The 72,089-nt window shown below is 38.5% G+C and overlaps 1 protein-coding gene across 2 annotated transcripts; it reads right to left on the bottom strand.

Moving 5' to 3' along the window:
* Positions 1–15,709: 15,709 nt before the first annotated feature.
* On the bottom strand, positions 15,710–64,398 carry ITGB8 (integrin subunit beta 8; the record flags this gene model as incomplete). 2 transcript variants are annotated; one of them, XM_083868166.1, is made up of 15 exons in its annotated part: positions 15,710–15,788; positions 16,033–16,158; positions 23,414–23,577; positions 24,692–24,795; positions 26,328–26,553; positions 27,650–28,055; positions 31,032–31,166; positions 33,790–33,879; positions 33,968–34,063; positions 38,829–38,987; positions 41,679–41,844; positions 43,580–43,826; positions 46,418–46,592; positions 49,212–49,297; positions 64,272–64,398. In XM_083868166.1, the coding sequence occupies 15 exons, from the start codon at positions 64,396–64,398 to the stop codon at positions 15,735–15,737; spliced, it is 2,361 nt and encodes a 786-aa protein (XP_083724292.1). In that variant the 3' UTR covers positions 15,710–15,734. The 2 variants fall into 2 exon arrangements, with proteins under 2 accessions (XP_083724292.1, XP_083724293.1); XM_083868167.1 differs by lacking the exons at positions 15,710–15,788; positions 16,033–16,158 and adding an exon at positions 22,496–23,320.
* Positions 64,399–72,089: the final 7,691 nt, after the last annotated feature.

The following is a 72,089-nucleotide window of genomic DNA, read 5'->3' as shown; positions in this document are numbered from 1 at the left end:
ATCTGTCTTCTGAAAATAGATCTGTATATGAAAATTATATTATATAATATAGTTATATAATATACATAGAAATTATATAATACAATGGAATGTATACTATATAAGATAGCATAAGTCATCTATGTATTATATTTATTATAGTTTTTACTATATGTATTATAGTTAATATGTGTTACAGTATATTTAATATAGGTTATTATATAATAATAGCATTATTATGATTATTTTTATTATTATTATCTCATTATGAAGAGCTAGTGATAGCTAAAATAAAAGCAATAGTATGAATCTCATTTCCAGGTGTGAAGGCACAGTGTGAATAAACACTGTTTTGTAAATGTGAACTTGTATGCTGTGGTGGTTGCACATTTGTCAAATTTTATTTGCCAACTGGGAGATAGGATTTTGGGAGAAAAAGGCAAAACAGGCCCCAACTTAAGATAAACAGTTAGATTTTATTAACACACACTAAGAGAAGCAAAGGAAAATAAAAAAACCCTCCACAAATTAATTTCTAAACCAGCCCTTTCTCCCCCCACAAACTGTTCATTTTCTACAAACAATGTAAAGAGGCAAAACTCAGAACTCTAGGTCAGTACCACTTACAAAATATTCATTCAGTCTTTGAGAGAGAGAAGTCTCTCCTGTACCTCTTGTGGTAACTTTCCACAAGAGAAACAGTCTGCTTGTGGCTCCCAAGTTGCACAAAGCCCCAGGAAACTTCTGCAGTTGTGGAACCTCCCATATCAGGTAGCCTTTCCTGTGACTACATATGGGCTGTAAACTCACATATATATATTGGGATGGTACTTCTAAAGATAAACAACTTCAAAGGCAAAGGATTCTTCAACTCAAGGAACAGAGATGTCTTCTCACTTTTTCATTGGCAGAGGGCTTCTTCTCATCTCTCTCTGTTCCAACCTCTCACAGGACCACCAAATCCCAACTTCTAATTCAATATTCATTCAGTAAATCACTGATACCTTTGCTCAAAGAATCCACAAATCATCTCCCTAATTCATATTGTCCACTACTTAAAGGATTATTCTATCATATTCATATTATAGTCTGTTACCCTAACTCACAGGAGATTTTCAGCCTAGAACCAAGGCAACTTGTCCTCTCTTCCACCTAAAAAGTCACTCTTCCTTTACTGACTTTGAGATCTCCATATCATCCCTTTACATGTCACCAATTTGGCTGCCTCTCTCACTAAGAAAAAGGTTAAGGCTTTGGAAATTTCATCTGTGCCAAGAAAGAGTTAAATTTGCCCAGGTCTTCTTTTCTCCAGGCAGCAGCTGACTTCAAGGCTGCGCTCTGGCTGATGGGGGAAGAATCTCACACGGATCGATTGATTGATCGATCTATTGATCGGAGCAGCTCAAAGATCAGGCAGTTGGGGATCTCAGCTGCAGCCTCCATCCCCACTCCTGGTAGCCGATGGGGGTCCAGAGGCACAGCCAGACCAGGGCCGGCTCCCCTCACAGGAGAGGAGCATTGAGGCCTGGCCAGCCTTGGGCTCTCTTCAGAGCTCTGTTACCTTTTCTGGCTGGAAGTAGGAAAAAAGGGGCCAGGTCACCTGGGATCTCTAATTTAAGCCTGGGTTCTCCAGAGGCGTGGACAACACTCTTATTGGTCACCCAGAGTCCACTCCCAGCCTCCCATCTGTGCTATACGGCCACATATGTGTAAGAAACAAATCATCTCCAGCAACATTTTCAAAAGTGACCACTGGTTTTGCTGCCTCATTTATAAGAAACCTCAAAAATGCTGGATTCTTGACAGTTGTTTTAAGTTCCTCTTGAACTGGCCCTCTCAAAAGACACCCTAAATCTGTAGGCATGTTCTAAACTTCAGGTCAAGATACAGTTTTGATTAGATCTAAGGCTGTCCTTGTGGGACAACCTTCCTGTGTGTCTGTAGCAAAAGGATTGTCACCATGTTAACTATTCTCTCATATCTCATCATGGTGAAGTGCATATGGCACTGATGTGTGGTAATTCATGTCCCTGAGAGGCAGGGTAGCATTGCAGAGAGATTTCCTTGGAAGTCCTGGCATAGGGGAATTGCTGCTTCCATACAAAAAAATACGTTGGGAATGGCTTAATACTTGACAGATAAGTCTGAGATATAGTAAGTCACACCTGTGCTAGCAATGTGGAGAAGGAGAGTAGGCAAAACATGCCAGAATGGGAGATGGTTTGGTAGCTGTACCTGACAGAGAGAGCTTTGCATGGGATCACAAGTGTTTGTGCTGCTCCTGGAAGGACTACACAGCTGGACTACATGAAGAGCCCAAGAGCTAAAAACTTGCCATTAGACCCAAGTGAAAATAAATGGCCAGTCTATCTGCTAGAGGAGTATGTTGCCACGGTCAGGGGAGCACAGGGCTCTTGTACTAGAAGCAAGCTATCTCTGTGTGCTGGGACTGGGAGATGCACCTTCATGGCCCCCACTCTATTTTAATGATGCACTTTTTCTCCTGGTGACAGTTTCTGGGATGTTTAACTCCTGTGCACAAGATTAATGTTTTAAGGCAGTGGCAAACCACTTGAGTAAGAAAAGGAAGCAGAATAGTCCATGAGAATCTGTTTCTCTTCCACAATGTGGCACTATATGTAGCACCATTCATGTTTGAGATTCTTTGCTTGCATTTTGCCTCCACTGAGCAGCTGCTTATTTTTTTCTTTCACGCTGTCACAACCAACTTGGTAGGGAGAAAAATGTTTGCTATAAATTCCCATTTGGCTGAACAAAGACACCAGTCCATTTGTCAGAGAACCTCTTCAGCTTTATTGTGTAATTGTCTTAGCTCTGGCAACTAGTCCATGTTTAGTATCAAAAGTGTTTTTTATCAAGCCCTTAACTTTTACAACTTTTACAGCTTCAACAAGATCCCAACTTCTGCAACGAACTTGAGTGCAAAGTACAGGGTAGAATATGATAGCTGCACTTTGACAAGACAAAACAAGAGAGGAGAAAACTAAAGGTGTAGAAGAAAAGGAGAAGTGAGAAGATCATTTGTCTTTAGATCCTGAGATGGTCCTGCTATGTGGATAGTCTGGATCTGGAGTAGCGAGGCTAAGAAAAAAAGAGGAAAAAGAGAAAGGGTGAGTGGGACCGATGCACTTCCTTTTATAGTTTTTCTGGTGCAAGCCTCTTATGTAAAACTGATTTTTCATCCCATTTCAGCGCACAGACTCAGCCTAATTGTTTGCATTTGTGCAGTCAGCCCTTCTGAGCCCTCCAGGAAGGGAGTCAGGGGAGGGTAGGAGTGAGTCTCAAGATGGAAAAAGAAGCTGGCTTAGCAAAGTGCTGCCCCACCTCTGTGGAACTCTCTTTTCTGATCGCAACCTTCCTGTCTTAAGAGTCAGAATATTTGAGACAAGTACACCTACATGCTTATGCCTGGTCCTCCATGCCCATGCACACAGTGTTGTGTTTGTCCAAACTTCAGGCTTCACATGGATACCATAAGTTAATTTGCACAATGAAACCTTCCCCAAAATGGGCCTGTGGATCATCAACAAAATGTTGTAATCAGGGAGTTTCTTCTTCCTCAGAAGTGATCACAGTAGATTTTGGTTTGGAAATGATGACGTATTTTCAAGTTGTGACATTTCCCCGTCTACTCAGTACAGATTCAAGTAACAAGGTCCAGATCTCACATTAGGCTCCAGAGAACTGCCTTAGATATTATCCTCAAGAGATGAGCGTGACATTTAAGAATGTCATCATACCATGGGATTATTTTGTCATATTGTCTGCCCCCTCTTACTTTTTCTTTCAAACAGTCACAGAGATGTTTCAGGAACCAATTTATAAACTCAGTCATAGTTCTTATTACAAAAAGTTATGTTGGGAACACTTTATTAAAGGTTCTGCCGTACTCCATGGTCACAGTAGATAAATGTTATGTTTGTATCTGCTCATTGTTGCCAATGGTCCATGATATTTGATAATAGGGTGTTTAATAACCTGTAACTTATCTTTAACTGATCCAGACGAATATATAGCACACCTTATTCTTCTTTTGGATCTCCCATTTAAATAGTGTAGAAAAAAGAAGTTTGACTAGAATTAAAATTTTATTACATATATAAATGGGATGTATATGTAAATGGAACATTGCATGTTGCAAGAATTACATATTATTTTGAGTAAGAAAAAAGAAACCAAATGATCATGTGGAAGGAGAAGATGTGAGTTAACCTAGCTAGCCACTGGATGGCACAATTGCTTTATTTAACTGTTGCAAAACTGAGTCATTTTTCCTTCAGATTTAATTGAATAAACAAATCAACCCTGATGTAAGGGAGTTACTTACAGTGTCATAAACCAAACCGGAAAACCATCATACTCCAGCTAGGAAGTACAGATTATTACTGTGCAATTTAAGACGTTCTGTTAACACCACTACTTTAATAGATCAATCAACCAAAACAACTATATGAGCAATTTTCCCAATACTCAGCTTTGCTTTGTGTACTGTTTGTGAAGCTCCAGTGACATCAAATTTGTGAATAAAAGAAAAAAAAAGTAAAATGACTGAAAATGTAAAGTATAAAGGTCTATCAAATGAAATTATGCTTTCTGATCAAAAATTTACTGTTTTTAAAATAAGCTATAATTCTTAAGCCAAAACACTGAAATTTTCGAAGTGACCCTAATTTCCCCATTGATCTTTTTGGAACCTCAAAAAGAGTTTATTCTATTTCAAGGTGTGTGTCATGGTGTCAAGTGTAGTGAAATTGCTTGATGCTTTTTCTTGCTGACATTCTTTGGATCCACAGCTTTTTTCCTCCCTGGTGGAAAAGTGTGAAGGTGACAATAATTCATAACATGGAAGGCTATGACATACGAATTTTGCCTCCTGTGGGATATGTTCCTATTTACTCAAGTAGTATTTCAAGAAAAAAACAATCATGCAAGACTGATATTCAACCTTAGAAGTACAATGACGATATACAGCAACAGCAGCAGCATCTTTTTGATAGACTACTGGCAGCCTATTGCTCTTATGAGACTTTTTCTTCCCAACTGCATCTTCAGCAGTGATTTTGGTTGGTTTCTCATGAGGAAATACAAACACAGTGAGAACTGCAAAGTGGGTGGGCACCATTGTTTGCCCAAATCAACCACAGGAAGAAAGCTTAAGAATTGCTGATTTAACTCTTGTGGTTTCCTAAAAAACAACAATAAAAAATAAAAGCAGGAGAACGAGAGGTTTGCATGATCACTTAATTTTCAATTGGCCACTTGCCATTCATAACTTCAGAAAGATGAAAACAGCCTACAGTTCTTAAATGTAGAAATTTCTCCCAGTTTGGTGTTTGGATAAAATGGTATCTGAGGACACAAGATATGGGAACAATTGTGTTCCTCTACCCTTTCCAAAGGTTGGCTGTTGCTGGCCTGTTGGCACACCAACCTGCCAATGGGCATATGCACTATTTCCACCCTTTGTCTGCCAACCAAATAAACAGGGACATGAAGGAGTGTGCTGGGGTTGTCAGGGAAAGATGCAGAGATTTTTGGTAGATGGAGAACAACCAGACTTCATCATATCCACGACTCATTCTTTTCAAACTTGTTTTGAAGTCTAAAAGGCACAATCGGATACCTAGTTTCAGACACACCAAGAAAAGAAAGAATAAATAAGTAATGTTACCCTTGAAGGCTGTCAAAGCACAAAGCCACAATGGAAAGGCTGAGGGTAGCTCCAAGGGTTTGCATGTGGAAACCATGGCATGTGGCCAGTCCCAAATCCCAGGGACGCCTCTCTCACAGCAAAGCAAATTCTTTAATAGGCATTATTCAAAACCAGAAGAATAAACAGTATTTGTATGAATAGCTGACCAGTTCATCTGTGGAGGAGGGATCCCCTCGATGGGGAAAGGAGTAGTACTCCTGAGACCTAAAACCACTGGATGGAACTGAAAAAATCATGTACTTAATATTACTAAACACTCCTACGCAAACCCAAAGCATGATCATCGAGGAAGAACTCATTTTTCTGTAAGGAGAAGTCCTGGCACACCACCAGTCTGTAGCACACAAGTCAGCTCTCCTACAGAAGGCAAATGAGTTAGGGATCCTATTTTTTTTTCCTCAGACTGTTTAAAATAAGGAAAAGAAGAGGCAAAAAGGAGTGTGTTACATGCATTAACAGAGACTGCAGCTGCTGACTTGTGTGGGCACTGCTACACTGGGCAGAGGGCTTGTGAGAATAAGGCCCTGTTTGCAGGGTCCAAATAATGAACCGGGGTGGGATTTCCCCCTGGGGCTCCTCCTGAGCTGGCCCCTGCTGACTCCAAGCCCCACAGCTCTGTCCTACTGCTGTCATCCTTCTCCTGGTTTATAAATAAGCTGCTAGAAAAAGTGTGGAGGAAAGTATGACAGGTCAGTGATATCCAGTTGTGGGGCTTTGGGCTGGGTGGGCCTGAGTGGCTTCTTTCAGGTGGTCATGTCTCCATTTGGAGAACATGTCTTCAGAGCAAAATATGACATTTAGAAACACAAACATGCCGGTACTCATGAATCTTCTGTGGATGCCATATTTACATCCCACAAAGCTCTCATGTGTTCAAGCCTTCACATGACAGATTTACACAACATGAAAAATATTAACTATCCCAAATATATTGCCCAAAACTTCTGGTTTATAACATATTCAATTCTCAGTCCATAGTCATACTCCTTTCCTTAGGTTGCAGTAGGAGACTTGTGGGCACTTCTTTTAGAGGACTCATGGCTGCGAAAATTACCTTCAACTGTTACTTTTTCAACACATAAATTATTTTTTCAACACATAACTCTAACAGTTAAAGAAAAACAAACTATTAAAATATTAACAAGACAGAGTCATCTCAGCCTAAAGTTACTCCAAATGCCATTTATAAAACTGGAGTTCTGCCATAATGAATCAGATCTCAAAGCTATGTGCTATAAAATTATGGTTGTAACCAATAAAAATTTTATTTCACACTAAGGGATCTCTTGCTGTTTGTGGATTGCAACATCAGTAAAGTTCTATGTGCTCTGTTCTCTTGATTTTTAAGAAATAAGAAATGAATGTACAGAATGGAAGATTTTTATCCACAAAATTTTTATTTCAGTGACACCAAAAAAATGCTGATTTTGCCTAAGGGTTCATTAGGTCCAAATAATTCCATGTATTGAGTCTGTTTAAAGTGGAGTTAAGGCAATAGCATCCCACCTCCATGTGGGATCTTATCTTCTTGGATCTTAAATTTCCCCATATTCATTAAATGAAGGAAGCATCATGGACTGCAACCATGTGGTTTGTCATCACCATGACCTGCTGAAAAAGACATGTGCCACTGGTCACCTCTTAGTCTTGACCTTGCAAACTTTGCCCAAGGAATCATATATTGACCCATTACCAGGAGTACTCGTAAAGAGGCCAAATGAACACAAGTTTTAGGTTGAGCTTGGTGACTGTATTGTGTCAGGTCAGCCCTGGAGACTGTCACATCTGGACAAGTTGACACCAGCTTTGCTGTCACTGTTCCATGGGAGACAGAAATGGTTGGACAGTAAGTTACTAAGAGTAAATTTTAACTTAGAGTTTGTAAATGCACTTCAGGATCTTCTGCGCTGAAAATGTTGTAGTTGTGAACAAGATGCTATTCTACTGTAGCCCAACTTCTGTGCTGCCAAGCTGATGCACTTGCCTGTTGGGCATGAGGGAGGTGCTGAGATGCCAGACAGTGGGATACAGCATCTCTCCCCACACCCTGTACTTGCTAGTGTGCCTTGTGAGGGACCACCTGAGTAAAGCACAGAGCGTGTGTGTGTGTAATCTCATGCCCTCCTCTCCTGAGTCACTGCCCCTGCCCCCAAAAGCAAATCAGAGCTGATTTCACACCCACTGCAAACACTGTAGCAGGCAGATAGGGCCAGGACTAGTTCAGAGCAGCCATAAAGTTCAATTTTCAAGTTTTTATAGTCATATGTGGATAATTCTGCATGATCACTTATGGTCTTCTAGAAAAAGGGCATAGATGGCAGCTATGTCTATTATATAATGTTTTGTCTTGCTAGCTCTGTGGATGCCGTCTGTACCCAACCTTGGATGCTGCCGTCGGAACAGATGTTGTGGACATGTGAGACTTTCCTTGAAATTTTGTGGATATGGATGATATTATCCTGGTGTAATGGACAAACTTCAGCTTAATGTGGGAAAGGGGAGATTGTAAGAAGGAACATTTTCCATAGGAAATATGAGAATGGACTATATAAGGAACATTTGGCACTTCTCTGATATGTCATATATATTCCACAAGCTTTTCAAACCCAACTCATAAGTAGGAAGAGAGCATAAATTACAGAACAATTGCATAATATTTGGTCTAATGTGGTTGCATGACACTTTTGGCCTGAAGCAATCTTGTGAATTTGTATTTCAGATTACCCATGGTCTTTCTCAAGAAATCTAATTAAACTTCAAAGATGTTCCCACTAAATTGAGTTCCCGCTAAGTTCCCAATAACTTCAGCAGCAGGAATGAGATCGGAACTTTGGAAAGGAAAATGATGAATATTGCGAGAAAAAAAATGTAGGAAGAAATGCTTTTAGAAGGCTTTTGACCATGGGCCAAGCTATGCCCTCAACTATGTGGATGTTATTCCCACTGAAGCTAAAGGGATTTGTATATGCCTTGGAGCAGAGTATGGTTCGCTGCTTCAGATGGCAAAATCTTCCATGTACGGATAAGGAGTACACATTCAAAGTCAACGTATGCTATAAATGTCACGGAAATGAGTTTCTTTATATAGCTATTTCTTCAATGAAGAGTATCTATCTGCCTTGTAAAGGAGTGTGGTGATTGCAGCTTTTCCTTTTGAACAGATCCTTAGCAAACTGTGAGCTGTACCACTGACTACCTGCATACAGCAAGCCTCTTGAAGCAAATGTACGTAACACAGAGGGGAGCAATGATGTGTGCTTAGGAGTTAACCAGGCTCCACATATCTCAAAGATCTGTTCAGATTGTAATGGACCTTGAGTGATCTCTAATCCAACCTCCTGTTCAAAGGAGAGCAATGCTGAATTGGAAAAATTTGCTCAAGACATTGTCCAGCTGGATTTAAGAGAGACAGAAGAACAGAGACCCCACAGCTTCTCCAAGCAATCTCTTAGAATGCTTACCTCAGAATGAACATTTTTCTGAAAATCCAGTCTCAAACTCCTGTTTCAGCCTATGTCCATTATCTTACCATGAACCTTGATGGAGAGGCTGACTCCGTTGTCTTGATCACCTACCAGTTGCCCATAGGCACTGGCAGGCTGCTCTTTGGTGTCCTGGAGACATCTCTTATAGAGGCTGAACAAGCCCATATCTCTTGGCTTCTTCTCACTGGGCAAGTGCTGCAGCCCTGACCATCTCAGTATCCCTTTGCTGAACTTGCTAAAGGTCCTCAAGGCCCATCTTGTATTGAGACCCAAAGTGGATGCAGTGTCTAGTGCTAGTGCTACTAAGATGGGGTACTAAGTAAGATGGGGACAATTTGTTCCATGATTTCACTTGCTATGCTTTCATAAATACAACCCAAGATGGTGCTGTTGGTGTGCTTTGGTACCAGGACTCTCTGCTATCACACTCTCAGCTTGCAACCACGATGCTTCACAGATCCTTCCCAGCAGAGTTGCGCCCCCAACAGGCAAACCCTGGTCTAGACTGGTGTAATGGGTGAGTCTGTCCCAAGTGCAGGACTTGGCATTTGCTCCTGCTGAGTGTCACAAGGCTCCTGTCAGTCCCTTCTTTCAGCCTGTCAAGGCAGATACCTTTATCTAAGTGCATAACCCATGTGGAAAAGCAGTAGCGATTCATACTGTGGAAAATACCTTAACAGATTTCACTCATGATGACTCTTACTTTCAGATTGATTCCAGTAGTCTTTTCTTGTTTTTAATTTTCCACTTCTTGTGATTCAATAAATGTACGAGTACATTTGGGACTGTGCTGTGCCAAAAATTGGAGGAATCTCTGCCAAATTTTGAAGTTCAAAACTTTAGTCTTTGAACAAAACCTAGAAGTGAAATAGTGATTTACCACCCCCCCAAGAGACTATTTTTGTGATGATAGTCACCATAGTAGAGGACATGATAATCCTTGTTTTAACTTTTTTCACATGCACTCTTGTCTCATTTTAACTGTTGTCTAAGAAACAATCCTTTCCATTACCATAGTTGTATCTAATGAAAAATTCAGCTTATATTTCAAAGTTTTATCGAATTAAAAATTCAGCTTATTCAGGGAGACTTGCTTACCAAATAGTCTAGTTATCAGATCATTAGTTATATATGGGCCCTGTTTAGAGCCCATATATAATATTTTCATCTTCTGTGTGTGGCACCAAGGATCACACCATGTGCCTGAGAGCATTTTCCAAATTCTTCTTGAACTCAGACAGGCTTGGTGTTGTGACCACTTCCCTGGGGAGCCTGTTCCAGTGCCCAACCATCCTCTAAGGTGAAGAACCTTTTCCTGATATCCAACCTAAACCTCCCTGACACAACTTCAGGCCTTTCTTCAAGTCCTGTCACTGGTCACCACAGAGCAGAGATCAGTGCCTGCCCCTTGTTTTCCCCTCAGGAAGTTTAAACTGCAAGGTGGTTTCCCCTCAGTCTCCTCCAGGCTGAAAAGACCAAATGATCTCAACTGTTCCTCATATGGCTTCTCCTCCAGGACCTTCATCATCCTTGTGGCCTTGCTTTGGGCACTCTAACAGTTTCATGCCCTTATTATATTGTGGTACCCCAAACTGCACACAGGACTCAAGGTAAGGCCTCCCCAGTGCAGAGCAGAGTGGGACAATCCCCTCCCTTGTCAATCTGTGATGCTGTGCCTGGTGCCCCCAGGACATGTGTGGCCCTCCTGGCTGCCAGGGCACTATGGGAGGTTAATGGAAAAGGAGCAGCTGGCAACAGAGACTTATTTGGGAACTGATGTTGTAGCTGTCCAAAAAGAAGAAAGAACATTAGAAGCATCTTTCCTGCAGGAAAGATGTAAGTATTGCCTCTCTGGGAAAGCCAGCATATGTGTGTATGGATATCAGAGTCAGATAGCTGGCCCAGAGGGAAGTGGGCTAATGGAGACTATCATTGAGGACACACTGCAGTTGTTGAATATTTTGTCTTAAAAAAACCTGTTTACTTCTATTGACACCTAGGCTGGCAGATGAGATAACCAGGAATGTCATATTGGCAGGTGAAAGGAAACAACTCCAGTAATAGGTTTGTATGTGCCCTCTCTTATTGCAAATGCCCTTCTGGAATTAGGATGTTCAGCAGGAAGAGAGGAGTAAAATGTCCTTATATAGCACAAGGTTCAGACATATAGGCAAACATATAATTTGCCTATTAAGTGCAAAGCTGGTTAATCTCAGAGGCAGTGGGTTGCAGTGGGTAGTATTTAGGTAACCATCAATCACATACAGAAGGGAGAAGGTAGGGAATTCTAGAGGAAAATTTTCATGCTGGAAAAAAAGCTGGAGACCTGGACTTTGATGGGAACTCACTGTGAAGCCTTTACTATAGCCTGTGCAGAACTGAAGACAGAAGTAGAAAGGCAGAGCTGTAATACCTTGTGTGGGGGTATCTGGCAGAGATTTCTGCTTCACCAGAAATGATGACATGCACAGAAAAAAAAAGAAGCTATGAAGGAGAGAGAAAAAGAGAGAGAGGGAGAAAAAGACTGAGACAGAGATTCTTCTTGAGTCAAAAGGGAACTGAACTAGCACTTTTATGCAAGAAAGCTGTGAGGAATCATCTTTCCTTCACTCAATAGTTTCATAGCTAAACAGGAAAGTATGCTATAATTCAGTATAAGACCTCTGTTAAGGAGAAAGACATGAAAATTCTGTGTCAAATGAAGTAATAAAAAAGTTTAAAAGCACTATATAATAAAAAGGAAGAAGAAACATCAGTATGTCCCTAGTAAAACATGTGTGTTGTGTACATTCTGAATTCTGAAAACAGCTCTACTCCTTCATCCTTAATGAAGGAAAGGAGAATGTCAGTGATAGGAGAGGATCTGAAAAGTGCTGCAAAGATGATGAAGGATAAGGACAGGCATTGGTATAAATGACTCTGTATGCTTGGACTTCAGAGTCTGAGAAAGGTGACCTGGGGACACACAACAAGTTTTCAAGAAAAGAGTGGCTGGGGTTTAATGTCCATTCTGTTTGCTTGGTTGCCCATAGCTCCTGCATTCCAAGTGCTCTATTCTAAACCAGGGAAGCTATTCTTCATGCAGCAGTTCCAGACTTGGTGGCTGACCTTTTTCCTTTTCAATTTTTTTTTAAAGTAAACTAAATGGCACATACCTTTGAAAATCAAGGTTACTGATTTACCAAAGTAATTAGATGTAGGAAATTCCCCATGCTGAAAAATGACTTGAGGCTAGAGGACCTCATGGAAGTAATATACAGTTGGAATGTTCTTATACTTCCCATGGCAGCTTGTCTCCACTGCTGGAGACAGATGCACCATGCTAGATGCACTCCAAGTTTGAAATAAAACTGTCTCTTCTCATGGGGTACTGATACAAAAAGTAAGGACTCTTGTTGGAACATGGTTCTGGTGCTGTGAGAGCACTTGCTGCTTCCATATTGCTAAGGTAAGGAGGGCATAGCATCCATTCTTGTACCATATTCCTTGTGAATATGGTAAATTAAATCCTATTTTAATGATCTCTAGGGAGGCATCAGGAGGAAATAAAGTATCTAAAAATATCATTCCAAGGGGGATCTCAAAAATACTTGAAAAAATGAAGTTCTTCAAGAAAGTCTCTCACGTCATAACCCTTAGGATTAGCAAAATTTCGAGTATGTTATACTGCTGACTTCAGGGCAGATTTGTATAAATTGACTATACATTTTATATCCAATAAAACTTCAATGAGCCCAGGTGTTGTAATCACATAAAAATCACAATACTGTCCTCTTTGCCAAAGCTTGCTGAAGAATAGCAATTCCCTTATTTCACTAGTTCAAAGGACAATTGCAGACATTGCTGGCAAGCACTTGCATTGACCTAAGGAAGAAGCAGGAACCAAGCACTGACCAAGTTAGGCAATAAAATTTGGCAAGGTAAAATCCCTTGAATTCCATAGGAATTAGGGCACCAAATATATCAAATCACTTAAATAATAGCAATTAGACTTGGTAATACACTTTCCTTTGTGACATTTCGAGTGATGCTGACAGACATTTGTTAAATTTTCCTTCTTGACATAAAAAAAAAAGGAAAAGAAGGGAGAAAATGTAATTGAGTACAATAACACACTTGACAAAAAGCCAGGAGACAAGCAAAATTCTTGGTTAGTACAGGACATTACAGGAAATTTTGCATTGCATTATTTTCAGATAGTTTAAATCCAAAGTACTTTTTTTTTTTTTTTTTTTTTTTTTTTTTTTTTTTTTTTTTTGTGGATAAAAAGGAGAAAAATAGAAAATGTAGGAATACTCCTACACATATTTGCTAACAGAAATTCTTTGTGATGCTCTCTCTCTCAGGAGAGAACATCAGCTAAGACAATAAATAAAGCTTCTTATGTTTTGGATTACCAAACAAGTTCTCTAAAAGGTTGTGTTTTTTAAAAAAGAAGGAATATTACATATTACATTAACATTCCTAAATTGATATATATCTGATATCAAAGAAGATCTTACGGATTTGATATTTAAAGATGCTCAGCATGTTCACTTCTAACAGTCTTCAGCTGAACCACAAGGGCTCAGCAATTTCACAGAAGTGAACCTTGGACAAAATTGTTGAAACCAGAGTTTGTTTAGTTTTAGGTCTGGAAATTAATCTACTTGGTTTTCATTTTAGACAGCATGAAACACTTTCAGTCTGTCACACAATAATAAATCTTCCTTCCAGGAATGACATTTTTTGGATTTGCAAAATGATCTGACACATTATCTTTTCTTTCTTTGGGCCAAATGATTCTTTCTTTTTAAAAAAATCAAAGGCATGAAGAAAAAACTTCTGCTTTCAAAGGCATGAGATAAAAACTGGCTAAGGAAACATTCATTTATTATTTTTGACATTGTGATTGGGACCTATTTGTGGATCAAAATCCCTGAGTAAGGTGCTGTGTCTGTCTTATATGTTTTAGGTTTAGTATGCTGGGCAGTAGCCAAAAAGGATAAAAGCACAAAGAATAAATAAGGACACCAGGGAACACTTCAAGTCACAGTTTCAATGTGATAGCAGCCTAACCATTAACAGAAACAGGAATTTTAAAAGGAAGATCCTGCTATGCATAAGAAATTAGGGGAGGAATCCCATTTGAAGCATATAGACTGACAGGCTACTTAGCAATCAGAGATGGACTTCTTGATGCTGAGGAAAAGTTAATTAAGATGGAATATGCAGACAGACAGACACACACATAAACACACATACAAAGTTATACAGAAAGAAATATTTATAAATGAAAAAGATCGTCATCAGAATGGGGACATTAGAGGAGAAATGTGTCTCTGGGGTAAAAGCTTTCCTTATCAGCTGTTTCCTGATGAAGCCCTCTGATCCTGTGCCTGCAATTTTCAAAGACACAGGTAGAGGTCAATTTAGATATAGAGAGATGCACAAGAAGAAGAGAAAAGAAGCTGAGAAGGGCAGGAAGTGGTGTTTGTTTTTTTTTTTTTTTGTAGTTTTTTTGTTTTGTTTGTTTGTTTGTTTGTTTGTTTGTTTTTGGGTTTTTTTGGTTTTTTTTTTGTTTTTTCCCCTCCCCACAGGAGTCTAGGTGCAGCTGTAAAATGATTCAAGGAAAGAAGCCAACCATAAACATCCCTGAAGACAAGGACAATCTAGAGAACACCATGATTCAGTTGTATAAGTCTTTGAAATTCCTGCTTTGTCTAGAGCAGAGTAAAGCAAATTGTGTCTAAAAAAACCTGTGAAAAAACCCCTCCACTGCCATGTCTCCAGTCTCTTCAGCAGGCCACACATCCTACAGCCTCAGTGATGCTTTCAGAATGCCTGTGGTAAGGTTATGGTCAAAGCCCAAAAAGTCAGAAGGGAGTTTGTGAGAGAGGCTTCTCCTGTAACCAGTTCTGAGAGCAGAGGAACACCACTCAGAGACAGGTCCTGGGCTCTCCAGATTGCTCAGGCAAACAAGAGGCTTAGGATGAGGCTTAGAGCCCCAAAAAGGGGGACTTGGCAAGCTGCAGAGCTGAAAGAAACACAGCACATGTACTGATTTCAATAAGCATATGCAACATAACTTGGCATTATTATGCTTCTCTGGTTAATAATTTAGTTTTATCTGCTTGCATACACATAATCTTTATTAAACAGTAACTGTCCTTCATGAATCGTGCAGTTCAAGGCCAAGAAAATAATCAGAGACCATGCTATGTATGCTCTGTGCTGAGGAGATAGAATGGTTTGCAAAACGTAAGGAAAACACTGCTTTCTGCCACCCACCACAGTTTCCCTGGAATGAGGAACCAGATGATAATTTTGGGGCCGCTTGAGTACTAATAAATCAGACTGGCAACCTATGTCTTCTTTATATGAAACCCAACACAACTTGGACATCTCAAAGACTCCCAAGCAGAAGATGAGAAGCCAGAAGAACTGACAGCACCTGTGTTCAAATCACAGCTTCAGATCACTTGAGTTGCTGTAAAACTAGATTTTTATTTACTTTATATAAAAAGTAATAAAAGTATACATTAAAGTGCTTGGTTTTAAACCCAGGGTAGCAGGAATGCATTTCCAAGGTTCTTGTCTTTGTTGCAGACCTGAAAGCAAAAGAAAACTACTTGTCAGATTAACTCCTTACTAGTCAAAATTGTTAACTAGTCTGTTAACAAAGCTTTTATTCTTAATTCTAATCATCATCTTCTGGTTGTAATTAGACATATTCAGATACTCACTCAAACCAACTCTCCCTAATGCCATTCTCTCTGAATATTGGATCAAATTCTGCAGTTATCACAAAAGGAATCATGCAGGAAGAGAAATTCTGTAATTGCATACACCTACATGATTGGTGTCAAAAAAGTGGCTGAAATCAGGATGTCTTTCCTGCTCTGGCTTTAGAGGCTGTAATTTAGGTTTTTTTTCTCTTTGGAGAGTCTGGGCAGCAAGCCTTTTCCTTGGCAATGGCATCTGCAACAAAACAGCAGTTGTGTTACATTAGAGACACATTTTGGTCCTGTTCTATCCTGGCTGACAACTGTGTATATATGGGTAAAAATTGGCTAAATACAATGCCAGTATCAAAACCCATGTCATTACCTGGATATTTAAAGGTAAACAGGCATGAATTAGTTACTGAATTACAGAACATAGGAAAGAAGAGAGAAAGATTTTATACAGAGCACTTACCATAATTTCACAACATACAGGATATGCAACACCGTGTGGTGCCAGGATCACTGGCTATGGGAGACTTAAGTGTAAACAAAACCTCAGCTGCACAAGTACTGCCAAATGGCAAAATGGAGGCCTGTAGCTCTGGCTCAAGTTATACACTTGAATTCTACCTCTGAAATTCAGGTCTAGGTTTATGTTTACTGTGAGTAATGATAACATTAATTTTTTCTCAATAAAGAGCTTTGGAGGAACATGTGTATTTCTGTTCATAGGACTAGTTGCTTCTGCTTGCTCTGGGTGTCAGTGAAGGTTGATTATGGCACTTGTGGAAGGAAAATTCTCAGACATAGTCTCACGGTGCATATATTAAGATTATGTTCCTTGCTTTGATAAAAGAAGCAAAAAAGATTTACAGATTTTCCCTGTGATATTTACTTTTTTTTCCTTCCAGTTTTGACTTTTTCTTAGTGTTTCTTCTTTTATCATTAAGTCCTGTACACTAAGTTACATGATGATTGAGAACATATTGGTTGTCATTTGATTCTAGCCCTCTCACTCCTAAAGCAAAAGCAAAAACTGGATCATGTTAGCAGCATGGATGGGTAGTTTTACCAGGGATGTCTGGCAGGTGCTTTAGTGCCACAGATGTCTCTTACTGAAGCATCAAGGCAAATTTTAAATGTCCTTATATAGGGCATATCTGAAGTCCTTTTCAAGAGCAATTTTGTGCCACTGTGCAAAACCAGTGCTGTGACTGATTCTGCACAAGGACAGAATGTGTTACCTCCCTCACCAGTGACATGTTTTCACCAGTACTCGTGAAGTGACCCAAGTGTGCAGTGAGTGGCATTGATGAGGCATCTGCAGAGATTTACCCATTCCCAGAAATCCAGCTCCTCTGCCACCTGACAGAGGAAGGGAGAAGGGAGGCTATCACAACCACTTATCAATCTAGAGACTGTATTTACACAGGAGGTATCTTCTTATCTTCTACAAAGTACTAGCACCTCCTGGTGCATTCAGGTTTCAGATGGCTTGGGCAAGGTAAACCAGCTGCACCTCCAAACTGATAAATAGTGTTTTGTTTGTTCCTGTCCTCTCAAAGTCCATCCCGAATGTGCATCTACCCATCTGGCTACATCCCATAAACAAGATATTCTTTGTATTTTATCTCTCTGGACACAGTATTGTTCAATCTTAAAACAACCACAATAATATTCTTCCCTTTGCTGCTATTAGTGCACATCAGTAAATGTGCTTTATACTCTTAAAAGGAGGTGAATATCTTTTCCTAGTCACAGATATATATATATAATATTAAAAATATGAAAAATTCCATATGGATTAAATATTGATTTTATTTTTTAGAGAGCAAGTACAATGATGTTGCATTAAAATAATGCTATGTCATAGTTGTTACAGCTCTGATAAAAAAATAAACATCTCAATATGCTACAGTGTAACTCATTAATAAATATTACAATAGAAGTTAGTAGTCAACTGAAATTAATAAAACAGCTATAAAAGTATACTATTTTAAATAATAAAACATTCATTATATTTCCAGATGAACAAAAGTAGTGAAGTAGTGATTTAAAAGTATCTTTTAAAATGAGCAGTAAGAAGTTATCAAATTTAAAACCTCTTCCCTAACTAAATTCTCTATTCATAAAATCTAGAGACACATTATTTATCTCTCTATGTTTCTTTTTTACAAAAGGTAGTATATGTTAAATAGAAAGTTTAAAACTGTAGTATTATTAATAGCTGTCACACAATCCCTAAGTAAGACATTTTAAGCATTATTTTGAAGAAGTAGTAGGTAAGAGTGAAGATGTCGGCACAGTGAATTCATCCAACACTAATGCCTCTGCAAAAGACTTTCATTTTTCAACATCTCCCTTCAAAATATAACTGAAATAGCCCAAATACAACATAGGCATCAGGATGAAATGATAGAATTTGGACAGAAGTCATTATTTTAACAAATAACAGATATTTTCTTTTTTTTAATAGGTACCCTTTTTTTAAAGCAGGTTCAGAAAAGGAAATTCAGAACGGCATTTCTAAAGCTTAAGAATCTAGAAATTTTAGGTTTTTTCTTTCCCCCCTTGCCCCTTCTCCAGACGGGCCAACCATTCTGAGCTGGCTTGCTCTCAGTGAAACCTCACTGATGCGCCTTGCTATAAAGATGCATCCCCACTGATTAACTTTAACCTTTCCCCCCCACCCCCTCCATGAATTTCAATTCTCTGTAAGAGCCAACAGATACCTGTGTATCAGAGCAGTCTCAAGATCAGAATTAAAAATTAGTGTTTTTGTTAAGTATTGCTTCATTTCTGCTTTCCCCTCTGATGCAAAATGGTAGCCAGGACATTGTCACCATGCATCACTCACAGTCAGCTGGGGCAGAGTAGGAGTCACCCGGCACTGACTCAGCACAAGTGCCTCTGTGAGAAGTGCCCTTCACAGCTAGCTACTGCTTACATTCCTTAAGGCTGCCTGGTGGGAAAGCAATGGCCAGGTGCCCAAACGCTCCCCAAGAGATTTAATGGAGGTCTGCAGCACCCAGGTTTGCAGGCTGTCCCTTGCTGGGTTGTGTGCAGGCATTTTTGATGAGTAAAGATGCGAAAAGCTTGCAGCATTAGGGCTCAGACTGCACATCATGCAGTCCCAGTGTGGGGCCAAGTGCCTGCGATGCAAACCTAGGACACCAGTGCTGCCAAGCCAACCTAGCTTGAAGAGGTTTCCTGCCCTGACAAAAGGCAAAGTGAGATCTCAGAGCAGCATTTCTGCAGGGATGCTGTGGGAAGCCCCAGCACTGTCCCTCTTAAAGTTTCCACACAGGCAGCCGTGCCCTGGCATGTGTCTGCCCTGGGCATCACCAGACCCTATGTCTATTTTAGGATGGAGGTTTGCTTGAAGCTGTTTCACACATTTACTCCCATGGTTTGCAAAACATGCACACTAAGCAGGAAATAAGTATTATATATGATCAGACTGGGAAAATAATATTTTTCCACTGCAGTCAGACGAATGCTTTACATAGCAGGTTTTCATGACATCATAGAGAGGAAAAAATAAATACAATTGTAACTAATAGCTAAAATGTAAACTATGCCCATATGAACATCCTTCCTTTTTAAGGTTAATTTTTAACATCCTTGCAAATGTAAAGGAATTTCAGCTGGGCACAATGAAAATTCCTTGCATACCATGTGCACGTTTTCTGGATGAAACAGCTATTTTCCCACACACGTCTGCAGCAATCTTATTAGTGTATTCATGATGTTTGGAAATAACTATTTCATAGCATTTCTTCATTTTATAGTACTCAAAAAAATCTCAAGTGAAATACATACTTTTTAATTACCTAAACATGCAATTTCTGAAGTGTCAGGCAAGTTAACGAGTCGAAAGCTAAAAAAGGGGGCTAGAATTTGAAAACTATACACATGGATTTTAACAACAACAAATATGATGTGAAAAGTCATGCACATGCTCCATCAAATCTAAAAACAATCCCCCAACCAATGATGAGACACAGCAGTATCTGCTGGTATATTTTTGGATATAAGCATGCAGTAGGATTATTTGACTTCTTTGTAATTTTTTTTGAAGAACCTCAGTGTAAGAAGGGTTATTTGAGAACTTTGGAATGTTCCATTCTGAGGTTAGTTTTTTTTTCCCCTATTTTTATGAGCATCTTTGACGCACAATACATTGAAAACTAATATGAACTAATTCGTCTTTAATATCTCCCATATTAAACACTATAGGAAGCACAGTCCTGCAATCACTGAAGAAATTCCTTGTGAATTAAAGGCTGCTTTCTCATTTAAGGTCATGTGCTGAGGGAACACAGCTCCCTAAATAGTGAGGCTTTTGTTGAGCTATTCATCTCCTGCAGCAGCTCTTCTGAAAAACATGGTCAAAGGCAGAGGGAAACAAGTACCAAGCAAAGCCAGAGTTTCTCATGGATAGATTCCATCCCTAGAAACAAAGCCTCCTCCCAAGAATCCTGCTCTGTATAAGCTCCCCATGGGCCTTCTAAAAGCCTTGACCTGTCACATTAGCAGCAGCTTATTCTCTTTCACCAGCCTCTTCCACAATACAGCAAAACCATGAGGGAGATGCAAAAAAAAAAAAAAGCTTTTTTTCTTTCTTTCTTTTTTTTCCTTTCTTTTTTTCTTTTTTAAATTTATTTTTATATATTTTTTAATCTCAGGACAGCAAGCAGCTTACAGTGCAATTTGTCCTGTGAGCCTGCTCTATTTGACCAGAGCATTTTAAACATTCAGGCAGGTGTCTGATAAGGAAATACTGGCCGTGCCCCTTCACAGGCAGCACTCCAATGCCAAGTGCTACAGAAGAAAAGCAGTAGCAGTGTGATGTGTCTGGAAGATGGGTATTACAGCTGAAGTCTTTCTTCCACCAAGAACTCAGTTCCATTATCCCCTACCCACAAAACTGAACTCCCTCTGACAGTGAAAAGTAATTTCTACTGAAAAAAGATAGTTATCAGTTCAGTAAATGCTTTAGTACATGCTTTAAAGGCCATTATGGAGGGAAAATACATTATGAGGAATCTTTTTTTTTTTTTTTTAAGGGTTTATCACACTGTTTAAAGAACGTAATTAGCCTCTTTTTTATATACTTAGATATACTCCACTAAGCATATTTTTTTTGTTTAAGTGAAATAGACAACCAGAGATTGTTTCATACTCACAAATAGCAATGAATTGTGACAAGGGTAACAGCAGGTCAACCTTTATCAATCTTTTATCTTTATCCCACCAAAACCAATTGTTTGGAATCTTTTGATTTACACAGGAGAATAACAGTCTACATTTTAAAAGAAAATGATAAATTAAGGTGTACTTGATAGATTACAGAATCAATCTATAATTAAGGTTCTACAATTAAACTATCACTAAAGTCAGGGTTAGTGTAAAGAAACACTCTTTCTGTTAAATGAGACACTTTTACCTGTGCAGTAGAAAGCTCAGGACCTACTTTGGAGACTGCTTTAAAAACATTTAATATTCTAATTTACATGTTTTTTAAAAAACAATCCATAAGGTCTAGAGCTTTTATGACTAATGAAAGGCCCACTGTCTATATTATATTTCTCAATCCTCCTTGATCCATTAACCAAGAAACTTAACACTCATAAAACACTCATCATTTTTCTACATCCTGCCTTCTTTTCAATCCTCATAATCCTCAGGTTTCAGTGGGAATTTACAGAAGAAACACAGAATAGGAAATACAAGTAATTTCTAAAGACTGCACATAAGGAAGTCCTGCTTTGTTTCTGTAACTCTTATCTATGACAAATAGTGACAATATTTAGTATTGTAATAAATATTGTTAGAATGATACACTGTCTTCTGAGATGATTTTTCTTTTTGCCATCAAGGTTTTAGTGCATTACGGGTTGATCAGATTTTCATAGGGTTTCAGCAGCATAGAGTTAGTAAATCAGACTGATGCTTCCAATGAGCATATAACACTAACACGTCTTCTACCACTCTAGCTGGTTTCAGGGACAAAAAGGAAGATGCTTCTGCTTGACTTCATAGCTCACATTCTGCTCTCAGATAAGCATACATTGGTCCCACCATGTTTGGAAGAGTTTTGCCTGATTTCTAAAGGCAGAATCTGAGCCATATTTTTAAAGTCAATAATGTGTTCTCTTGAAAAAAAGACTCCTATTTTCCTCACTTTCTTCTAAATTGCAGGTTCTTTCTCCATCTCGCACTGAACACATTTCTCAGTGCACAGTCACAAAAAACTGAAGTGGTTACAAGAAAACTTAGAAAACCTAATCTCATCAACTAATTTAAACAGAGAAAAAGAGCACATGTAAAATCAGACTTATGCCTGACATCACACAAAAAGATCCAAGTCCTTATTTGGCAAAACACTGACATGTAGCTAGCAAACCAAACACAACTCTGGTGTAATTTATCTATTTGCAATGGAATTGATGCTGCTGACTCTAAAGGCATAGTCTGATAATCACTGCTGGCACTGATTATCAGTCTATGCTGTTGGATAGAACAACTCTCATTTTCTGTCACCACTCAGTTTCCAAACACCTTAAATTTTATATAAAGGGGGGTGGGGTGGGTGGGTTATAGTTAAACAAGTAAAAAAGCTAAAATTTTCTCTTTATCAGATATAAATTATCCTTAAGTGACATTGTCCATACAAAAAACCCTATATATATATAATTTACCTGTGTGTGCATGCATATGTGTGCGTATACACACACAGCATACACCCATACCAGGAACTAAAGACTCATTTAATCCCATCTTTTTTATGAGGAATAGATAAGAGGCATAAGCAGACAAATCAGTGGAATCTGTCAACTGAGAGAACTATAAAGGTACCATTTACTCTCTTTAAGAGCATTTTAATAGTTTCATCTCTTGCTATAATATACAGCAAAGTTAATACTTCAGTCACAGCTTTTGTCCATTCCCACAGAGCACATCAGTACTAGCTACCTATAGAGTGAGATCAGTGCTTCGTCAGACCAGTTTGTATCTACATTCTAGGCCATAACTAAATAAATTAAAATATGCTAAAGTGCTACATCAACACTAATGTTTCTGAACAGTAGTAACGCACATTTCTCTTTCAAAAAATTTTAAAAAATACAGCAGCTATAGTTCCAAACATAATCACATAATGTGAATATGTTTACATGTCACTTTGTTACAGTATTCAACAAAATGCACAACAAAAAAACATATGGCAACAGTCAATATTCCCACAGAGTACAAAAGGTAATTTTTTAAAAGTCGAGCATTTGCAGTCTTCAGAATTCACACTTGAATGTTTCGTTTAATCGCAACTTGCTGATGTCGATACTTATTTCTTCTGGTTTGTCTCGTCTGTATGTTACTGTTCTGGTACAAACTGTAGGCAAAAACATCTTATCCTTGAAGGAGAAGATACAATTTTTATCAGCAATTAGCTAACTTTTATATGCAAGAAAAAGATTACTGAAGATGATGGCTCTGAAATCAATTACCTTCTTTGTTGTAGATACTCTGTAATCAGATGAAGATTTAACTTTATTACTACTCCCCTGCAGAATTATCTGCCTGATGATAAGGACAACAAGCAACCCGATCAGAAAGGTAACTATAACGATTATGGAAAAGACTCTAAAGTAGTTTCGTCCAGAGAAACAATCTGCAATGAAAGGAAAAGACAGGGGTAAAGCCTAATGTATGGAACAGGCACATCCCTCTAACACAGGCATATCCACCAGTGCTTAGCAATGTTGCATAAATGTAATACAAACCCGATAAAAATTATGGGAAAATAAATTAAGGGAAATTAAGAGGAAAAGTTGCCATATGCAAGCTTTTAAAGTTGGGCGTATCAAGAAAGGCAATTCAGATCAAGATCCATTGTAGAAAAATAGTGAAACTGTTATACCTTTAATCTACAGAACTAAGACTCAGGCTTCATTGTATTGCCCACTGTAAATTCTCTGTAGACAAATGAGATTATAGCTGAAGTAGAGAGGATGAAATATTAGAGATGTTTGGGGAAGAGATAATTTAATCTTCACAAGACAACAGTGAAGATTACTGATAAAATTTGAAAGAAAATGTGTTTTATTGAATCCTTGTCCAGTGCTCTCCACACTGGTAGACTAACACAGTAAGCTTTCCTTAATACTAAAATTATGAAAAAGTATGCACAATTAGTTTCCTTATTTATGAACTGTAGTATAAAAAGATTTATATAAATGTTAAGTGACAAAAGATAACCATTTAACTGCATCTTTATTGTTGCATGGAGTGATTAAACTTTATGAGATTTTATTAAAAAAGATTTTATTCTTCCAAAGCCCTCATAACTGCAGTTTTTTATATTTGAAAGGAACTTTTAAACATTACTGAACTCAAGGTAAGCATTCCACTTCTTTCCTTTTTGTTTCTGGTAATGTCAAATAAAATAAGCATGTTCAAAGTAATAAAACATACAGATGCCATAACAAATTTTTATAAATATTTCTTTAAGCATTGCTCAGGCAGGATCCATCACTATTAGACATGACTCCTTGAGGAGCTGGGAAAACTGAACTTAGCAATGCTTGACAATCTTATTTCCTGTTATTATTTATCTTTGACTTTCCCATAAGCTCTGAATGATTTTTCTCTTTTTCGTGCTTTCTTTCTTTGTTATTGTAACAATGTGATATACTTCTGAAAGACATTCTAACACTGGCAAATTCAATTACTAACTGCATTAGATTTTAACCTCTTACTAGAATTACCTAGAAAATGCCACTTACCTGAAGTATTGTCAATATAATGCAGTAGGTAAGCGCATGAGCTTGTGCACTGGTCAAGTATTACGTGAGATGCATTGTTAGAATGATAGCACTGAACACAGTTCCTATAAAATAAAATGTATCATTAAAAACCTATGTCTTTCACTGCACTCTCCTTTAAGAGATTGTATCAACAGGCTGACGTATTGCTTGCACATAATGCTTTCCTGTTAGTAAAAACATTGCGACATATATTTATTTTCTTCTGAAATGTGATACCTCTCTCAGCATTTTATCCCTCTGATGCTTCTCAGAACCAACTAGTTAGAAGTTGCAAACTAAAACATGTCTTTGGCTTTGAGCCACGTTCATCCAATTCCTGCTCTGCTTTTTGTGATGTGAGTTCGTCACAGGGTGTAGCTGAGCTCCAGCTTTCTCCAGCTTTCAGCCTCCGGTTCCTTTCTAGTCTTTCCTTACCTATCGATCTCATTTGGATCCATGCTGGAACTAAAGGGTAGAGGTAGATAGAGGAAACAGCTTTGTCAATAATTTTTGGATGCTATGTTAAGGCAAAGCCAAGTAAGTCTGCACTGTTGGGTTGTTAAGAGAGAGAGAGCTACAAGTGGGAGGCAACGCTCTCAGTCTTCACTGTATAGCCCTGAAAGAGACAGATGTCACAAGAGAACTCTAAAAAAGCCCTAATTGGATTTTTAATGAAGATACACCATCTTCCAAATTCATTAAAGGCACACATTTCACAGTGACTTTGAACAAGTGTAAGCCAGAAAGATTAACTGCATTTTATCTAGTGAAATCTTAGCAGCAACCTTTCCAGATGTGGCCAAGCTCTCCAGCATTTTCACCAGATGAGCTATAATTTAAATAAATGCAAACAAACAATGATTGTGTTTTGAGCACAATGACCTTTCCAATGAAAGGCTGATCTTTCACCCTCTGCACCACATTGAGATGCAGAACATTACACATGTGACGAGAGGGTGCAGAAGAGCCATGCCCCAGGAAAGGGCTGCAGTTGCTCTCTATGTCAGGACCACACAGAGCACCACTGAGAGCCTGGACTAGCTTCTCTCCTCCTGGGCTTATGCATTTCAACCTCCACACTATCCCTTCCTTTACACGAGTAAGGAAAAATGCCATGCTTTAACACTAGCATGCAAAGCCTAAGTGTTTTAAAACTGAGCAATGAAGAAGGTTGTTCTCTAGGTAAGATCGGCTCTGCTCTGCTGATCAATGGCAGTGACAAGGCACAAGTGCTGCTCTAGTTCCACACTTCTTTCTTTCAGCTAAGAAGCACAAGGAGTGTGCAAAAACAAATGTGGAGAATATTACTGGACTTGATGCCATTCAAAAGTAGGATCTATTTTTTATTTTTAAAAATATAAATTCATGGTTTTATTTCCTACCCAGGAGATCTCACATGAAGAATGGTTAAAATAGATGCTGACACGCAATTCTCTTAATTGCCAGTGTGATTCCAATTACACAGAGAAGTATCAAGTATGAATTGTACCAATTTCCTACAATCTAAATAGCTAAGAAATATAGCATCTAGCCAAGCAAAAAAATTTCTTCATGTTTCATTCTTCATGTTCAACACTAGGGAGTGAAAAAGTCAAGTCTAGCATAAGAAACATACCAGTTTTCTTCACAGGCTTTGTTACAAGTAGGGCAATATTCACAGAAGCGGCCAAAGCTTCTTGGATCTGTGCATTCACACTTTCCACATACACATTTTCCTCTTCCACTGCAAATTTGGCCCTTTGAATTCAGGCAGTGCTTTGCTGATTGTGATGAGCACTCGCAACGATCACCTTCCCAGCCAGCAAAGCATTTGCATTTACCACCTTCACATTCACCATTACCTACAACACAGAGAGTCTGGAGTCATATGCTTCCATGAAAACATAGAAAATAATTTTTAGATGGATACATTTGCATTGCTTGTGCTTTATCTTAAACAGAGCAAATTCAGACCTGGAGTTTCTAATTAGTTTTTTAGTGTTAACAACTTGGGCTGAAGTTACTGGCATGATCAATACTGAAGGCTGCTGTTCACTGTTAAATTGAGCAAAAGTTGCTACTGTGATGTGACCCTAAAATATTTTACTAAAATTTTTCTCTTTTATATTGGATCAAAACAATGGAGATTAGGAATTACACAATGACCAGGAAAATAGTCTTCAGGCAAACTAAACAAACTTCTCTTTAGCAAGAAAACATTCCATTCAAATAAACAGCAATATTCAGTGGAAGAAGGAGTATAAAGTTCATGTGCACAGGCCAGATTCTTTCCTTCCTTTTAATTTTCCATTTCCTTTTCCCTGTTTTTTTTCCTTTTAATTTTTTTCTTTTTATTTCCTCTTCCCCAACATACAGTGTACTACAAAAAGAATAATAATTTCTAACAACTCTGTTTCACTTAGTGTTTCCTTTTGGAAGGAGGCATTGTCTACAGTGTTCATGTTTATTACTAGTATTTGAAATCAAGTGCCATTGTATCTCTCACAGGACTGATTTAGGGTGGTAGAAAATCAGAACCTCACCTAGAAGCTATGATCCCTTCCTAATCTCTCAGTACCTCATAATCCCATCAGACTGAAGTGTATCAACTAGTTTTCTGGAATAATGTTATTTTTTGTTTGAGAAATCAGTATTACTACTTATTAAGAATTTTGAGATTTAAATATTAAAATAGCTAAACTTAGGAAAAATATCAGTGTAACTCCTAGAAAATAGTGGTGAAATTTAGAAGACAGTGTGTATGTCTGTGGTGAACAGAGCCCAGGAGTGTGAATTCCAAACAGGATGTTCAGAACATCTCCCACACTAATTCTGCACAAACAACTCTTGACCTTGACAGCCTTATATCATTATTTTCAGCTGCATCATTTACAGTAGCCTCAGAAAACAAAACAAACCAAGAAAATACAGACATATTGCAGACATGCTGCAACTTACCAGAACATAAGGTTCCCTGGTGATATGGGCAGGAAAAATCATCCATTTCACAGTACTTGCCATACACCTTGCCTAGCTTGTTTTTGTAGCAGAAACATTTTCCATCTATGCAATTTCCTTGACCACTGCAGATGGGTTGGTCCTGATGTTGCCTGCACTTCCCTGAGGGAAGTGTGTCTCTGTTAGAGCTACAGTTACTGTCACCACACTGGGACTCTTCGCTGTCAGGAGAAGTTTCCTCAGCCCACACTCTTTTGTGCCCTGTGCTGTCTCCATACTGGCAGGCACAGCTTTGCTGCACATTGACAATGGCAGTTTCATTGAAACCAATAGGCTTAAGTATGGCATATTTTCTTCCTCCAGTTGTATGACATCCTTTCATTGTAACTGATACATTGAAAAGTACCTAAGAAGAAATAACATTATTAACATTATTTACCATTATTAACATTATTTACCATTATTAATGTTATTTATCATTATTACTATTATTTTCTTGCTTACATTTGCTTAAATTTTTCACCACATAAATAAAGCAGAATGTTATATTGTTTATGAATGTGTACTAGCTGATAAGAGCAAAATACACAGTGGTCACTTGTCAAATATGATATATTTGTAACATATTTGTAATATATATATATTGTAATATATTTGATAGGCATCACAAATACAGCATCACATACACAAATACAAATACAATAGAAGGTTGACAGAAGTCAACTTTTCAAGTTAAGAAAACATAGTTGCAAAAGATAAGTTTAATACAAATTAAATGGAAATAGAAATATCATCACCATCCTCCTGATACTATTGAATGTGTATATTCTGTTATATCACAGGAATACTCAGGTAAGAACTGGGACTAGATTGAGCAAAACAATACACAAACAGAAGCAAAGATACTCTTCATAAAAATAGTCTATAATTAATGTCCTGCTGCAGAACTGGTCATGCACATAGAAACCACACAGGTTTCTGGATGGCCCGGGCTATGCCTACTAAAATACAGAAATGGCTCACACGTTAGCAGTTACTTTTCCCAATTCTGTGGACCCAGTGCCTAGCTCCAGGCCATGTCATGGCCATCACCACCATCCTCTGGGTCTTCATCCCAGCAGTGCCCACTACAGCAGCAGCTCTCACGGCTTTTTGTAGTCCTGGCAGAGGACTAAGGATCATTTTGTTGTTAGGTGATTGCCAGAGTTTCCATCAGTCACCCCTAAAAGTTTTTGACTGCTCTGACATATGTGACACACTAGATATCAATCCTGTATTTCAGATTTTTTTTTTGGCTTTAGGTTTTTTTGACCAGTACCCTTCTGACAGGGTATTCTCTCTAAGGTTTTGAATTTTTTCAGCTTCCTGATGTAAAACAACTCTTTCTCATCTCCTCACGAAGAAAAAATGTAACCAGGAGGAAAAAGTGAGAAAGGAATGCAAGAGGAGCAAGTACCTTTAATTTTATTACCAAAAATAAAGATTTCCAAATAAAAAAGGAGAAACCCCAAGAAACTGATTACATATGAGGTAGAAACTAGCCACAAATACTAAGGCCATTCATCTCTCATCACTGTCTCTCCCTCCCGCTGTGCCCCCACACGAGAACAACCCAGCCCCTGGGGACAATGGTGGCTTTGTGGCGAGTGGGGCTGCGCCTGCCTACACGGACAACAGGAGAAGAATGCTGTGCAGAAACATGCACTTAATGTCTTATTGAGGGGGCACACAGGCTTTGTTTCACCCTTTGCTTTTCTTCTTCTCATTTTTCAAATGTGCCACTACACACATAACCCCTCAGTAGCCCACACTCTCCATGCATTGAGGTTTCTTCCCTTGGGTTGCAGGGTGAAAAGTGTGGCTATAGAGAAATTGATTCATACAGCAGGTGCGTATCACGCGGGGAGGACAGGCTGCAGCTAGGGAATGTGCTTTTGTTTCAGAGCCCTGCCAGAAAACATCATCTTCATGTACAAAACAGTACTGGAAGAATGGCAGGGAAATGGGAGGGAAGGGAAAATCATGTCGTGCATATGAGTTGTGAAATTTGATTCTGAACACAGCAGCAGATAGATTAAACCTATGGTGACTAAATAATTACAACACCATGACACTTGCTAATAGCCAAAGTTAGTTTTGCACCCTGAAGAGGCCACAGGATTCTTCCAGAATTTAATCCACTTTGTGTTTTAGTAAGAAAAGGAAGGAAGAAGGATTAGACAATGAAAGGAATGTGAGAATTAAGGAAAAGCATTTTTTCTGTAAACAAATACTGAAAGAAGGATTTACGGTTAAAATAAATTAATCTCTTAAGGATGGCTCATTTTCAACAGCCGTAGAGGTTTAGGACTGCAATCTGTTACAATCCACTGGCTTGGCTTTTTATTAAAAAGAAATAGATATAAATATTTTTCTTTTCATTAAACAGAACAAATTCCAGTCCTGTTTCTTATGACATGCCCAGGGAGCAACAGTGAAGAAAAGATGAGTTAAGAATAAAACCAGCAAATCTCCTGTAAACTGTAGAAGCTACAGTCAACAGCATGCAGAAAAAATTTAAAAGACTATAAAATAAATTCAAATTTACATTACAATTCACACATTTAATTCGTTTTGCTATTTCTACACATAGACACAAGCTATTTCTCACACTAGCTGAGACACATGTAGATGTCAAGCAGGAAAGAACTCCTTGACCCTGCTCTCTAGAAACACAGACCTCTTCCTGGCAAGCGAAAAGAATTACTCCAGCAGTCCAAGCAATTAAATAAATATATCAAGGCACAGAGGAGTTTTTCTGGGAAGAAAACCATGTTCTTTACATCAGCCAGATATCTTCCCCTGCATTGTCATGGTGCATGATGCTCTGTTTCATTAAGTAGGTGGCACCAATTCAAATAGGAATAAATTATTTTATTAATTTGATTTATAAAATAAACTGATTTTTTATTAACAATAACAACACTGATTGTGCAGGAAGACTACTAAAGCAAGAAGAGAGAAAGATGACATCTAGTACAGACACAAGGAACACAAATTCCAGTGATTTTTTTCCAATGGGTGATTATCTTTCAACCTCTTTACATACAGATTTCATTACAATGGATGTGGTGGTTGTGCCCAGTGGAGGACAAAGAAGGAAAGTTTTAATGGACGTTAGCTTTCAGGAAAAGCTTTGAGCCTTAGTTCCACAGGATTAGTGAGAATTAAAATAAGATTCGGCAAAAATAAACCCAGAGAATAATAGAGAGTCTGTGATCATTAATCACATAAATCCATTTTCAGTTTAAGTAAATCCCTAGAAGATTTCACACCATTGAAACCCAACCAAACAGAAAAATAAGTATTCCAGTTCCTTGAAGAATGAGAACTATCAACATACTTCTTTATTATATCCCACATTTTTACATCCTTCCATGCCAGTTCTTTTACTTCCATCAGGACAGATTGCAGTGATATTGAAATAAAGACCTTGAATCTGGTTGTCCACTTGAATTTTCACTTCAGAAATTAGTTTCTGTAACCAGAAAACAAGTTTTAATTGCATTGCATCTCAAAATATAATGTACATTAGTGACTAACACCAAGTATGGCTCCTATGTCTAACTAAAAATGAAGAAAGCTTGTCTGTGTGAATAAAGGAATGAATTAAAGCATTGTTTCCCATGTAGAGGCCCAATTACATTCCAAATATACACAACCAGTGAACTGGTAATTCTGATAAAGAGGATTAGGTTCTCCAGATAAAAATGTTTTCAGCTTTGCTAACATGGTTTTGAGACTGCATTTTTCACAATTCAAAAATCTATTCCAACAACTATGCACAACAAAAACTGCTCATTGTTTAAGTCTACACTGCCTTTTAGCCACACACCTAAAATACAACAGGAAACAAACACACAACCACTGTTATCCAGCAAAAAAGTTTCCTAATTGACTTGATACTTTAAAAACTTGTGATATTTTGCATCTGTATTAAAAAAGTTTTCTCTGAACAAACCTTAAGGTGACCTAAAGGCTACTGAGATTATTCTTACTGATTTTTTTGGGTCAGCTAGGACTTTATAAGCCAGCAATTGGTCGATCCCATTAGGGCATTTTGCAATAAAAAATAATGAAAAAGCAACTACTTTGTAACTTGTATTTACTACATGACCTAAAATTCTGCTTCCTTCAAGGAAGAAACACTGCTCCTTGACCATTTAAAATTTTATTAAATCACTGTACAAACTTACGAGCCAAAACTTGCACAGAGGGATTTTTAAAATTCCTGCCATATTACTATTAAAAAATGAGTTTAGTGGGATATTTTTTACTGCTACAAATGGAAATGCAATTATATGAATGTTAACACATGTTTATCTTAGTAACTTTTTGAAATTAGTGACTCATCTTTGGCTTTTTAGCCAGGGATTTTCAGCCAGGGTTTTCCATAGCTAAGCCTAAGGTTTCCCTGCCTGGAACAAGAGTACAAGAGGCCCACTGTCATTGAATATCAACACAAAATGTATTTTCTTAGCTAAGTAATTTTTTCTTTCTAGAATGCAACACATTCAATACCTGTTCACCACATGTTTATATATTAAAAAGTCCCTAAAACTATGATAAAAATCTCAAATTGTGAAACCCAATGAAGGTTAGGATGTGAAGAAAAATAGTGTCTAAAAAATGAAAATAAAGCAAAAGCAAACTGGGGGTGGCTGGACCAGGAAAGTCCCATTGAATCTTGCATTGAACTAAATAATTGTTTCATAAAATTTCATTTCCTCTCCTTGAATGTTTGCCCTGCACTGGGTAAGAACTGTGTTTCAATTTAGGATGGACAGTGTAAAGCTGTCATACAAAAGGACTACAATTTTCAAAATTTTATGCAAGAAACTCCCTGCAAACTTCCATATTCAAAATGAGATCTCTTGACTTCCTAAGAGGGAGTAAAATAGTAGTGAGAATTTCTCTGCAATTTGACTACCCCTAAACTCCTCTGCTTTTGAAAGTGTTTGCCTTTTTCCCAGTGTCTCCAATGTGGCAGGGAGAAAAATGCGTGTAAAAGCACTATATAGACTAGGAACAGACATGGGGGCTGGCTCTTCATTATAGCAAATTTGCTGTAAGTAAATTGCTTGATTCTGTCGTTAAGCAAGTAAAACAGATAATTTCAGCCTCCCAAATCCAATTAGTTAAAAAAAAAAAGTGATACCAGTGCATATCTAGCATATACTTTTGTGGCTGAGTTTTCACCTTTCTGAAACAGAATGTTTGTGTGTAACTGCATAACTTAACAGCATTCAACCATGCAACCCATCACATTCATTTAGATGCTGCTCTATGAGTTCCTTATGCTGTTGTACCTCAAATACCTATTTCTGGGCTTCATTTTCAAAGCTGTTTATATCCTCTTTCCTTTACTAACAACATGCCCATTTCACTTTCAAACTGCTATTCTGTGTCAATCACGGGTGGAAAATGACCTTATGCTATTTCCCATACTATTACTTTCTCTTTCCTAAGCTATTACTATTGAATTGATAACTCCAAGCAAGAGTTCATAAAGCCATTTCCATTGTTCTCTTCCAAATCCCTATCAAAACTCTTCTTCACTTCTTCAAAACTTCCATGCCTCAAACCCCCAAGTCATTACTCTGCTTTATACAGTGTAGATACTGCTTTTCACTATATCCACTGTTCTCAAACTACCTCCTTGTAACTTCCCATCTCTTATTTGTTTTATAAAAATTCTGCTGTAATACTCTCCAGATACTGCATTGGGTTTTTGCTCTGAATTTATATGGTGCCTAGACAGTGGTGTCTGGTCTGTAACTAAAGATCTGAGGTGCCAAAATTCAAATAAATAAACCATCTTTTGAAGTGACATAGCAACAGGTGCAGAGAATCAAACAGAATATTTAGAAGCTTCCCTAGAAATTAAAAACCAGTAGCTCTTGGCTTTGAGACCCTGACAGCCTGGGACTATGAGAGCTATCATAAGACAGTATCACCTATCCACCTGGATATCAGGAAAAGTAGGGAATGTATCCTTGTGGACTTTGGATGGAAGACAAGATCCTGGAAATTCCAACCTCAGGCTATGAAAGATGAAAAATGTACAAATATTACATACAGCATTGTCACTCTCATCATACCTGATAGGCTTCTACCACCAAATCATTGAGATTTGCTGCTTGTGATTCTATTTGTCTTGCAACAGTACCAGGCAAGAGAGGTAACAGATCCTATGAAAAAGACAACAATTTATGCACAGTTTTAAGTATAAATATTGTGCCTGCAAAATTGAAAAAAGAAATCAAGTTTCTAACCTACTTTATACCAATGAAACTGGCTTCCTTGAACGGCAAAAATAACATTGATGTTATTGTCAATCAATTTTTCAGAGAGCTGCCCAAGAGACGGATGCTCCTGCAAAATACAACAGGAAAGAGAAGATTGCAGATTAATAGGGAAAAATCTTATATTTCATATATAGCACATTATAGATTTCCAAAACAAATCCAATCTTAACTTTTAAATGTACAGATAATGCTAGACTGACATCAAAACCAGGATGGAGCCATCCAATAAACAATATAAACAATTAAAAAAAAAAAAAATCATCAGGGCATCAGCCAGGCTTAAGTGTTGCCAATTATGTAGATCTGCTGCACAGTGGGAGGAGTATCTCTACAGTACTATTATGTTGTTTTGAGTCTGATGCTTTAGAAATATGGACATGATGTGGTCCATGGTCCATGTAGAAGAACAGGGAATGATAGGTGGGTTCTTGTGCAAAAGTCAGGGAGAAAGTAAAACATGAAGCACTAAGATGAGATGCGCTTTTGGAAACAGCAAGGAGGGTAATTAAAAATGTTAGATTCTCAGGCATGTATTTTGGCATCAAATGCAGCCACTGGATCAGGTTCTGGCAATGTCAGTGTTCTGCACATATTCTACACTCTTAGACTTATGATTGACAGCTTTCTCCTCTTCGTGTTCAAGACCTACTTAAGGATTGATGACCCCAGTCCTCACCTTTATGACCTGCTACATTTTCTTAACCACACCTATGCCTGAAGAAGATGACAAGAGTTTCACAGCTTTCTCAGTAATGCATTGTTCTATTTGAGAGGACCCATGACAGCATGTCCTGTGCCAATGACCTGCTCCTTCTATACTTCTCACTGAGAGATCAGACATGGATTTGAGAACAAGAGCTGTGTTGCTATCTCTTCATCCAAGGTCTGGGGAAGATACACAAGGGTGTCTGTGTGGTCCCAATGGGCTTTGTACATCTGGGTTAGGTGAGATCTCTTCAGCTCCAGTACTTTAAACGGTATCTGAAAATCATCACTTATTAACCAGCCTTAAGTGAATAATTCTCAAGATGTAAATTCAACACCTAATAATTCATGACTAAAAAGAGAGAAGTGATTGGAGCCTTGGCCTGTGATTCCACTTAAAGAGATTTCATCTGGACACCTCCACTTATGTCAGGTACTTAAAACTTTATCTGCTATGTCTTTCTTTTCCTGGTATTTTTCACCATCTGCCCGATATTGTCTCTCTCTTGCACAAACACAGTCTGTTACCCTGAAAAATTCCTTTCTCCTCAGATTGTCCCTTTTTACTTGACCCTGCAAGTGAGCAACTCTCCTAGTGATAACTGAATAGCATGACAACTGAGACAAAGTTATGCAAGGGAGCAAAATCCCTTTTCCATCATATTTCACCATTATAAAGAGCCTTGTACAGAAAGCACAAAAGAATTCCTTGGTGCAGTTTGATATTAGCCAGAGTCCATGCCTCTCTCAACGTTTCAATGCTTTGGTAAAAGATTATATTCCTTAAAATAACTGACAAAAGGTAGATAACACAGTATTAAACAGGTCTTCTTGCAGCTCCAGCTGGAGAGAGTGGCCTCTAACACAGTGCTAAGCCCTCCTTCCTTCTCCATGGCACAGAGCACAGTGGTGGTGCCGCCATTGGGCTGCACAACCCTACAGGCCACGTGCAATTGGCTGCAGACCACAGACACACAAAGTGGACCCAGGACACAGTGAAGCCAGATGTTCTGCAAACACCTCCTGCACCATTAATGTGGGAATGACAGGGACAGCATCAAGGGATCATGAGATGGTGGCAAAATAAGTCAGTCTTCCTGCTTTGCACAGGATACTAGACCTGTCTGAATTCCAGCAGAGTGGCCCCTTAACGTCTCTGCAACTACTAGCTGAACTCTGGAATCAGAAGTATTAGAAATAGCTTTCCAAGCCTTCACTAAACAATAACTTACTCAGAGGGAGCTTACTGAAGTCAAGAGATGACACCCATAGACATGCAAGGGCTGCAGGGACAGGATCCCCAGACTATCTCTGCTCACAAGGAAGGCTGAACTTCCATGTACTTGTCATCAATAACTCTCTAGAATGTCCAGCTTCTTGCCTCTTTTTATTAGATTTGAGTTTAAAAAACCCCAAAGCCCAAGTCAACAAGAGGCCCACACTAACTTTTTAACTTTAAGCATGTGAAGAATGACATAAGGTACCAGTGGTCACTTATGGAGCCTCACTTTCCTTGCTGTGAAAACCTTGCCATCCTTTATGCATTTTTATCTTTTCTCTTCCCACTACTGCTCAAATAAATGTACTTTAATTTTAGATAATTTTTCTTGTTTCAATTACATCATTCATTTTATTATTTTACTACTGGGTTAAGCTGAGAAAATTACTAGTACGAATGTTAAATATTTCAGAAAGGGAGTTAACCAAGCACAGATTTAATTAAAAGAGACTAGATTTCTTTCCTGTCACACATTTTTTTGCTGACCTTTCTGTGACTGCCTAGCAAAAGGTAGAAAGAAACATGCAGAAAAATGTTTAGGTGGAAATGTTTAAGATGTAAAGGCTAAGCTTATTCAAATAAATAAAGCAAAGTCCTCTTAACTGTCACAAGTAAAAAATAAATATATGCCAAAATACAATCTTCTTGTGACTATCCACAGCTAAGAATCAAAGCAGGAAAACAAAGTGATTACAGAAATCTCTTTAATTTAGCACAGCCAGGCAAAATTGTACTAATATGAAAAACCCAAAAATGTTTCATATTATGTTTTCTAAAAGACTGACAGACTTTCAAGATATTTCATTTAAATATCAAATAGTCCTCCCAGCCCCCTGATTTCACTCATTCATTTGAAGTTTCATTATGGATATCTGTGAATAAAATAATCACATGTACCATGGATGAGAACAAAAAAGCAAGAAACCAGCTTGAAAAACACTTCTCTTACAAACACTATCGTGTTGTCATCAAATCTTCTCCAGAAAATGCAATTCCTACTACTAAGTGCATGCCTACTGTTAACGTGTGGGCATGCAAAAATTAGCCCATATTTTTTAAAAAAAGCGTTAGCAGCCAGAAAACACGTGGATCTAAATGTGCCCTCACAGATCTAAGTATCTTTCAAGGTAACTTAATTTGAGTGGTTAAAAAAACTTATTTCATAAAATACATCAATAGTAGTCATCATGGAAATTTCTTTTTCTATATGGGACTGTAAAATTATGATATTTCAAACCAGAACACAGAATATCAGTTAAAACACCTTTTTTTTTTTCAGTCAGCCAACAATCCATCATAGCTACTTAGAAAAATATTAATCAATTTTGTCTATATTTTCCATTGGTGAGTTTCTCCAGTTGCAAAAGGAATTAACTGCCAAAGTTGAACAACAAAAAAAATAGCTTTATTGTTTGTTTTTCTTTTTTTTTTTTTTTTGGAAACAGACAATACCTTTGAAAAGGTATTGTCTGTTTCAAAACAAAAAGATTTTTAGCTTTAGCAATTATTTAATAAGCACAGCAAACATTCTCTGAGTTATAGCACTCCAACTAGGAAAACTAAAAAGAAAGAAAGACAGAGAATGTTCTGCTTTGGGAAAGAAAAGTTTCAGGATTATTTGCTCTAAGTAGAATAAACTAAATAGACTGATTAGAATAGAAAAAAAAAATTAATTGTGACATCTGTGAGGAAATATCCAGGAGGTGACAGAGGAGTATTTGAATGTGAGAAAGTCAGATAATCAGAAATCTAAAAACCCTTCCTGTGAGCACACACTGATCTCCCTCCTCCGCTCAGCAAGGTCCCAAACACTCACCGCTTCCCAGAAAACTCCCGTATTTCACGATCACACAAGCGTCAGCAGCCTCTTCCTGCTGCCCCACCGTCCTTGTAAATAACAGTTGCCAGGATTACATTCAGATCTAACCTCACACAAGCCCTCACTGGAGTTCACTTGCACATTGCTGGCTCTGGTTGAACACAGGCTGTACACTTTAACTAAGGGCAGCTAGCACTGAGAACAAAACTTAACATGCTCCAATTGTGCTACAATTCATACTTCTACTTTCTGGGGAATACATCACAAGCAGTGATTCGTGTTTCTAAATAAACAATTTATATTTATTTAAGAAAATACTGAAAGCAGTTGAAACTTACAATCCTTAGGCAAAAATTCCCCTCTTCAGTCACTTACGACTACTTTATCTATTACTGAAGAAAATATTTTGAAAGCTTAAAAAATCTCTTAAAGGTGTCTTATTTTGCTACAGCAGATTTGATGCAACTTTTTGCAGAGGTGTGTATTAGCACACATTGACTTTCTACTGTGAAATCTGAGTATATTTAATGCTAGTCCATCCATTTGAGGTAGCCCATTGCTGTTGTATGCCCTCTGGTTTACTCTTACCAAGCCTTTTCAACCAATGCTCCTGTGCATCTTCTGACCATAAACCATAGTCACTACCTTTGTCATGTGAGCAGGACCGTACTATTCTTACCTATTACCAGCTTCTACTTATGCAAAATATCACACCACACACTTCTTATTTATATTTTATATAAATCTGAGTGATTCTTATGAGATGCTAGTAAAAACCTACACTGAAACCACAACATATCCTCCTTTGCTGTGCACTGTTTTTTTTTTGCAAGCTCCAAAATACTTTAGTTGACACAAAAAGAATGCCAATTTGCCAGGTGACCAATTCATCATTTCACAATTGCCTACCTGGAAAAATGCTATTCTAATAAATGAAATAAAGGCAATGCTTTGAGAGCAGTCTAAAAACCTCCTTTACACAGTTTTGCACTGCCTCTCTGAAGGCAAAATCTATGACATATACCTTACCATACTCGTAGCTTTGATGTACACATTATCTTTCAAGTGACAGTTTCCATCATGGGGAATTACAATTCCTGCTAATTTACTGTCAAGAGCCAGATGGGAGGTTTGATCTGTCATCACAAGAAGCAGTCGCTTTGCTTCTTTACGCCATCCAATATGGCTCTACAAAGAAAACAAAATTAGGCATAAGAAAGCACTAGCTACATATTTTCTAAAATAATCAACACCAAAATGAAAAATTAACATAAAGGATCACTTTCAGATATTACACTGCCTGGCAGCACTGCATTTAAACCAGACTATTTAAAGCATTTGGTGTGGAAATAGACATAATGTACTACATTTGAAAACTACCAATTTCTTTGCTTTTTTCCATTTATCATTTTCTTTGCTTTTTAAGGAATGATGTCCCACTGCACCAGTTATGCATTATATAGTGGGCTTGATAACAGCTGCCACATTGTGTGTGTCACTATTACCTACAAATACAAAGCACATAGTTTGTAAATTCCTCTGAGGCCCAAGGAAGCATTACAACCACTAAATATGAATTCATCCATATTGATACATGGCACTCTGTTCTATTTTTACTTTGATTTAATTACTTTATATTCTTGTCATTCTATAATTTCCTTTTCCTACACAATTTTTTGGAAAGTACATTAGTATGCAATCACAAATCAATAAACTGAAGTTTGAAGGTCTTCATGCAATTACAAATTAAATAATTCCTTATTATATAGCAAAATGCTACATTTATCCACCATTTTAAGGGATTGATAGCAAAATGGCAGCCTCAAGGGTGAATTGAGTGTCTTTTAGGAATTTGGTGATGTGGAAGATGCAGCAGAATAAGTTTATATCTAAATTGATTTAGATGCCAATTCGTATTTTCAAAACATTTATCTCCCTGATCATAATCAAATTTCTGAGGCACACAGGAAAGAAATCATATGATTTTTCATTATTCCCTCTCTTGCTTATTCCATCTTCTTTTTCACTGCTTCCATTTTATCTCCTTCCAATGACACAGAATCTCTACCATTCTCGTGTGAAACATGTACTGCAATACAGTCCATGTACTCAGCCATGCTCTGGGACTTACTCTCTGCCTTACTTTCTTCATGGAGAGGGATATAACTCCCTTCTCAGGCTCACTCTCTACTATCTCTGAATGGGGATTAAATATCTCAAGCCAGCAAGAATAACAAATTCAGATGGGTGTCATGTCTTTACCAACTGATACTTAAGTCATCAGTCTCCCTTAGACACTCCTAGACAGCATTCCTCTAAAGAACGAGTATTTTAAGTTTTACTTGTAAACAGGTTTTGGCTTAAATAATTCCAAATTCTCCTCCAGCACTGTAAAAACCTCTTCTTATAAGACTCATCATTTGACTTTGTCACCTTGGGACTTGTTTAGTTTTAGGTAATCCTGTGAGGAGCAGGGAGTTGGACTCAATGATCCTTATGGGCCCCTTCTGATTTGACATGTTCTGTGATTTTATGATTCCTACCTACATACATCACAGCAATCAAAATTTTTAAGTGGCTCCATGTCCTAACCTGCTACCTCTTGCAACTATGATGTATTGCTTAAAGCAAGATGGAGCAAGTTATAAAGGCAAAATGAGTGCACATTAGTATAATTTATAGTTCATGATGGTCATTATGAATCGCACATTTTTCCCATCCATTTCAGTGCACAATTCACTTAACAGGAAAGCCTCTACATTCTCATGAATGTTTCCATTCTATTATTCTTGGAAGCATATATTATTCTAGAACTCAAATGTCATAAGTGTGGAATGTGTCCAGTGAGAAACACTGAAATTTTAGGAATTTTTCCCAAGTTCTAGAATAATTTTTTGTTAGCGTTTCAATTACAGTGTTTATGAAGAGTGGTTTTTACATACCTGTTCATCAAAATTTGAAAATAAAATTGGACCAAACAATCCATTTTTAGCATAGTTGAGATTACTTTTGTCCTTGAGATATTGTAGAGCTCAGAAAAATAGTGTGAAGATGGACAAGATAAAACAATTGTCCTGACATCATTCTAACAGATGAGGAACACAGCAAGACTGTGATTTTGATGGGAGTTGAATAGAGAATTATCAAACCCAAGAAGCAGCCAAATTTCAAAGTTTGTATTGCATTAATATGCATAAGAAAAACACCAACCAAAACAGCTCTCTAGAGCAAAACAAACTCTATCTAATATGCTTATAGCTTGAGACTTATTGATGCAGATGTTTTCCATCCTTTTCTGAATGGGAAAGACTGTGATGAGATTTTATCAATATACCAAAGTTAATTTTTAGTTGATTTGTACTGTTTTAAAATTTGAAATCTTTAAAAGCTGAGAACATAGAATTTCTTCTGTTTTCCTTACATACACAAGCAGATACATAAAACTTTTAATTCAATTTTCAATTTCTTCAGAAGAAATGTCAAATGGTATGTCTTAACTGAGGAACACAGGAAGCGCTTTAATGATTTTTGAAACTAATTATGTAATTGACTGAAATTATTACATGTGTCTGTTCAAACAAGAAGCAGTTGCTCATCATCCATCCTATGCTGCTTAGGCTAGCTAAAGCCAGAAATTGAAGATCCATAATCAATATTGAAAGATGTTCCTTCATGCTCTCCTTTTTTCAATTTCATTTGGTAATGTATAGTTAAAGAGGAAATAACAAAAAATGAGGAAAAAAGTCTTAGTATTATCAGGCATAGCACTGGCATTTTGAATTTAGGAACATTGACCACCAATGTACTTATAAATACACACATATATATAGTGCCTGAATTACTATTTTTTACTCTTTTGTAAATAAGCTCCTTCCTTACCTGGCACACAGCTGCTTGGAGCATCGCATCAAAACCCCCTTCAGGTGTATCAATATTCCCAGAAATTTTTTGTTTATTCACTGCATTTCTAAATTCTGCTATATTGTCAGTCAAGGATAGCACGTGAATATAACCATGAGGAGGCATACAATCTAAATTGTAATCACTGCACAAAAACAAAACAAATCAAAAGCCTTATTTTTTCTTTGAAGGAGATGAAAATATTGCATCCCCATTAACCCATAAAATCCTGATACTAATGAAGATGTACGTAGCACAGAATAAGAAACATTTACAGAAAAAAAGAGCAATGCCATGTGAAATTAAGTTCAGTGGGAAGTAGTTATAATTAACTACAAAAAATGTATATTATCTTGTATTTTATGGAATTGTGTATATAATAACTTAATATATTAACAATGTATGTAGTGTTTCATAAAGAACAAAAATGCAACAAGAGGGATGGTATGATCACAGGGAGTGCATAAACCTTTTGGAATATCTACAGCATGGTACAGCTTTGCTTTTCATTATCCTGAGAAAGAACTATCACACTGAAACAGTAAAATCTTTTAATAGGTTGCTACGCAGGCTACTGGATCAAACTATAACAAAATCCAAGTTCCTATATCCACTAGTGTTACATAAACATACATAAAATAATATTGATATTAACTAATTACCTCATCAAAGAGATGAGAAAATCCATTTTCACTAATATCATGGCAAATGATACTTTCTCAAACTATGCATAAGGGAGAAAGTCTGATTTTTGTGGTAGGTAAGCTAGTGAAACAGCACTTATACAGGTCATTGATCTGGGACCCATTCACAGCTGTGATTCATGGCACAAGTTGAAGCACCCATCTATTTCAGAGATGCTGAGCAAGTTTCAACTCTCTGAATTTCTACTGCATCCAGACTGTAACCTGCCCTCCTCTAAATCAAGGTACAGTCAAAGAAGAGAAACTGGCATTGAAAGGATTAATATCTCTGCAGATGTCTTCTCTTAGGCAAAATGCATCATGACCTAGAAATGCCAATCAATACCCACTCACTATATATAGATGGTCTAGATGAATGCTTTATCCATAAATAGTCATATCTCTAGAATGAATTCCACTACTAGGAACCAATCCAAAACCCACTGATATCACAAAAGGTACTTAGGGACTTCACAGAACTTGGGATCATATCTTCTCAGGAAAGGCAAGCAAGAAGGTATGACAAATTAATATTTGCTTTTCTAACTACTGTCATTTATACAGCTCTGAATTTGTTGTGAATATTCTTGTTCTCCAGGGGGTTTTGGAAGTGATCCCTCCTTTATGCGAGTTGAACCCAAGATATAAAAGGTATGGCATGAAAAAAGAAATGCAGGCCAGAACATCTTTTCTATTTACAAGAGGAGTTCCTTCACATTAGAACTGTAGATCAGAGGATTGCTTATGTTCATTAAATGAGCTGAAAGAAACTACATCATGTTGACAAAGTAGAATTTTCAGGAAAGAGTTAATGAATACATGACCATACACTAGAAAGTACATAGGTCAGAAAGTAAAAACTTTGTGATGAATCTAGGTAACATATCCAAAATAACCAAAACCACAACAGTTGACTTTAAACATATCCAAATATTCCAAAGCAGCATGGGTTTTGGCTTGCTTTGCTAGAGAAAATACAGCACATTTTTTCTGATACAGAAACAGTTTTTCTGAAATCACTCACCACAAGCAATCATTGTAAAACAATTTTCAGCATTTCCTTAGGAAATTTGTCAACCATGGTAAAAGGAAACAAAGATAAATTCTGAAGAATTCAAAAAATATATCTGTATAATGCATATTTCTGTCATTAAATACATATTTCAGTGCTACAATAAATGTAAAAAGACTACATACCTGCACTGGTTATGGATTCTACCTGGATGAATGCTAATATAGGGTGACACAGTTTTATCCACATAGGATCCAAATCCAAGTCGAAAATCAAGAGAAATATTCTCCATCTTTTTAGATAAAGCAAATCCAACGGAATTTAACTTTTCTATATTGTTGTGCATAGAGGCTGAGACATCAACTAAATAGTAAAGGTCCACAGGGTATTTCTCTAAAGGACGAACTTTTAACATAAAGTTTGCTTCACTTCCTGATTAAAAAAAGAAACAAACACATTTATTTACTATTTTTGAATGGACATGCTTAAATACATTTATTTTTGTAGCAACCTCAGGACAAACTTGTTTGTGTCAGCAAAGAGAAAAAAACAAACAAACAAGAAAAATCTCCCAAGAGTAAATGAAACCTTGAAGAAGCATTCAAAAATAAGCCATAAAGGGTTGTTTTGTAGAACATCTTGGTTTTTTTTTTTTTTTGCAAGAGCACTGTGCAATTTATTGGAAAAATCTGACTTCTCCCCATTTTGTTTTAAATTCATGGTTATGCAATCCTTTTGGCATTATAACAAAAAGCAGTTGTGGCTCACAAAGGACACAGATCTGCATACAAATTGGGGTCAGTCACTTCAAGGTTGTCACTTCAAAGTATGTAAATGCATCCTGCAAATAGTTTGTCATATGACACAATCTAAAACTACATACACACCACAAGGACAGCACAGCCTGAAAAACTCATGTAGATAATGATACAAGTTTATCCCAAACTGCTTCCAAAAATTTGATGAGAAAACTCCATAGGATCAAAATATATCTTTTTTTAAAAAGGCTTTAATATTTTTAAAAAAATAAAATCCATTTTCTGCCATATACAAAACAGAACTCTTTTTTCTGGATGATAGGTGTCTAGGTCTCCTTCCTGCAGAACCACAACATAGCAACATAGTCTCATATGTAATAAAAACATGAATGCTTTGGAAGCTGCTAAAACTAGCCCTCACATTTTTGGTAGTCTAATATTCGGTAACATCAGCAAAACAAGTGAAGTGATTTGTATGGGCAGAGTGGGTACAGTAATGCACGGTTTCAAATAAACCATCATTTTATGTCACCCAAACTGTGAGCTCACAGCAGAAATCAATTTAGGATCTTCATGTGATGAGTGGAGAATCTAATCCAGTATTGTGCAACAAAGATACAACAAAGGACAGGAGGAAGGAAGTTGTTACAGAAGAATGATACAGGTTTTCAACAAAAACTATCAAAAGGTATATCCGAAACAGAGATCTGACTCAGAAAAGTTAAATATGCGAAGTACTTTCTTCCAATGGTCTTTGAACATAATCCATCTGAGAATGTTAGGATTTGTCTGTATTAGGTCTTGCATGAGGAAAACAATTTCAGTGTGCTGTAATTTATGTTTCCTCTTTGCCAATGTAAATTGAATTACTTTTTGTAAACGACCCTTGCACGTCTCCAGTTTGCATATAGTGAGATACTGAGTGCAGCTTTTATTTTTTCCCACATAAATCCTAAATGACGAGTATATATAAACAGTGACAAAACCTCCCAGTATCAAAACAAAAGCATCTTTGTCTGCATGATTATACCGTATCAAATGTCTGTTTTGAGGAAAAACTATAGTGGTATATCTGTGTGTTTCCCTGAGGCAGAATATATGGGCAAGATATCTATATATAAAAAACTTCTCTTCTGGAGTCCTTGAAATTTCATTCTTCTGCCTCCCTGATGCAAAAACTTCTGCAAAGCATAAGGAACTCCAAACTTAATTTCATTATTTACTGGAAAAAAGGTTAAGGAAGACAGATTTTAGAAAGCCAACTTTTTTTCCTATGAATCCAGTATGCCTTTGGAAATAAATGTGATTACAAACAGAGCTTAGAGGTAGCTCAGTTCCTGAAATCATTTCTCAGTACAAAGCAAAGTATCAGTCACTTTGGAAGGAGAGTGAGGAAAGGAGAAGTGCTAATGTTACCTTGACTGTTTTATTATTACAGAGTGAAAAACAGCTCCTTTGTGCTTTACTCATGCAAATCCTTGCTTTTTCCCTTGTGATTGACAGAAGATTATAATTTGTACAGTGAAGGTCAGCAAAATACTCCTAAATACTTGATGTTTTCCTGACAAAGATTGATCCCTCTCACATATGTCTTTCTCCACTTATTCTTTGTAAAAGAAAGAAATCAATTAAATTTTATTGAGTGAAAGATAACCCTGCATTCCTTTATATCACCTTCACTTCTGCTGTTGGCTACAGCTTTTTTAGAGACAGAGAATGAACACTGATTTAACTACACTTGAGCTGAGGGCAAATGGAGATATACTAGTTATAAAAATTCAGGCAGTGAACAACTAAGTCTTCTTGAGGAATTCAGCCTTTTCTTATATAATGGTTTTGGTATTTTTCTAGTTGTCTAGCAATGCACTTGAAAGGAAGGAATAATCAAAAAGTTTATGAAATTATGAATTTAGGAATTCTATTTACTTTCAGAAGGAACAGTTTATACATATGTAAGGCAAAACTGTTAGTGTAAGTGGCTAAAGAATCAAGAAATCACATAAGAAAACAGGAAAGACTACCTAAAACTCCCTTTCCACTTATTACTTGCATTTTTCTGACTTCAGCTGTATTTCACAGAAACAATTCTTGGTGAAGATGATACTTGAATATGGGAGCAACACTATCACAGTTCTATAACACAATGCTATAGCATCATTCTTCCAAATAATTATTTCAGATGCCTCTTCACAAAATATCTGTACTTAGAAGTATTGGGATTTTTTAAAATTTATTATAACATCAATGTGTTAGAGATGACTCAACCTGGATGCAGCTGGACTGAAATTTCTCCTGGTGTCACTTGTGTATTTGTTTCATGGTCACTAGGAATTGTGACATGAACCGTGGGGTTTTCAACCAAGTCTGATTGGCAGCCTTTTTTCATTAAGTTGAAAACAGTGTCACAGCGTCCCTTCTGTGTTGTGCCAGCCATGAAATCCTGTTTAATAAGAAACAAAAAGTACGAAACAATGTGAGCTGAAAAAAACCCTGTACTACCTTCAAAGGAGGAAGAAAGCCAAAATAATAATCTTTGAAACAATAAAATATGCTACTAAAATTGCATAAATTATAGAACAAGTTCATGAAGCCATATGTTTTTAATAATGGCAATGATGCAATCTCGAATTAGAAGTTAAATCTAATTGCCACATTTATCCTTCTCTACACAGAAAAAAAAATTAACAAGAAATAGGATCTTGCACAATCAGAACAAGCCGACTTTGGAGAAAAAGGAAATGACACAGTATGTCGCAAAAAAAAAAGTTCTGTGCCATGCTATGAGCTTGTTTTAGCAAGAAAGTGTCATTCCCTCAACATCAAAATAGTTTAGTTTTCAGAAGAATCCATTGGTAACTTTACTTAGGGCTGATATTTAGTAGGAACACCAGAGGTCAGCTCTAGATTTAGCCAACCTGACTTTGTCTATCCCGCTACACAAAATCCAAAGACCTGCTGAACTACATAATTTCAATTCCCGGAAAGAGGAAACCATGTATTATTACAGGAGTGGACAGTTTAAGATGCCACCAACATAAAAAAGCCTTTGTAGCACAAAAAAGTGCTACACAGAATACAGAAAAGTGATTAATAGAAGGATGATGTCAGAATAAGCCCATCCTTTGCTGCATTTAAAGAGAAAAGTTGTCAAAAAATTGTGCCAAAATGATCCAACACAAAATTCCTTCCTGACCACTAATCTGATGATTAATATAATTCTGAACATGCAGGGAAAAAAAAAAAAAAAAGAAAAAAAAGGAAAAAAAGGACAAGATCTTTTGTAGTCTGAGTCAAAGCTGGAGACCAACCAAAGGACAATCTCTGATCTTTCACATGCAAATAGGGAAAATAAGCAAACTAAAATACAGTCAACTGTGTATTAGATAACAATAGTCATCCAGACCCCATAAAGACTAGAGAAAGCCCCTGAAGAATGAAATATGAAAGTCTTGTATCTTGGTTTTCATATTCCAGCTTATTTTTGAAGTCTACCTCTGATATATTTTTTCTATAACCTTATTAAAAAAACAGAGACTACTTTTTGAGTTTCTGCTATTTATATACTCCTTTTAGTGTATACTTTTCAAAAAGCTAGATTGTTAAATGTGTAAAGATTTTAGCTACTTTCATTACCAGTAATGACTAGTAGATTTGTAGTATTTTCTGAGGTTCGCTGTGTGTGGGTATAAATTCAAAGCATCTCAAGAGTTCCTCAGGGATGATTATCTTATTAAAAATATTGTTCTCATGAAGCAGGCAGGCTAAGCTGCACTGCAATATTTCCATCTGCAATAATATGGGTTTTGCTGTTCCATAACGATCAATGATATGGGGGTGAACCAGCGAATTAAGAGGATTTAACAAAGCCCTGGTGTCCATGAACAGCTCTCAGGATTCACCCAAGAAGTGAAGCAAGACAAGCAGAGCAGAAGGGAAACTGGCTGAGTCCTTGTGCCTACTTAGAAAGGGACCAAATGCAACTCCATAGCACTGAAAAATTAGCAAATACTGTCCTGTGATAAATGCAGGTAGAGGAGGATAAAGCTTTGCCCTTTGTAAGACAGGACACGGGGCCAGAATAATGAACTCCTCTATTGTGGAGGAGTAATCCATTGTGCCATCTGCATGTGCTAAGCTTCCTCTGGAAAAACAAGCCCTGCATGCCTCTACCTATCCTTGCATTACTTAGCTTTGTACCTTTGGCAGACTAAGTTAATGTTTCCAAGACATAATATCTCAGATATTGCCAGTGCCTTATACTCCTTATCTCTGCCAGACACACCCCAGGAACTTATGTACCTTCTCTGCTAACTTGAAAGATACTACTGGTAGTTTCCACGTGAGCTTAAAGAGCATACAAGCTTGTGATTGTCAGTGATATTCTTAAAAAGCTTGCTCTTTCGAAGTGATCACTCAAAATCATGCTATCAACAGCGTTATTCTTCTGTCAAACAAAACCAGAAAATCCCATATTCTTAGAGTTTGCAAAGTAACAATAATTTCAGAATAAATCTTGCTACCTAAGATCTATCTTCTGTGCTAAGTCTCAGAACTGAGAGTTTCAAGTGTCAAAATGAGAAAAGCATCATTTTTTCCATTTGTGACAGGATCACAATATAAGGTGAAGTTGAAGTCAACTCCACTGTTAATACAACCTTTTGCTAAATGCAGTAGACATATATGTATAGACTTGTTTTCATAGATGATGAGGACTTTATAATATAAAGTACTGATAAGTAATTTTGCTTTGGAAGCCAAAAACTGTTAAACTCTCAAAGCTACTGTAAGTCTGCCAAAGCTGTCTACAAAGTTGATGGAATGCATTTAAAAGGTCTCACTTTATTTAAAATTACTGCAATTTTCCAAATAAAAGATTGCATTTTCTCCTTTGGAAACAAAATATATTTCACATGATTTCTCAGGTTCTATCTCTAGGGATCATTCAAAGATTTTCTTGCTATTTCTCACTATAATTTTCTCAGTTTAAAAGTCTTTATCTTTATAAAGATCAGAAGCAGCTAAAATATAAAGTCAAATATAATTAAGCAAAATGCCATACCTCTTGAGCACACCATCCACACTCTGGACCCAAAGCAAGACACTTTGTGCATGTTACTGCATTTGAAGTGGCACATCTGTTTTCCGCTGCAATGAAATACAAACCCAAACATTTAGGATTTATGGGGATATGTGGAACTGTAAAATACCTAATTTTAAACCAAGATTTCAAAAATTACTTCTCCAGATTAAGAGTGATGACAATCTATTAAAACAGAAGTAAATCAGAACAAAGGCACTGTGGTGAGAGAATACAATTTTGTTTTATTTACAGTCTAGAACTATATGCACAGATTAAACAAACTCCATTGACAATTTACAAGGTCAAATTTTTAAGATCCTGATTTAGAATAATTTTGAAGTGCAAGTTTATCTTTGGCATGTATCTTGCTGATTTACTGCCTAACAGAAAAAAATTACTAGGTAGCTTATCTTTTCACAGACATTTTCCCTTTAAGTCATTTACACTTGAGTAATTTACACATTATTCACTCCTCATGAAATCCAAAGTATTTTTTCACCTTCTATAAATATTCCCCCTCTGCATATCAATTTTTACAATGAATAGTTTCCCAGAAGAGGAAGATTTTCTTTCCAGAAGCAAATAGAAATGTATCCAACACTACATGTGTCACAGATTGAAGACACATCCTTCTGTACCAACAACTGCAAAAATTGTGCCTACTTACATACAGATCTACCAGCAAAGTCCTTTATATCCTTTTCACATCTTTGTTTCATAGATCATTGCTTAAGTTACTACTCTTTCCTATGAAACTTTGGCAGTTGGTATTGAGAAGAAGAGTCTTTTCAAGGGACTTGGTCAGCTCAGCTTCAATGCCAGCATCAGTGTATCCTTTCAGCATGCTGAGCACAGGTCTCTTGCACACCAATGCACCTCTAAACAAGACAGAAGTCACCTGCTAAGAGTTATATGGAGGGCACAAAATGCACAGCTGGGTAGTAGTGTTCTTTAACAACACCCATTTGTGGCATGTTCAGCATGCCATATTAGAAAATATACAGAGAATAAAACAAGTTTAATTTATGCATACAACAAAAGGATTCATATGTTAATTGGTCCATTGTGATAGCCTGCATCATCATACCAAAACAGTCTGATGACAGGTTTGGTTTTCATCCAAAGTTTAGGCTACATGCACTGTCTTTCAGATTATTTCTTTACAAGCTGCAACAATAATGCAAACCATCTCGCTTTTTAGGTAATGAGACAAACTTTTCACAGTGAACAGCTGTATTAGGAAAATATGTACTAAAAAACCTTTTTTAAATACTTATTTTGCTGGCTTCAGCTATGGATTCTAAGATGAGATCCTGTATCATATAAACAGCTACTTTTCAACAGGTCACTTAGAATGATGGCTGATGCAAGGCACTAACAACAGTTTGCACATTATTAGCATCAACAACACACATACCATTATCTGTATTAACAAGCCGAGTGCACCACACTTGCAGCATTATACTGATAATGTGTAGGTTAGTGGCAATTTAAATAATTTCAAAGGTCAGATGTATACTTCTACTTCATATCAACTGCTTCTGACAAGTTTTGCCATGAAAGCAATGTGAGATAAATAAGCATAAATGAAAAGGAGAGCCGACATGATATAATATGATATAAACAGTACGTTGAAAAGCAGCCCAAGAAGGTGCTGGAATGCAGGGAAAACTGATTAAAGGGTGGGAGAGGTTGGTAGGAATAAACAGAGGAGGAGTTGCAAAGGTGAGAGAAAAGAACAAGACAAAAACCAAAAGGTTTTTGTTTGGTCTTTTTTTATTATAAAAACAAACAGCAAGTTTTACTTGGATGTGAAATGAGAACAAGCTCATTCAGCACTGACACAATAAAACTTTTTTTCATTTATAAGAAGATAGCAACCGCACTTTATGTTCTGCAGACTGAAAGAGCAGACCTAGAGGCCATAGAAAATGTTAAGATATACTGCAGGAGAGGGAAAAAAGTATGAAGATTTTGGGTAGGTACTGACATGCAGAGGGTTGTAGACCTTGCCACATATCCCTTTCTAGACAGTATTCATAAAGTGCAAAGACTCAGAATGAAAAGTTGTTGAAGGAGTAAAAATAAAAGGAATGTAATTGTTCTTGGCACACAAACATCCCTCCCATCTTCAACTGGATATCAAAGAGAGCAGAGATGAAAGGCATCACAAGAAAAAGAGTGATAGATTCAGTAAAAGTGTTAAAGAACGAGGAAAAGTATAAATTGCTGATCTGCAGCATAATAGGTTTTAAGACCACCACGGAGCAAAATAGGGAGAAAATCACATGAACTTTGAAGTGACCCATTCAAGTTAATATCCATTGTAAGAGACAGAGCTGTTCTGATAAGAATAAATAGCTGACATGAAAAAAAGGAGAAACCTGTGTTTCTAGCTATTCAGATAAGGAATAAGGAAGATTAATTCCTTGTCATTGCAATCAGTAAAGCAAATAACCCAAATAATAAGTATGGACTAATTAATTTCTTGCCATAATATCTGAGATTCTTTTCTTAAGACATATAATCCTATCTGCAAAACACATACTTTAATTTAAATCCCATTGACCACATAACAAAATATTAACACCTTTTTTAATATGAAAAAATTGCTAAAAACCCAACAATATGTCTCTATGTGCCATTTTCCAGAGGCATTGGAAAACTTACTGAAAAATAACTGTCCCAATTTTATTTTCCTGTATGGTTAGTTTATTGAATCTGTTGAAACTTGATTTAGTTTATTAATACAGCCTGTCTAGTAAAATATAGGGGAGGGGGGGTCTGTGTGCCTTTGCAGACTGCTAAGATAGGAAAAAAAAAATCTTAAAATCCAGTTTCAGTGTGATCACAACACATAAAACACTTTAAGAAATGAGATGGACAGTACTGCTGGATGCAGATCTCTTTGCTGATAACTCTCTAGTCTCTCCAGTCTCAAGAGCTCCATTCTAACAACATGAAGTCACAGGTTGGCAATTGACAAGCTTGGTGCCATTGGAGCAAAAGTCTTAAATTTTTTGGTTTTTATAAAGAGAAACTGTAAAAAGTTGAATTAATCTCTTTATTTATTATTCTGTCTACATCACTACGCTGGTTCCCAAGTACATAGTCCATTACAGCAGTAATATTTATGGACATGCTTTCATTCATCAAATATTTATTATTTAGTTGTAAGCCTACTCTAAAACCATAACTGTTTAAGTATAAACTTTTCAGTTGCTTTAAAAAAATCATGGTAAAGCAAGAAATATTTTTTATGAGTTGACTTAAAAAAGAATTGAGATTTTTCCTGCCACTTCACCAAAAACAGAGTCCAGACAAGACTGAGTTACTGTTCAGCCAAAGCTAAGGGCTAGTTTCTACTGGCTTCGTTTGAACTGATGTATGCCAAAAGGTATTTTTGACAAGGGCCAAATTCTGTGCTGGGAACTGCAAAGGCATATGCATATAATAAAAAGTGCATCAGGTTAAACTACGCTTTTCCAGCCTACTCCACAAAATTACAACCATGTTCCAACAACTGCAGCTATTTACAGTGATCGCAGGTGTGGCAAGCCCAAACTCTCTAGAACAAGGGGAATCAAGGCAAGACAAACATCATACATGTTATAATTATATCCTGCCTCCTTATTATGAAAGTAACCTGATCACAATCAGGTACTTATTTAAGAGATGAAATAGCAATAAAGCACTCTGGCATCTCAGAGGGGATGTTAAACAGGTTTTCAAACAGACAGCACTTTGTTCAAGCACAGCCAAGAATTCGGATTTGTATCAGCTTCACAGTTGGTACATGCTTCTGCTGGTTTTGGAGGGTGTATGACGTGCTTTCTTAAAAGAGAAAGCCAAAATATAGCTTGCAGCTTATACTCCCTGACCATGGCCATCAGACTGGTGAACACTCATTAAGGCAAGATGATAGGAAATCATCAAGCTTCTACTGTGCATCTTCAATTGTGCATCTAATCTTGTAGGGCAGCAATCACCAGGCTACCCCTCTGCACAGATAATGAATGAGGCCTTCAGTATCTCATATATAGCCTAATTTATGAGGAAAGCTGCAGCTTTTATGCAGTATACTGCAATTACCTTCACCTTTTTGTCTTCAGAGCACAGAGCAGAGCAACATGACCCTGCAGAGGGGACAGACAGTGACTATCCCACCTAACAAACACATGGCTTCCTGATTCACTTTGGCTGAGCACGCAGGTACAATAAAAAGCATTACAAAAATGCTACGGAGGAGGGATTATTTTTCCATGATTATTGTGTCGGACTGTTACTTGCTCAGGTTACAGGAAAAAAAATGAATGTCTGTGCTTTAACTGCCAATCCTAAAACCCAGTCCTGGAATTAGGGATTTTTCCCCTCTTTTTTTTTTTTTTTTTTTTTTTCCAAACAAGAAATAATTCTCTCTTGCCTTTTGCGCCATGCTTTAAAAACAGACTATGTCATTACCAGATTTTCTGAGACAATTACAAGGTATGCCTCAAAATCAGCTTTAAGAGGTACTCAACCTTGCCCAGGAAAGGAGATTTCAAATTGAATACTGTACACTTTTTATGCTTTATAATAAAATCCTAAGATTGCTTGAGAAGGATACCTCCCTTTTTTCTATTACATATGGGATTTGTTAATTTGTTTCACTTCTCCATTAATGGTTGGGCACTTTAGTTTCACTATTCAGACAGCAAGAAGCTAAGCCACACACTGATTTTAAAATGTTTTTTAGCAACAGAAGAAGCAGTAAACTAAAACTCTGCATGGCAGAGATGTTTTTCTAAGAAAATAAATATGTGTAAAAGAAAGGTGCAAAACACAATTAAATTCTGAGCTCTCAAAAAATACTTTTGAAAACCTGGCAAGTGAGTAAAAACACCTATCCAAACAAACAAACAAGCTAACCACTGCTGTCCCCCACACCCACCTAAGCAACTGTTACAGTGTTCCTAAAAAGAGAAATGGAACTTGAAGAGAAAACCATAATGTGATTACAGGATGGCAAGAGGTAGCGGTGAGAATTGAATAAGAAGTCTTTGCATATCTAAATAAACGCAGTGAAAAGAATCACTAGTGAACAAGTCCTGATAACTGATAGGGACTTTCCATTCCTAACTGCCAATACCCCTGAGAGTTTTGGGATTTCCGAATTAATCTGCATTACTGTATGAACACAGTACCTTTTAAACATGAGGGTCATTTGTGACAGCTACTCAGGTGATTTAAAAAGTCATTAAAATGCAAAGTAATGCAAAGTCTGCCCTTCCTGAGTTTGTGCCTTTGCAAAGCATGCAGGACAAAACGCCAAGATCTTCCTTTTTTGCACATTGTGCAAGGTCTGAGTGATGCCACTGGAGAGAGCTGACGCCAGACTTCAGCTGAACAGTGCAGACAAAAGGGGAGGACACCTCTGTCAACACAGCATGAGGGAAGCCCTGGCAGAAAACAAGTCACAGCTGACGCTGGAGGATAGAAACTGCATCATAAGTCTGCTCTGTAATGGCACAGAGATATGGAGTTCTCATCAAGAAATGCAATAATTGAATATCATTCTCTAATTACTTCTGTAATAAGAGAATAATATTCATACTAGGCTTTGAGCCAATTATATAAGGCTCAATAAGGGGAAGTGGCAGGTTCAGCAATTCAGTCAGAGCAACCCCATGTGGTGCTACAGGCTGGGGGGAAAAGGGGCTGGAAAACTGCTAGTGGAAAAGACATTGAGGCTCTGGAGCATGTCCAGAGAAAGGCAATGGAGCTGGGGAAGGGTCTGGCACAAGTCTTATGAGGAGCAGCTGAGGGAGCTGGAGTTATTGAGTCTAGAGAAAAGGAAGCTCGGGGGGGGGCTTATCACGCCCTACAATTAACTTAAAAGGACGTGACAGCAAGAAGGAGGTTGGCCTCTTCTCCCAGCTAACAAGCAATAAGACAAAAGAAAATGGCCTCAAGTTGTGCCAGCGAAGGTTTAGATTGGATATCAAGAAAATTATCTTCACTGAAAGGGCTGTTGACCCTTGGAACAGACAGCCCAGGGAAGTGGTAGAGTCACCATCCCCTGGAGGTACTTAAAAGACATGCTGATGTGATGCTTAGGAACATGTTTTAGTGCTGGGCTTGTGCTCGGTTAACAGCTGGACTAGAGAATCTTAAGGGTCTTTTCCAGCCTAAAGGATGCTATGATGCAAGGAGATACTCCTGACATTCTCTGAGCCTACATGTATCTTGCTTATCCTCACCCCTCTGAAAAGTTCCAGCACTCACATGAAGGTTGCAGATCATTCAAGATGAAGACCAGGGGAACATAAGCTTCAGACAAATGCATAGCAATCCAAGTTTTTCATGTATATATATCAATTTTGAAGATTTTTTTTTTTCAGAAAGATGTATATAACAGTATTTTAGAAAAGGTAATACCCATAGTAGTTACTGGTATCACAGTGAGGACTCAAAATTACAATGTTCAAACCACAGTCTCAGACATGGCCTTGACTATGACAGACAAAGCTATTGACTGCTCCGGCCTGACTTTGTTCCCAAGCCACAACATAGAATGAAAACAAGCAATGCAACCTTGAAATTTTTCACAACACAATTTTTGTTTCTTGGCCAGCTTTACTTGTAGCCTCTCCTTTCTATTAAACTTCCTGCTTTTCTGGGAGATGGTTACATTTTGTTGATGCAATCCAGGCTTGCAAACAATGAGTCAAAGACTACTTGGCTTCAGAAACTAACCTATCCTGTCCCTTACAAATAAAAACATATAGGGAAATTTACTACAATTGTATCATTAGAAGAGACTCATTTCCCATAGTCATAAAAGCTAATGCTTCTATGGCATAGGTTCGATGGTCCTGTTTGCACAGCTTTACACCAATAAAAATGCAAAATATGTGGAACGAGAGCTTAAATGTTTTTTGGGCTTTTTAAATGAAGTCCCTTCCTTTCAAGGAAGCTTCAAGATGTGTAGAGTTGTGTTAATTCTGTGTCCTAGGATGGAACATGGGCTCCAGTCATCTACAGCTGCTAGAAGCTTCCTTGTAGTTGACCAGATTGAATAGCCATGCTACTCGATCAAAGCCTGGAATGGCTACTGCCATATATCACTGCTAATTTAATTTCTTGTGTATTAGTAAGCATTGCTAGCAAGTAACCCATCAAGAGCTCTGAGTGGTTGGTATGTGCCTGTGTATTCTATAAAGTCTTACCTAATTAGGAGATCTTGATGGTTATAAAGTTAGATAAAAATAACTATTTTCTGCCTGCTTAAGAAGTTCAACCTTGAATAGAAGACAAGCCCAAGCTTTATCTCCCACCTATCTTCTATAGCTCTACCTCCTCAAACCAGACCTACAACCCCCCAGTTGTTTCTCTAATGTACCTTTTAATTGCAGATCTAATCATCACCAAATTGTTGCTTTCTGCTCCATAGGAACATGACCTCATCCTGGCACTGTGTCTTCATTCACATACTCAGCAGCAGTGTGGAGAATTGGCAACTGCTAAGAATGGCTCAGAGCTATTTCTTCCCACATATTGTCACCAAAGACCACCTCATATGTTCTTAGTCCACAGCAATGCAAGCAACTTACTTCACTCTCATTTATCTGCATACATGGTGGTTTGGAACAAACCCACTTCACACTTTAGACCGAAATTCCCAAAGCAGACAACCTAGGGGAACAAGTCCCTCAGTTCTGAACACAAAATGATAAACTGAATTGTGCTTTTACAGAAGATTTTCCTGAAACAAACCAAAATCCCTAAACCAAAAGCTGTGCACATGTGGATTAGGGAGACAGGTCAGAGTTGAAACAAAACATTGAACACATAATACAGAGTTTACACTCGCAATGAGAAAACCTCAATAATATTAAATAAAAGCTAAGACTGGTCTATCTGACCAGTCTTAGGGACTGACTATCACTCCCTAAGGAGACCACTCCCTAAGGATTTGCATGTAGTCCACAAAATCGGGAGGAGCATTTATTCAAGAGGGCTATTTAAAAAATGTTATTGTTTTCTAGAATACCAAGTCTTTGGTATTTGTTATTTCAGTAATTTGCTTTTTCATAGGATTTTCAATCCCCAAAGATGATTGTTGTCCCTGAGACAAATTAGTAAAAAACTTTCTGGGATTTTTTCATAATTAAAAACCTCAAAACCCAACCCACCTGTCAACTGATACTGGCCAACCTCTATTTTAGGTTTAGCCTGTTAAATTCATATAATTTGGGGGCAAAGCTTGCACAAAACATAACTGCAGGCTATAAAATATGCAGACTCACAAACTAACTATAACTAAACTACAGGTGCACACAGACTGTTTGAATGCAAGCTTCTGCTTCTGCTCCTTCAAGGAAGTATTCACATATGTGTATGGTCTGCAGGTGCAGCTTAAATGCTCTCTAAAGGACAGACTTCAAATGTGCAAATTCTAGGTTTTAAACAGGTAGTGGTTTATTTATTGTTCTGAAGTATTGCCACAACATTTTTAACAGCAAAATGCGCTCCAACAATTTTGCTTAGATTGGAAGAGCCTGCTTGCTGATGTCATTAGTTATATCTAGTTATTTTGTGCCATTTGTGCCAGGGTGTAAGTTGTTACAAGTTTTCCTATTTCCTGGTAGTCTTGTTTGAACAAAAAGATGGGAACTTGGTTGTTTCCAGGAAGAAGCTCCCATGTGAGAGAAGCAAGTTGTCCTGAGCACACTACTAACCCTTTCCACCTGCAGAGATAAGAAGGAAATAAGTTGTACTCTCAAGTACAGAACAAACGAAATTCACTTAGCCTAATTCCCTTGAACATCGAGAAGGAACAGAATTTATTTTGGAAAGGGCAGCTACTGGCTTAATCACACTTGGACTACTTTTGCGATGCCACCATACATCATGCAGCAATACTCGTAACACTGTTAAAACTGCAAAACACCAAAAATATGAAAGTCTTCAATATCTGAACTCAACGAGTTACTGCTGCCAACAACTCCCAAATCAGTGGGCAGAGAAGAGGCTGAAGTAAAATAAAAATCAAACATCCAAGAACATCATTCTACCTGGCTGAAGCTACAGAAATTTCCTCCTCCAAAAATCACAGTTAAAATATTTGTCTCAGTATCTTCTGATGACCATAAATACTTTAGACTCACTATTATTGTCACCATGGGTAAATACCAAGAAGTCACCACAAGCATATGACAATGAAATCATGGGAAGCAGAGAAACTTATGAAGAAAAAAAGTCAATTATGAGTTTTGCAAAGTTTTTAATTTAGGCCAATTTAGCCTCAGCTAGAAGTTGCTTTTTTGGCAGCTTTCTAATGCTGTAAATTCCAATCATCCTGAAACACATTTTACTCAAGGGGTTATTCTTGTTCTGCCACCAGAACATGGGGAATCCTGAATGGCTGGCAAGAAGCTTACTTTTCTTCTTGGAGAAAGGTTCCATTACAGTGTACAGTGAACTAATTCATTAGAGCCCCACTTCCTTCTCAAAAGTTAAACTAAATAGCCCAAGTCTATTTATGTAAACTGCCAAAAGGAAAAAAAAAAAAACTATTCAAGTTCAAGTACTTAGAAAGGAATAACAGACCATATCCTACTCTGTCCATCAAAAATTATGTTTGCTTAGGCAGATGAGAAAGAATTATTACATCTTTCCACTGGCTAGACAGAAATCAGCAATTAGTAGTGGAGATACAGGAACTTTGAAAACAAGACTTCCCTGAAAAGCAGGATGCAAGTAGAATGAGAACCACTGAGGCCCTAAGAATTTTATTAAAACAACAAAAAAAAACCTCACAAAAAGTTTATTAACAAAATGGATTTTTTTGTCCAGTTTTCAATAAATTCATTATGAGAAGTCAAATTTATACCAAGATGTCTGGATTACCATTATAGTAAAAGCACTAAATAGTTCAGTAAAAGCACTGATGTAAGTTTTGAAAATATAACTTATTACTTTAGTGCCATTAATATATTTTAAGAACATTGAGCAAACTTTAAAGGTCAGAACACCAAGCTTTTCCATTTGTCCTTCTTACCCTGACAGAACTCATTAAATCACAATCACTGCCTAAGATACACCAATCCTGATCTAAACAAGTACAGTTTTTCTATATTCTAGTTTTTAAAACATACATTGTTGAAAAAAAAAATCATGTAGATTTAATTTGTACATTAAGGTTAATGTCTCTTACTTCAGATATAGTCATATGATAGAATCAGAGTAATTTAGGTTGGAAAGGACCGCTAAGATCATGTAGACCAGCACTTAACCCAGAACTGCAAAGTCCACCACTAATCCTCTACATTGATCTATATTTACATGAAAAATTTGAGTTTATATGCACCTGTCTCAGGCTTCTGTTCTTCAAGTTTTTGTCCACCTTCATATAAGTGCCAGAATTTCTCAGAGATGAGGATAAGAAAGGCTCAGGAGTACCTTCTTGAATCATAGAATCATTTAGGCTGGAAAAGATCATTTAAATCCTCTGGTCCAGCTGTTAACCGAGCACAAGTCCACCACTAAAACATGTTCCTAAGCATCACATCTATGTGTCTTTTAAATCTCTGCAGGGATGGTGACTCCTTCATTTCCTCAGGTAGCCTATTCCAAGGCTTGAAAGCCCTTTCAGTGAATAATTTTTTCTTGATATCCAATCTAAGCCTTTCCTTGCACAACTTGAGGCTATTTCTGCTCATCCTACAACTTGTTACTTGGGAGAAGGCACTCAGAAATGTGAGGTCCCTAGTTTCTAAGTATGAACTTACAAAACTAATGATGACTCTGTCTTTCTGAAAAAGTCTTGATAAATATCAGCAGCCCATGTCAACTCACACAATTTGTACATAAAATATCTTCAGTTTTTCTTCTCCTACAGTAATTAGTTCTAATTGTCTCAAACTCAAGACCCAACATGGACAAGTCATCACAAATTCTTCATAGGGATTTGAAGAATATTACCAGCATTTATGTGCTCTATAAAGTATATGGGAGGTTATAATTTGACATTTTAATGTCCTCTTGTGGAATGGAGCTTGTTTAATGAAGACTTTCCTTAGCTTCCATGAAGTTCACATTCTGACATCTTTCTGATGGCCTGGGGAAGTAAATTAAACTTAGATTGTACTTTAATGGAAAATCAAATTTATTCATTCAGGCGTCTTGACTAATGGCGTGTAATTTTTTGCTTTCACAGTTGTTGCAGTTCCAGTCCTTGAAAGTTTAAAGGCCTAAAAAGAAGCAACGGCCTCTTCAAACTGTAGAGAGTATTTCTTCTGCATGCAATCTTCAGACTTTCTTGACAACTTTTCTCAGCAACAGCATATCCAAAATGACAGAGACAACCTTCCCAGAGCATCAAGAGTATGGTTATTGTTCCTCTAGTTCATCAACTGTCCCTCTCCTCTCTTTTCCCCATTAGATCTCAAACATATGTAGCAAGAAAACATTGTAAATACTATACATGCAACTATGAGTTTCATTCAACTAGTAAACACCATGAAATAAAAAAAAGCCTTAGAGACATGATATTGCAACAGATTATGAGAAGTGTGCAATTTTCAAAGAAATGTGCTTGGCAAAACATGCTCCTTGAGTAATGGGCACATAAACTAACCTCTCCCTCGCTGTTCCTCAGAACTGCAACTTACAGCCCTCTCAAACACCCAGGCTGTTCTTCCCAAAGGTTCCCAAAAGGTTGGCCTTCCCAAAGATGGTCTATTACCCCTAGGGAGCAGATCACCCACACAGACTTGAGAAATGAAAAATGGGTTTTCTCTTCTTCTTGGATTGTTTTAAGCCGCAGGAAAAGCCAAACTGGCTCAGTGTTGGGTGTTCCATACAACTCAGCTTCTTCCACTGAGTCTCAAAAGAAAATGGGCCGCACGGGTACACAAGAGAATTAACAGACAAACACCAATTAAAGCTATCATGATGTATCTTTTATTTCAGACTTTTTTGTGAGCTTGGGTGTATGTCGTGGTACATTCCCTGATCACCTCTCTTCAAAATCTTCCATGTGTGGTTTGAATAGCTTTTCTTATTCCTTTGAGAAGTAACACAGTAATGGTTTATAAAAAAACTTTTTTACTAGAGGGAACACATGAAAATCTGATGTGACAAGACTGGCAAAGCACCAAAGGCCTTGATGGGAGAAAGTTAATTAATCAAAAGTCATGCAATTGGCATAAATCAATTAACGACCGATCCCTTCATGATCACAGATCCCCCACTTTCCCAGTCTTTCCAAATGACACTCTCAAGAAGACTGAAAATACAAACTTTTAAAGTTGGTATTTAAAGAGACCTGTCAATCATAACTATCTAAGAGAATTGCTGAGTGACTGTTCTCCAACTTTTAAATCTGAGATAAAGATTTTCATTCCATCCCATCTTTGTTTGCACATTACAAGTACACTCTGTTTACTTGAGCTTCATAGAGGACTAACTCTCTAGGTATTTTGGAAAGCACCAAATACCTTAGTTTTCAGATTTTAATATTAATTATAACTGGTTTTGGGACACTGCTGAGATTTGAACGAATGTCCTCTGTTAACCCTGACCAATCAGTAATTCTTTGGTACTTAAGCCCCCCGTAACCCATGGGCTTATACAGCAGGTAAAAAAAATAAAGAGTTTCAGCAGTCGGTTTCTGAACAAGGCAAAGGAACTCTCTTCACTGAAGTGAGCACTTACTCAACTGGCTAGCACAATGCATACACATGCTCTTGTTGTAGAATCCAGCTTTTATTTAGTTCACTGGTTTACACCTTTAGGAGTTTGTCAGGTTTTAATGTTCAAACATAAATGTAGGAATCTGTAGAAATCCCTACAGAACTGGCTTGATTCTTATGTCAGGTATTTGTTATAGTTGGCTTACTGAACTGCAAATTTCCTTTTGGTGAGACTTATTGAACAAGGGACTCTTTGTAGAAGGCAGCAACACTACTCTTTTTATCTGAGCTTACAGAACCTGTAATTTGGGAATTGCAAATTTACAGCATTGTGAGATTTCCTTTTGCACTCTTGGTAACTTCAAACCCTGTGCCAAATTCTACCTTTACTCATCCTCAAGCAACGACTTGCATCTCAAACTGCAGTTTGCAGAACAAATACCTCAGGTAGTATCAAGCTCTCAATTATGCTCCAACAAGAATGAAATAAATTTGAGTTCTGTGTACATTTCATATTCTTTCCAGTCTCTTTTAGAACTGGAGATTCAGTGCAACAGACATGCAGCTTCTGCCAACTCCGCACATAAATAAACTGGACTTGCTGATGGCACAGAAACAGCATGATGCTTTTCTCTATGCCCAGCACTGTCGATGCAGAAGCAAAGAGGAGTGGCTGCTTGAACAAAGCCTTGCTGCCAAATATCTGTACATGGAGCTGCTGCCCAGTCTCTTTCAAAGCAACCTGCAGACATTCAAAGAATCCAGGTGGTGCTGCACTGGCTATCACAACCAAATGTAAAAATCACAAACAACATTAATAATAACAAAAAAATTTCACGTGTTCATTCACAGAAAAACAAAACAGAACACTCTTCTTGTTTCAACAGTGGCTGTAGCCTGTAAAGTGATTATGTATGAAGGAAAGAATTCAGTGTGCCTTTCAGCTTTCATGAACTAGCAGAGATTTCAAATGAAAAGGAAAAAACAAGGTCTATTTGAGTTACAGTCTGCCCAATCTGAGAGCTGTTGTCACAATAAACACATAACCCATGACGCATCGCCCATATATATTTTCACTATGAAGCACAACAAAGACAGCAAGCATCCTTTGGCACAAAAGCCCCATGCACAATCTCCCCCCTGTGGCATTCTGTTCTGATACATTATTTGCACTAGTGTCTACCCAGGAACTACACTCATGAGCAAGCACAACGCTGCATTCAGGCACAGAATCATCCTCTTCATAAAGTTTCAATTAGTCTTTCAACTCAATTGCACTGCATAAAAAAAGAATCTGGGATACTACATACAAGATGTCATGTTTCATAAGAAATTTATTAATATATTTTATTTTTCCTATTGACATTTAGTTTGGTTCTGAATTCAAAATATGAAGCCAAAAAAGAAAAATAAATTATCCTATGAAAGTTAACAAATTATTCCATTGTTTTTAATAGCACTGGGCAAATCCTACTGAATTAGGCATGAATTTGTCACATATGCAAAAAAGAATTTAAGACTAATACATTGTTCTCGTTGTAAATCTTAGAGGTTACATGCTAACATTTTAAATCAGCTCCAGGCTTAAGCCGGGAAATGCCAATTATTCCACAAGCAGAAAAAAAGTACAGAGAGATGACTGACAACCAGATCTGCTTTTATACCACTGCTAGCTAAATAAGATCCTTTGTGAAATACTCGACTTACCTGCTTGCTCTGTCAACTGCTCCACTATCTAGGGTACATTTACACACACTCCTCTCAGCCTGCACACATTAAAGCTGATGCCCAGGACTTTGGGAAGCAATTCCACAACAGGAGGGGTTACCCGCATTTACCGGAGCCCCTTTCACCCGAGGACCGTGGCTCCGGGGAACTGTCAACATGCGCGTTATCCCAAGGTAAACAGAAGACAATCTTCTCGTAGCTCTATCCCTATTTAACCCTGCCACCGCATGCCATATAAACGACGTAAAACAGAGCGTTACCATCCCAGGAACTGCCCACCCCTCTCTCGGTTCCCCGGGCGGGTCGGCGCCGCTCCCCGGGGTGTTGCGGAGGGCGCACCTCAGGACCCGCAGCGCTTGGAGCGCGATACTCCCGCCGGCTCCCCGGGACCCACCGCGGCTCCCTAAAGGGGGACGCCCGCGGCGCGGACAGCTAAATCCCGGGCTGGTGTGAGGTTTGGGCAGGGGCCGGCGGCTCCAGCCCGGCTCTCCCGGCAGGTACCGTCCCCCCCCCAGGGCAGCCGCCGGGCCCGGCGAGCCCCCCGCCCGCGCACGACCCCGCGCCAGAGCCAAACCCAGCCGCAACCCCGACCGGCCGGGACACGGCGAGCAGCCCCGGGCGCCCGGACACTTACAGCGCTGGCAGAGTCCCGGCACGGCCGCCAGCAGCCGGGCCGCCCCGAGGAAGGCTCCGGGGCCGCGCTGGCACCTGGGCACGGAGACGATCCCCGCGGTGAGGCACGCCAGCAGCGGCACCCACATCGTGCGCCGCGGCCGGCACCGCTCCCGCTCCCTCGCCCTCTTGTCGGGGCCGTGTCTCGGCGCCGCGGCGCGCTCAGTCCCGGCCCCCGCGGGGGCGGCGGCGGCGGGGCCGGGGGAGGGGCGGCGCGGGCCCGGCACAGGTAGGGCGCTCGGCGGGGCGGGCGGGGGCCGCCGCATCTCGGGGGCAGCGCCTGCCGCGCCCCCGCGCCCCGCCAGGGCCGGCCCCCCACCGGTAGCAGCGGGGCCCCCGCCGAGCGCGGAGCTTGGCTCCCTCCATCCGCCTCCAGCCCGGCGCGCCGGGGGCGCCTCGCCGTCCGCCCTGCCCGGGGGGCGCGGGGAGGCTCCTGGCACCGCGCGGGGAGCGGCGGCGGCGGCTCCGCGCCTCCCTCGGGCGGAGAGGGCGGCAGCCGGGAGGGGCGGGGACGGCCGCCCCCTGCCCGCCCCCGCCGGGGCCAGGTGGGCGCTGCCCGCCGTCCCGAGCCGCCGCCGGGGCCGCCTCTCCGCGCTCGGCGGGGGACGGGGGCTGCTGAGGATGGGACGGGGAGGGCGGGGAGGGGAGGGCAGGAGGCCGCGGCCGGCGGCGCTGTCCGGACCCAGCGCGGAGGGAGCGCGCCGGGCCCGCGGTTGCCAGGAGACGGCTGCGGGGCAGGTTCGCGGGCGGGAGTGCGGGGGCGGGCCCGGCGCTGAAGTCACTGCGCCCGCCCGCGCCTTTGTTCGGCGGCGGCTGCCCGGGCTGGGCACGGCCGCTGCCCCCGGGCGGGAGGCGGGCACAGGCCGCGGGCACAGCGCTGGCCGCCAGCCCCCGCTGCACCTCGCTCGCCGCCTCGGCCCCGTGGCAGCCGCTCCGCCCCGCCCCGCCGGCGGGGCCGGCCCCCGCTCTGTGTGACCCCGCCGCCGCCTGCTCGTGCGACCCTGGCCCCCATCCCCAGCTCCGCTCCCCGCGGCGCTGCCCCAGGCCCCGGTATCGCCGGCGCGTCCCGCTGACAGCAGCGCGCCGGGCCCTGGTGCGGGCCGGCAAAACGCCCCCGGTGACTTCATGTCACCTAAAAACACCTCCCCGAATGATTTCTGCCCGGAGTTTCCACCCCTCCGGGCGCAGTGGGTGTAAAGCAAAGGTTAACCGTGCCCGGAAAGTACCGCGCCGTGCGGGCCGGGAAAGCCCCGCCGGGCCAAGGTGCGACCTGCGGCCGCCGCCCGGCCCGGCCCCGCTCCCGGCCCCGCTCCCAGCCCCGCTCCCGGCGGCGCACGGCGCTGTGCTCCTCTGCAGGGCCCCGCTCCCCAGGGAGGCTGTGGGCAGGTAAAGCTCACCTGGGCGCCTCCCCGTGCCACACGCTGGTGGCCGGGCACCTGCCCGGCGGCGTTCCGGGGTCGGTGTGCCGCCCCCGGGTCTCTGATGGCCGGCCCTATGGCATCCTTCATCTCGGATGCCGGCGGGAGATAACGGTGCGCGCAGGATCCTAAAAGGATCTCTGTGCCGCATCCCAGTCTGCCTGTGCAGGGTACAACGTTAATAACTCCTGCAAATGCTACCAGTGTAAATAACGGCTGTTTCACTGTCTTTACCAATGGAGGGCTGCGGAAGCCTTTTCAGATCCTCTGCTAAGCTTTGAGGAGCTGTGAATGATTTAGCATCTGAATGTCAGAGGTCAGAAACTAAACACGGTAGGTTTGGTCAACAGTGCTGAGGAAGAGTTGGCAATGAGGCAATCCCGTGGTCCCACTCTTGGGAGTTTTTAAATGATGTATCATCTTTTTTTTTGCTTCATTTTGGAAAAATCCCCCATTTCAGACATCTGACTATCATTCCTTGAGTGGTCACAGCCCAAATGGGGATATGGGATGTGAGAAAGCCATATACAATGACATTCAGGAAGAAGTGTAGCATCTATACAGGACTTCAGATATTGGGGCATTCTTAACCTAAAAGCTTTATGATTTCAGAGGTCACAAACACTGTATGTGGAGAACTACATGTCCCTTGAGAACTCACTGGGAGCTATTTCAAACAGGATACACTGGTGATGGGTGAACTAAGCTCAATTTACTCCTCTTGGGTACTGTATTGTCTAATTTGTAGATCATGATGTTGCAAATTCATGGTGATTCAAATGTATCTGGGAAAAAAGGAGTCAGATGATACATGAAGAAATTCAAGGAAATACCTTTAAACAAAATGGCAGCAGAAGTAAAAGTGACTGAAACTGGAATCTCCCTATTTTGGATTTTTCACCTGCATAGTCTTAAGTGGTGCTGATGGAAGGAAGGATACAGTAAATATCTCATACAGATATATTGTGTATGAAACTATTTATTAGACAGAATGTAAATTATCATAAGCAGAATAAAGAAAATGGCTATGTCCTCAACAGCATGAATTATCTTCTGATTTTCTAATCCAAGGTCGTTCATCATACAAATAGGAATCAGTCATTACATCCACTACTCCTGTTGAGAACATCATGCAAGAATTTTATATTATGGGCAGAAAGACAATACCTAAATTTTAATGTGGAAGAAAAAAATTGATAGTTTTCATATAAAATCTGATAATAAGGTAACCAAAATGAAACCTCTCTGGTCATTAACTTAAACCTTGAAAAAATAATGAAAAGGATGCCATAATTGGGTGAGAACTATGCACCCTGAATTAAGTCACCAGTAAAAAAGCCAAGAGCTGAAGATGCCAATAGTTTAGGCCTCAATGTTTAGAGGCTGCTGTAAGAGTTTAAAGTATAGTCTGCTGGTTATATAAAATGCCCCATTTCTTAGCTTCATTCTTCCCATGGTGGAATCCAAGGATTTAAAAACGTTTACTTTGCAGTGATAGCATCTTTGAATATATTGTTATTTAGACAGTGTTTATAATGCAATAATATAATTAGGCAGGAGTTTTGAATAATAATTGTAGGCTTGCAAGTGGAGAAACTGACACATCCAAGGTCTCATAAGAGAGTATGTAACTCTTAAACTCCTTTAACAAGGAATTTAACACCACTGGAAATGGATTTAAAGTCTCAATCCATTCTCCTATCCACAGGGCTATGAATCCTTGAAGCAATGTGTTTGTGGAATCTCTGTCATTAGAGAGAGTTGAAACTCTGGTGAACATGTTCCCAAGCAGATTGAACTAACTGAACCTGTTTTGAGCAGAGGGATGGTTGGGCCTCAGGGGGCTTTTTCCTACCTAAGTTTTTCTACAAATTTTTGTGGTAGAAAGTGTGTTGTTATATTACATGTATCCCAAATTTCTTGAAGAACTGTCGCTTCTTTCCAATATTTACATTTGCTTTATTGAAACAAAATGCAATTGTCTATCACTGTGTTGAATAGTCTCTCTTTTCAGGAAACAGCTTTGAAAATATTGCATCTGCAATGAATGTTAGCTAGAGCTGGTCAAAACCCCCAAAACTTTTCTTACAAAAACCATGTTCCTTTTTTGGTTGAATGTTTCCAACCATCTTTAATATGCCATTTCGTGGGGGAGAGTCCAAACCAGGACTGCAAAGGGAAGATTGATGGTGTTTTACAACTTCTAATATCAAAACTTTTTAAAAATAAAAAGTGTTCATGATCCAATCTTGTGATTTCTTACATTATCATGGAATCTTAGACACAATTAAAATCCCCGTAAAAAGTATTTTAGTATTGTTAAATTAATTTTACTTTCCTCCAGCTTCCCTATTTTGATAGTACAGAATCCTGCTACAGTGCAGTAATTGTTTTGGATGGTGGCTTCCCTTGATCCCACTGACATGCCAGTTTGAACTCTTTTGCAGTATAACTAACTAGAAGAATCATATGTCTGTCAGATACAATTGCATTTGCTATCACTTGGGTTCATTTCTTTATACTGCATTTGAATCTAAAACTGCATCTGTTTCGTATAAAAAGGTCAGTGTATTGTGCAAATCCTTTATAACCTATCAATTAAAAATGATGGAATAATTCAAAATCAGTGACTATTCCCAAAAAACAATTGCCAAAAAGTTATAGGCCTCTTCCTCAGAAGTGCAGACTATGAACAATCCACCTATGCTGTTTATTAAATACAGAAAAATTCTACATATAATTCCAGCTGCCTGGTGCAGTACACAGGTTTTTTTTTTTAACAAAATATGCTTTTATTTTGTAATTTTGAAAAAATCGTGATGCATTTCCTTATAAGATATTAAAACTGGACACATTGATTTTTATTTCTAGGCTCAGTTCTTATTGTGAGAACTGGTAATGCCAGTTTCCAAACTAGAAAATTCTTTACTCCCCAAACCAGAATTTTTTTACTATTTTTTTATTAATACCTACCTTAGTTACCAGCCCATGCTACTGACTTCCCTGATGTACATGGCGCAAAGAGAAAATGGTCCATTTTAAGGTAAAACAGTAATCCAAATAGTCCAATACTCTATTTAATTTTTTGTGAAGGCTTACATTGATTTCAGGTGTACATTTTATGTGAATGTACAAATCTTAGGTTTGAAACTTCAGTAGGCCTGTATGAAATTATCTGGCAGCATCTGAACCACTACCTTTTTGCATTTACCCTCTCAGTGTTAACAGTTTGGTCAATGTCATACAGAGACAGGTGGAACACCACTATTAATTTTCCATTTACTCAGTCTGGTGACTTATGTATACTGCATCTAAATGTTGTTACTATTCATAATTTATTTGGAAAGCTTTAACTATAAAATGATTTTCTTTTCTGGTTTATGTGGCAGAAATTTCTTCATTCTGCTTTTCTGAGAAAACTACTTGCAATACCTTGCTTGTACACTTTTCTTCCTTGATTATATAACCAATCAAATTGTAAAATTTTTATATTAAAAAAATAGTATATAATTCTTCTGAAGTCCTAGAGTGTGGTCTTCAGTGCTTCTGACAAGTCCACTGAAGAAGACTGTGTTATAAGACAATAAACCTCAGATATTTCAGACTATTGCAAGGAAATAAAAAAGCCTGTGCCGATGGGTTCTCAACAGAAATGGTCAGCAAGCAGTTGAGACAGACACAGCAGTCTCTTCACACATGGAGAAGGTATCACTCTGTTTAGGGTTTAGTAGGTTAAACTCAATGCTTTAACTTCTATACAGACACTCATTTCTTAAGAGATGTGTAGTAGAGAAAGCTGATCTGTAAATTAGGACTGAGGGGGCCTCAATGAAGGTCTCCCTGTCCTCTGTTTAAGAAAGAGTAGGATGAGTTTTCTAGAGACAGGGAAGCATAAGAAATTATCTATGTAATCCTTTAGGATGCTCAAAACCATAAAAATGTGTATTGTAACAAGTGGTCAAAGCTGAAATTGTTTATTGAAATGGTCTAAAAATCTCTTTCTGGAAATAATTACTGAAAAATCCCAGTAGTATATTTAGTTGAACAGATGTATTCTGAAAGAAGAACATTTCAGTTGTTGTTAAAAACATGAAGAGTTTTAAAGAACAGTGTTACACTAAGATTTTTTGGTATTTCCACTATGCATTCTTATGTGACGGAACTGATATTTTAGACAGAAATATTTTCTTTTGACAACTACAATGTGTTGTGTTTTGAGTTTTTCTGACTTGAGAGAGAGATGAACTCCCCTGTGGTCTGTCTTCAAAGTGTAAAATTTACCTGGGATTCTTCTATATGCTGTCATTAATATTTTCCTGATATTACTTCACGGATTTACAGGCACCATGGCTTGATTTCTGAAAGGAATAGATGGATGAACAGTAGGCCAGATGAGATATTTCATTACCTTTCTTTCACTGGGACTTTGGCCTGAAGGGCCGAAGACCTGACCCTGTGTTACTAATCTGTGTGCCATTTTCCTGTTTTCCTTCAGTGACTAACAGAGAAAGCAGAGCATATAATTTTAGTTTTATATTCACAAAGGACTGCAGCCCACCCAAAAACATACATAGCATCTTTGAAGCTGTGTTGTTTTCCAGCTCCATGGAGGATGGGTAAAGACCAAGTTTCATTTTGATAGATGTAGGTATAGATCCACAGATACTCAAAATGCACATTTCATAGAAAAGTTTGTGACATGCACAAATAGCATTTTTATTTCTACAGAGGAACAACAGCTACTGTCACACACTTTGTTGTTGTTGTTGTTGTTGTTGTTTTTGGGGTTGTTTTGTTTTGTTTTGTTGTAAGCTTAAACTGTCCAAAGAATGCTGGCACACCATATGTTTTTCTTTATTTTACCTACACCCATTTTCTTCTGTTCTGGTTGCCTGTCTTCTACCTTTCTCTCTGGTACTTGAAAGAAGTATTTAATCTCCACATGGTGCTGAGAGCCAACATAGGTGCCCATCAAGTAACTGTACTATACCTCAGGTGCTTTAATTTTCTTCCTCAATTTTTTTCCCCGCTTTTTAATTTTTTTCCATTGCATGCTACTACTCCAATTCTGCCTTTCTCACCTGCATTAAAAAGTTTTTATTTTTCTTCCCACCCTCTCTCCACCCAGTCACTTTAAATGGATCCTTAGATACTTATGGGCCTCATGCTTTCTCCACCTACTCCTTCTCTGTGTCTCTCACTTCCCTAATGGAGTCCCAGGGTCATGATTGCTGCTGCTGCAGCTATCTCAAGCAGCATTGCATCTTCTTCCTCATCCTCCTTCCGCAGCAATTTCACCTTTTTCTGTCCCCTGCATTTAAGACCTTGGGTTACCAAATGTCCAGATGAAATATTCTCTAATAGTACAGTAGGCCTGACAGTTTTGGAAGTTTTCAGAGAAAATTCCCACATTTGCCCCAGACAATCATTAGCTCACTTGTTATTTCCCAGAGGTTTCCTATGTTATGTTTTACAAGGAACTGGTAGAAAGTAGGTAGAATATTGTAGATAGTATGTAGGAAATATTTCTTGGGACTTCTGAAAGATTGAAGTTCCTTCTGAGAAACTTTTGAGGAGGAAATTGGGTTTTAGAAGTTGAAAGGGAAAGTTAAGATGTGGTTCATAAATAGCACTGGTGCTGCTTAACAGAAATTAAAGTTCATTAGTTCATTAGCTCAGTATAACCTGTATGGATCAAGCTCAAAAGTCTCCTACAGTTCAAGAGCAGAAGTTTGTAATTGGGTAACTGATGAGTGCAAATCGTTTCTCCTGCTCATAGCTAAGCTGCTGCATTGAGCAGTGGCCGATGAGTGGAAAAATCCCACAGGCAAACTGTGTGTGTGTGGCAGAAGGGGGAAGTGGGAGGGGTGGGGAACATGAGCAGGAAGTGGATGGTTTTCCAGAATTATCAAAGGTTCTGAACATCTCTGGTGGAATTTCATCTGATCTTGTCCTCAGCCTTGAAACATGGTGTGCAGATTACAGCCTGCCTGCTCCCTGTGCGGTATTTACCTGCATATCCTCTCCCTTTCCTCACCAGATTGCTGCTCAAGACTCACTGCTAAAATGACAACTAAAATAAATCAAGAAATATTTAAGTGAAAAATCAGGAAAGAATGGAGACAGATGGGGACATTTAGAAATAGTAAAAAAAAATATTGCATACTGACTTTTGCAATTGTTTCAAATATGTTTCTACATATATATCTTCTCGCCTCTTGCATCCTGCTTATCCTCAAACTGTTTTCATTTTGGCATAAGAGCATGTATGTTTGGGCAGCACCTCACAAATTCATCCCTTCTTCTGAAAGATATCCCTACTTCTGAAATTTTTTTTATTCATATCAGTTAGTCTTCTCTTG

This window comes from Zosterops lateralis (assembly GCF_965231275.1).
Source record: "Zosterops lateralis genome assembly, chromosome: 1".
NCBI lineage: Eukaryota > Metazoa > Chordata > Aves > Passeriformes > Zosteropidae > Zosterops > Zosterops lateralis.
The sequence above is the reverse complement of the archived record's forward strand: the minus strand, read 5'-3'. Positions and strand labels throughout refer to the sequence as shown.